Source organism: Apium graveolens, chromosome 10 (genome assembly GCF_009905375.1).
Source record: "Apium graveolens cultivar Ventura chromosome 10, ASM990537v1, whole genome shotgun sequence".
Lineage (NCBI taxonomy): Eukaryota > Viridiplantae > Streptophyta > Magnoliopsida > Apiales > Apiaceae > Apium > Apium graveolens.
Window position 1 is genome coordinate 106,736,889 of NC_133656.1, and position 72,089 is coordinate 106,808,977.

General features: G+C 36.2%; 2 protein-coding genes and 2 non-coding genes across 6 annotated transcripts; 3 read left to right on the top strand and 1 right to left on the bottom strand.

The window, feature by feature from the left end:
• The first annotated feature begins 2,366 nt into the window (after positions 1-2,366).
• On the top strand, positions 2,367-2,473 carry LOC141694778 (small nucleolar RNA R71). Its single transcript, XR_012564061.1, has one exon. It is a non-coding gene; the product is annotated as a small nucleolar RNA R71 (small nucleolar RNA).
• Positions 2,474-25,164: 22,691 nt separating this feature from the next.
• Positions 25,165-32,053, top strand: LOC141692296 (RNA-binding KH domain-containing protein PEPPER-like). The gene is made up of 9 exons (XM_074497058.1): positions 25,165-25,472; positions 26,939-27,040; positions 27,507-27,728; positions 28,673-28,731; positions 28,827-28,918; positions 29,029-29,141; positions 30,316-30,378; positions 30,890-30,963; positions 31,704-32,053. The coding sequence occupies exons 1-9, from the start codon at positions 25,206-25,208 to the stop codon at positions 31,813-31,815; spliced, it is 1,104 nt and encodes a 367-aa protein (XP_074353159.1). The 5' UTR covers positions 25,165-25,205; the 3' UTR covers positions 31,816-32,053.
• Positions 32,054-32,529: 476 nt separating this feature from the next.
• LOC141693630 (actin-related protein 2/3 complex subunit 5A) lies at positions 32,530-37,425 on the bottom strand. Of its 3 annotated transcripts, none has more exons than XM_074498780.1 (5): positions 37,275-37,425; positions 35,433-35,558; positions 35,274-35,346; positions 35,072-35,172; positions 32,530-32,952 (listed from the first exon to the last, which is right to left on the bottom strand). In XM_074498780.1, the coding sequence occupies exons 2-5, from the start codon at positions 35,519-35,521 to the stop codon at positions 32,817-32,819; spliced, it is 399 nt and encodes a 132-aa protein (XP_074354881.1). In that variant the 5' UTR covers positions 35,522-35,558; positions 37,275-37,425; the 3' UTR covers positions 32,530-32,816. The 3 variants fall into 3 exon arrangements, with proteins under 3 accessions (XP_074354881.1, XP_074354882.1, XP_074354883.1); XM_074498781.1 differs by having other exon boundaries at positions 35,433-35,549; positions 37,272-37,381; XM_074498782.1 differs by lacking the exon at positions 32,530-32,952 and adding an exon at positions 34,152-34,591.
• A 12,141-nt stretch (positions 37,426-49,566) lies between these two features.
• On the top strand, positions 49,567-49,673 carry LOC141694152 (small nucleolar RNA R71). The gene has a single exon (XR_012563479.1). It is a non-coding gene; the product is annotated as a small nucleolar RNA R71 (small nucleolar RNA).
• The last annotated feature ends 22,416 nt before the right edge of the window (positions 49,674-72,089 follow it).

Here is a 72,089-nt window from a genome sequence, read left to right on the forward strand (position 1 = left end):
CCCGAATAGCCATCCAGAAGACAGTAGTACTCATGCCCAGCCAACCTGTCAAGCATCTGATCAATAAAAGGCAGAGGGGAGTGATCCTTTCTCGTGGCCTTATTCAGCTTCCTGTAGTCTATGCAAATTCTCCACCCTGTGACTGTTCGAGTAGGAATGAGCTCATTCTTCTTATTAGCAACAACGGTGATACCTCCTTTCTTTGGTACATATTGAACTGGACTCACCCAAAAACTGTCAGAAATGGGATAGATGATCCCTGCATCCAGCCACTTGAGAATTTCTTTCTTCACAACTTCTTTCATGATCGGATTGAGCCTTCTTTGTTGCTCAACAGTAGGCTTGCTACCTACCTCTAGCATAATTTTATGCATGCAATAAGAAGGGTTGATTCCCTTAATATCTGCTATCATCCATCCAATTGTCGATTTGAATTCTCTCAAAATTCTTAAGAGTTTTTCCTCATCACTACCTGAAAGGTCAGATACAATAATCACAGGCAAGGTAGATGCATCACCTAAAAAACATACCTTAAGTGTTCAGGCAATGGTTTAAGCTCAAGTGTAGGAGCTTCCTCATAGATGGCTTGAGGCGCTTTGGAGATTTGTACAGCTCCTCCATTCTAAGAGATTTAAAAGGCATATCCATCTTCCGCTTCCAGGGAGAAGCATTCAGGTATTACAACTGCTCATCACCTTCATCATCTTCACTATTTGAATTCCCCAACAAGGCCTTTTCTAAGGCATCAGACCTTAGCAATTAATCAAGTTCTGAAGTAACCACGGAATCGACCAACTCCACTTTTCAGCACTCCTCATTCTCCATAGGGAATTTCATGGCATTGAACCCATTAAAAGTTACATCTTGATCCAGCACTTGCATGGTGCGCTCACCCTTCTGCACATCTATCAAGGTTCGTCCTATAGCCAAAAAAGGTCTTCCCAAGATTATGGGAATCTTCTTATCCTCCTCTAAATCAAGAATTACAAAATCAGCAAGAAAGATCAGTTTATCCACCTTGACCAAGACATCCTCCACAATGCCTCGTGGATATATAATAGAACAATTGGCCAATTGCAAGGTCATATAAGTAGGCTTTGGATTAGATAAGTCCAACTTCTTGAAGATTGACAAAGGCATCAAATTGATGCTAGCTCCCAGTTCATATAAGCATTTGTCAAATGACACTTTTCCAATGGTGCAAGGAATAGTGAAGCTTCCAATATCCTTAAGCTTCGGAGGCAAATTCTATTGTAGCACAACATTACACTCCTCCGTGAAAGCAACTGTCTCTAAGTCATCAAGCTTCACTTTTTGAGAAAGTATACCTTTCATAAACTTCGCATAACTAGGCATCTGTTCAAGAGCTTCAGCGAAAGGTATGTTGATATGAAGTTTCTTGAACACCTCCAGAAACTTCTCAAACTGCTTATCCAGCTTTATCCTCTGTAACCTCTTAGGAAAGGGAGGTGGAGGATAGATCTATTTCTCTCCTGTATTACCCTCAGGAGGAGTGTGTTCAACAGTAGTCTACATTGGTTCCACTTCTTTTTCCTTCTGCATTTCTTCTTCATCCGAAACTTGAGAGTGTTCGGGATTCGCAACCTTCCCAGACCTCAATATGATTACCTTTACCTGTTCCTTAGCTTCCCTCTTTCCAGGTACTTCAGTGTCACTAGGGAGTGTACAGAGTTTACAATTTAGCAAGGCATTGGCAATTTGCCCAATTTGATTTTCCAATATCTTGATAGAAACCGTTTGGATCTTGCACATGAGCCTCAACTCCTCCAATTCATATTTTTCATTAGACTGTTGCAACTGAAGTTGTTGTCTTGGTGCATATTACGGTTGCTGAAAACCAGGAGGGTTGTACTGCTTTGCTGGAAACTGCTGATAAGGTTGTTGAACCGCATTCTGAGTGTTGCTCCAGCTAAAGTTAGGATGATTGCGGTTATTAGGATGATAAATGGCTGGCACAGGTTGCTGCAACCTCTAAAAGTTGCTCACAAACTGAGTTGATTCACTAGAAATAGCAGACTGCTCTGTGTCATGGGCACCAGAACAAAGCTCACAGACACTAGTGATCTGATTAACTCCATAATTATCCAAAAAATCCACCTTCACCGTCAAAGCCTTAAGCTGAGCAGCTATAGCAGTAGTTGTATCTACTCCAGAATTCCTGCTACCATGCCCTGAGATAGTCTCTGAGTACGATTCTGGTATTCATTTTCAGCCATCAGTTTAATCAATTCATAAGCTTCATCGTAGCTTTTAGCCCACAAGGCTCCTCCTGAGGTGCATCAAGCATGGGTCTAGAAGTAGCGCCCAATCCATTGTAGAAACAGTTAATGATCATCATGTCAGGCATCCCATGGTGAGGACACTTTCTAAGCATCTCCTTATAACGATCCCAAGCCTCACACAAGAATTCTCTAGATTGCTGATCAAATTGAGTAGGTGCGTTTCTGATCGCAACAGTCTTCACCACAGGAAAGAATTTATTTAAGAATTTTTGGGCAAGATCCTCCCATTTGGTGATAGACCCTTGTGGTAAAGAATGTAACCAACATTTAGCTTTATCTCGCAGAGAGAATGGGAAAAGCCTCAACTTAATAGCATCTTCAGAAACTTCATTGAACTTGAAAGTGTCGCAGATCTCGATGAAATCTCTGATGTGTATGTTGGGGTCTTTTTTCGGAGAACCCCCAAACTGAACTGAGTTTTGTATCATCTGAATCATGCTCGACTTGATCTCAAAGGTATTAGCCGAGATGGCTGGTCGAACAATGCTAGGCTGAATATCATTGATCTTCAGTTGAGAGTAGTCCATCAAAGCCTTTGGATTTTCTTCTGGTTCTCCTATTGCAATAAGAACCTCTTATTCTTTCTCAACTAAGATTTCTTCTTCAACTTTCTCCTCGACTACAACTTCTTCCTCAGCTTGATCCAGTGTTCTCTTATGAGACCGAGAACGTGTATGCATACACGCTCGCTAGAGTACCTGAAACACGAACAAAAATTTAGTAAGTAACAATGTCCGAGTCACTGAACTTTAACGACCAATGATGACAAACATATAAACTAAAACTCAACACCGATATCCCCGGCAGCAGCGTCAAAAACTTGTTAGGGCTAAAACACACACTAATATTCATGCAAGTATACGTGATCGCAAGTAATATAGAATACATTCTAGTTCATTCCCACAAGGATTGGTTTAGGTTAATTTCAATCAATGTATCCATGCAACACTGGTATGGTTATTATCCAATACTAAGACGAATAACAAATTGAGGTTGTTATAACTACAATTAACTAAGAGATTATACTAAACATAAACTAAGAGATTAAAGAGAGTTGAATAATATATGACCCAGACATGGGATTCTAACTTCATTAAATACTTCATTCAATAGCCTTTTCGTTCTTTAACCTTAGCATGCAATAGTGATGACACTAATCAGATAACACAAAACTGATACACACCAACTTTCGTTGTACGAATACCATACTACCAGACATCCACAAAAGAGATAGAAGCTGAATAGACACCAATTATATTGAGACCCTATATGTCTATAGAATTTGACAATATAACGGTTTAACGCACAAGTTATCTATCATGATTACATAGGGCAAGTAAGATGGTTAAAATTACCTACGAATCATACATAACAATTACATGAACCTATGCTAGCATGGAAAGTTCTAAACCATTAAATTCACATTCGCTTCATTAAAGATTAACACACTATCTTATAAGTTCACGACGCTTATAAGATGAATAAGCACAACCAATACTAGGTTATCATGCAATCACCACACACTAAGGCATCAAAACAAATTAACTAAAGAAATCCATAAATAAATCCGTTAGATCCCCACGATAATGATTAGCCCATAATCAGATCATCATCAACGTGGATTTCGATTAAAGCATGGTATAATTAATGTAGTCTTTATATTGAATAAATAATAAAACCAAGTACAGAATAAGAGTATAGGTTCACGAATAAGAAAACTAGCATCCAAAGTCACAACATAAAATAAAGAATCACAAGAATAAACTAGATCTTTTTCACCTTGGTTGAATTGTGTTCTACGGTCTTCTTACGCCTTCTCCTTAAGCTCTGGTACGTCTTGTTATGAAAAACGAACATAAGTTATGTATATATAGCAGTCCATGCAGAGTAGAAATCCAACAGATCAAAATTCCAGAAGAAACATGATTACCTAGCGCGGGCGCGCGCTTCACCGGCGTGGGCGCGCTAACATTCTGCTCTTTGGGCGTGGCCGCGCGCTACTACAGTACGGGCGCACCGTCTCTCTGGAGAAATTTTTGACTTCTTCCTTTCTTGTTGATTTGAGTTGGTCTTTTCACGAGCTTTTATTCTGGACATCATCCTAACACCATATTAACATCAAAATAATGCTAATTCACCTGTATTCCTCATAAATGCCTGAAATACAAAAACACTACAAAAACACTACAAAAACACATTAAAAACACCAACAAATTGAGTACGAAACACCAATTCAAAGCTTTACGGAGCGTCAGAACTAGTAGTATGGCTCACAGTGGTGCAACCGTCAGAACTAGTAGTATGGTTGATACTGGTGGAAGAGCAGGGCATGAATAAGATGACGGTCTTTGAACTGAAGGCTCCGAATGATCAGATGATATCGGGATAAAGGAATTTGCCATCACTGTTATCTGAAATCACGTTGCTAGATAAGAATCTCGAATCTCAATGTGAATCATACTAAAACCTACTATTTAGTCACAGTCAACCTTTCAACGTTCTATTTTTCTATTTCTTAATCCTAATCTTATCCCTCTACCCATTCCCGACAATCTAAGCTTGTGGCAGTGACTTTTTAACTGTACTTCTGATGTCAAACCTGTGGCGCTCTCTAAACCCGGGTCAAAAGTTTGGGGTCCACATCACACACACACACACACCATATTTAAACATGTTTATGAAAATAATAATATATATACAATGACCCTACTTACCATATACCACGGATCGTAACAGTTTAAAGTATGCCCACAAGCCACAACCTTATTTATATTACAAACATACCAAATCCCAGTTTATTTATCTTACAACTGAAGTAAAACTTTATTATAAACTTTCAACATGAACTAAGTCAAACATCTTCTGCTAGCTTATTCCATCTCAACCTGGAAACCTTGCTCGCACACTTTCCTGGGGATCCTCGCTACCACTAATTTCCTTTTTAACTGGAAAAGAACATAAACAAATTTGCAAGAGTGAGCTAACTAGCTCAACAAGTCATAATGCATAATGACAACACTGAGATTAAACAATGATCAACTAAAATGATATAAGGAATCAAGTTTCCAGATAAGCAATGATTAGAATTGATATTCACTTTCATTTTTAAAAACCAAGGTTAGGCTACTGATCAGTCACGCACTAACTCCGAGCAAGGCTCCCAGCTTTGCTCTTTATACTAAATCCAAGGCACACATTGGCCTATTATGACCATGAATCTGGTCCGACCACGAATCTGGTTCATATTTAAAAATAATCCAATTCTATAACGATAACATGATAAGTAATGTAATCAATAAGCTGAATCATAAATAACATTTATCTCAAAATATAGGGAAATTCATTGTACCCTGAAGGTATAACAAGGTAAATAGGAAGATTGACTTTCAATCAATGAAGGAATCAGAAAATAGAAGACCAAGGGTTAAATGGTTACAAGGATTGGTCTTCTATTATACAAGGTATAAAGGTTCTTATGTTAAGCAATTCCATATCAAGAATCAGTATATGGTAGATATTTATTTGTGGAGTAGTATCGTGTATGTGTGGTTTGTATATGAGAATTCAACAATTAACGGTTTACAAAGAATAAGGCTTACAGCTTAAGATCAATAACAATAATCAGGGTTTAGGGTTAAGAACTTCAGAGTACTTGCAATATAGAACAAGAACCATTTGGAATACTTGCAATATATACGAAGAGACTTTGAAAATACTTGTAATACATTACAGGAAAGAACAGAAGCACTTGCCTTATCAATTTGCTTTTACTCTACTTGCACTCATCAATTGGTTCCCACTCACTGACTACTTGCTTTCCCTTCATACGTCTCATTTCCTCTGTTAAACATCACATTTATTCATCCATACTCATTCTCATTTCATTCTATTCGTTACAAGCTTCTATCTACCCTTCGTTTCACCCAAATCCGACGTACGGATTGAAAGTTACAACAAAAACGTCAAACAATGCACATACAGTACATCAATCCGATCACATATAGCATATATCACTTAAGATATTCAATCAAAATGATTATTTAAAGAAGATTCGGGGTTAAAATGATTTCACATGTATTTAATACGAATTTTTGAACATTTTTTCGGAATTAAAACGGGTCTCTAAATCATTTTATAATTAAATAACAGGGTTCGAACACCCGAATATGACTTTAGAATGATTTAATAATAATTATCTAGTTTTGAAAATAATTTAAAATAATATTTTAAAACTCGAAACTATTTTTCAGGATTTTTAAATCAAAATAAATAATTGAATCTAATTATTAAATCAGTTAAAAGCAAATAATAATTAATTAAATTAATTAACCGATTAATATTAAATTAATCGATTAATTAAAATAATTAAAAACTAATTAAAATTAATTGATAAAATAAATCAGATTTATTTTTAAATAAATAAATAATTAAAAACAATTTTTTGAATAAACATTTTTCTGATTTTTAAAAATAACAAAATATCATTTTTAAAATATTTTTAAACAAAAATCTAATTTTTTTATAATTTTAAAATTCCAGGGACTGTTTTGAAAATCCACACAACTACAGGAGCCTCTTTGCATTTTCACCGTCTTCTCCGGCTTCGCCGCCGTTCGTCGGTCGGTCACCATTAACGGCAACCGCCGAGCTTTTCCGGCGAGCCAAATACTGCCCAGAGCGTTATCAAATTAATAGGACTCGATGTTCTTGCTTCCAGGAATCGATCTGCATAGTCAAAACAGTCGAAAAATTAATGAATCGAACGGAATATTCATTTGAAAATTACGCCGCTGCTGGGTTCAAATTTCCGGCGAAACCCTTCCGGCTACCGTCCGTTAACCATATATATCATTCGAATTGTCTTTTGACGATCTACAAGATGATACAATCAATTTATTTGATAACCTCTAACAAAGGAACGCCTAATTTCCAATTAAGAACATTCAAACACATAAACCCTAATTTTAATATTTTGAGAATCAAACTCAATTTTCTATATGTTATTGAACTCCAAATTCATCATATAATATACCAAAATTACCAGGACAGAATTATCTACAAGATTAACCCATCTCCCCAAGGAACTAACAATGAGATTTACAGAAGGGGGGTTGAATGTAAATCTCAAAAAAATTTCAAGTTTTGAGCAGTTTATAAAGCAAAGTGTTATGATGAACAAATGTGTGTGAATTGCTTTGAGCAGGTGCAGACAGATGTATATTCAAGACACAAATATAAAGAACACAAAGGCTTCAAAAACTTTTCTGGTGGATTTGTTGTTCCACCAGAGATGTGTATTTCAGAAAATCTGTGATACAAAGAATTGATCACAGCTGCTTCCTAGTACAAACTAGATGATTTTCTCTCTAAGTTTTTCTAAACAGCTCTGGAAAATTCACACCTAATTACTAGCTGCTACTTGGTTTATATATCACCAAGTTTACAAGTGAAGACAAAGATAAAATGTAATTATAAAATAGTTCTTCACATGTTTCTTCTTCATTTCTCTATCCAATGCAATCTAAGATAATCTGTGAATCTTTGAATACCTCCTTGTTTGCACCAGAATGGAAATGCTGCTTTTTCTTGATTCCTCCAAAAGGCTACCACATTCCAATTGTCTCTATCAACCCATGTGCCTCTGTTAGCTTATGAATTGTCACTATCAACTTCTATGGAACTAAGCATCCGTTGAAGCTTTCATCTGTTGATCGCTTTATCTGTTGATATTTTAGTGACATCCGTTGATGCTTTAACAGTTGAAGCATTATCCGTTGATGCACTTATCCGTTGATGGATGTTATTTGTTGAAGCTTTAGAGACATCCGTTGAAGCTTTATTTCTCATCCGTTGAAGGCCTTTAATCTATCAGTTGATACTACTTCATTTATACAAAATTACAAGGCATGAAATATTTACAATTAGCCCTCCTATTTGCATATCCACTAGTAGTCAACATGACTTATAATTTCCCACAACTTCTAAGAATTATAACTTAAATGCAGAGACTGAAATGTGCTACAATACTAAACTTATTTCTAAGTAAAGCTACTCCATCAACGGATAGCCAAGATGGTCTTATCCGTTGAGGCTACAAACACTAGATTTCTACTTAAGTGTTTTGTTTAACTTATCATCAAACTAATACACATATTCCTAACAATCTCCCCCTATTTATGTCTACTAGAATTGTAGGCATAATAACAGGGTTAACTTGATGACAACAAAACACTTAACAGATATATGAGTTGCAATTAAGTAGAAATTCAAAAGTGCTGCAAAAGTGTATGTACTGAGATAGAATTGAAGATTTACAGTGTTTCCAAGGGTGCTCCTTTAGTCTGAGCAAATCATTTTCTTTTCCTTTGTTCCCTTGTTTTCTTCCCTAGCCTCCTATCATTTTCCTCTACTTGGAGTTGGAGTTGACTGTAGAATTCAGCTTCATCTTCTTCACTGATGTCCAACTTAGATCGCATGTCCTTGAGAGTTTCATTACTGGCAATTTTAAGCTGGTCTTCAAGTCTGAAAAATCTTCTGACTACTTTGTTGTCTCTGAACTCCATCAACCAATGAGGTGATTTATGAATTGTGATTCCATGCTCAGGGATGAGTAATGTTCTAGGCAAGGAATTTGACTCCCACAAATTCTTCCTTATGCTGGCAATCTTGTTGAGAATCTCAGTTTTGGCAGTCCTAGTAAAGCCAGTATCCCTTTTGATAGCTGAGTAGACTCTAATCAAGGTAGAGTAGCCCTCATTTAGAACTTTTTTAGAGTCCAAGTCCTTTCCATATTTCCTTTATATTTGAACACTAGCCTTTCTGGTAGCTGTTTGTAGGCACTTATTCCCCTTACTTCCTCCAGCTCATCCAGGAAGAGTTCAATATCTGTATGTTCTTTTATGTCATAAATGTGAACATAATCATCCTTTAAGGCTTGTGGCTTAGGCTTAGGTTTATGTTTTTGAGTGAATTTACTTGAGGTTAGGGGAGGTGTTGATTTGGATTTTCTTTTCAGTTTCTTTGGTGGTGGAGAGGTAGTTAGGAAGGTAGGCAATTTGATGGTGTCCCAATCAATAGGTTCCTCTTTAGGAATGATTGTTTCACCATGAATGTTTATACTGGGATCAGCCACAACAGGTTCAGGAATAGAAGGTAGTGGTTTAGATTTTGATTGGATTTCCTCAATGTCGTCTTCACTCTTCCTTTTTGCCTTGACCTTCTTTCTGTTCCCTTTCTACCATTCCTTTCTTTCCTCACTCTTTTCCTCCACACTCTCACCGACCATATTCCCCATATCCACATTTATGCTTTCAGTCTTGTCTCCTTCACTCTTGTCTTCAATTTTCTTCTTTTCTTCAATTTGACTTGACTTTAGCTATTTTTCAAGCTTTGCTTGTGCTCTTTTATCAACCTTTAGCTTTTTAGCTTCTTCCTTTAGCCTCTTGGTCTCTTCCCTCTTGGCTATTGAGAATTTGGGATGTCCTTGCATCACACAGATGCTTTTTCCCTCTTTATAGATGATAGCCATATTCATTCTTTCCACTACATCCTTGGTCTCTTTGTGCTTTATGATGTTACCACCCAAAACTTTGTCTTCATCAGGCTTTGGAAGAGGAAAATCCACCTATTTTAGTTGAGCAAAGCTTAGAGGGTTCTTTGTAGAGTCCTTGTTGAATCTAGTGGTTGGCTTAAGTACCATAGGCTTCAGGTTCCTGAAAGAAGTTTCTCCAACCTTATTCCTCATTACTGGCTTGTGCTCCATTGTCATTGGATCAACTTTTGTGCTATGTTTCACAGATAAGGATTTTGTAGTTGAAGAGCCAAACACTTGTTGCATCCTTTCATCAATTTTTATCCTTTGCTCTTTCACCTTCATCTCAGCTGCTGCTAGCTGGATTAGATCAATTCCATCAAGCTTTCCTTTGATTTGAAGTGTTGGAGAAGTAGTGATGGTTGGAACTAGCACTTTTGATATTTGTATATGTTTAGATGGCTCCCCTTCCCCTTCCCCTTTATTCTCCCCCTTTTTTATCATAAAGGAGAGGGGTCAGGCCCTGTGTTTTAGCCAGTTGCATTAGAAGACTAGTCTGAGACTGTTGATTTTAAAGAATGGTGACCACAGAGTTTTCAATGGCTTGAACTCTTTCCTCCAATTTGGCCATCTTCTTTTCAGCATCTGATTCTCTTCTCAGTCTCAGTAATAGTTCTTGTATGGTACCAAAGGGCATGATTGAAACCAGCTTCTCAGAATTGTAGGACTTTAAGTCAGCTATATCCTTCTTGAGTTCATCCACACTTAGATTCTGTCTTACTTGTTGTAGCTTCATGAGATGTAGAGAATCTAGGTGGGCTTGAAGGATAGCCTTGGTACCAGCATTTGAAGTTTCCTAAATGGCCTTTTGGATAGACATGACTTGTTTGACTAAGGATACATTGAAATGCCCCGGTGTAGACTCCTTTGTCAATGCCCATTCAGGTAATTCTGGAATAGAACTTGGGCCTTCAGCTCCCCCTAAGTTCATGCTTCCATCAAAAGAATCAAAGTCATCATCATTAGAATTTACCCCAAATTCTTCAGATGGCTCACCAGCTGTAGAAGGCATCCTATTGACAGCAGCATTATCCCTTTGTAGAGATTCTGAAGTCTGTACTAGATTTAAAGTCTTTTATGCCTCCTCATTGCCCTGAATAGCCAACAGTTGATAGGCTGACACAGGATGAGTAAACGTGTCAGCATCCAAGGAAATGTTATCAATTACAGCTGTGTAATGTTGCTGAAATTGTCTTTCCTTTTCAGCATCATCCACAATCATTGACTCACTAGCAATGGTTGGATCCACCCTTATACCTCTTGTACCTGCTTTTCTCTCAATTTCTCTCTTTTCTTGCATCAGGGGCTCCCCATGGCTCACACTCCTCACACCCTCACCTTCACCTACTAAGGTGGTACTCCTCTCACTTTCTTTTGCCATACTGGAAGAAATAGCATGCATATTTAGACTCTCAAGCTCTCCTTTTTCCTGGGAGCAACCCAGCTTCTCACTCAAGTTTTCACTCCTTTCCCTCAATCCTAGAAGTGATTGTACAGTAACCATGTCTTCTATACTTGGAATTAATTCAGTTGTTTGTGTAGAGACCATCAACGGATAAGGAGTATCCGTTGAAGTTGAAACTGATGGTATCAACGGATAATTGCTGTGAAGCTTATCCGTTGAAGAACAACCACTTGTCAACGGATGAGGAATATCCATTGAAGAAGGAAAAGAAGTAGAAATTGAAAGTGACATAATTTTTGAATCTATGTGGATTGATTTTAATTTAGGTGACACCGATTCTTCAACTAAGTCTGAAAGAATTGGTTGATGATCCAACAAATCATCTAAAAGATGATGATCATCAGTATTTGAGTGGGGCTCCTCCCTGAGTTGTAAAGAGGGAGAATCAGGAATTGATGTGAATATCATGTCCACATCCAGAGATGGTGATGGAGAATTTGGTGATTTATGTGTGTCAATTTTGAGAGAATGGGGCTGTGACTCCACATTTGTTGGAGTCACATCAAGCTGAATTTGAGAAGGCATAGATACAAGTGGTTGTATCTGTGCAGTGTGTGCACCCTGTGTGGAAACTAGGGTTTTGACCCTCTTTCTTTTTATGAAGGCTTTTACAGGTGAGTGTGGGCTTCAGTGTCCCTCCCTCTTTTGTTCTGTGTCACTGGTTGGGGACTATTTTCAATAGATGCACCCTTTTGGGAGGATGCAACTAGGGATGAGTTTGAATCCTTTTCAACCACCACAGTCTTTTGAGAAACTGTGGCTTGGCTAGCTTGGGTACCACTCACCTCTCCTACCTTATTCTGGGGTTTTCTTGATGTTCACCCCTCCCCTCACCACTAACACCCTGTACACTCCCCTCAAGGTTTATGGTAGGTGTTACAACTGTTGTCTTTTGAGAGACAATAGAGGTGGCTTTCTTTGACTTGGTTTTTGAAGCTTTAGGTTTGGTGGCCTTGGTAGGAATCTGTTGGGGTATTAACACAGATTCCATGGCCACACTTGAAGGCAAAGAAGTGAAGGGGTTGGAAGAAGTAAGAGTTAAACAAGTATTTACCTCACTTACCCGAGGTGCATTCATGATTGGTAAGTATACCAATGGCACTTGACTGTTGAGGTTAATTCTCAAAAGGTCTGCAAGGACCCTCTTCTCTTGTGCCCAACATTTGAGTTTATTACTCTCATTAGTTATGACCAAACCTTCAGCAACACGGTTAGCCAATAACATAAAGAATCTAGCATAGTAGATGTTATGAGGTCTATTAGCCTTGTTACCTAACCTAGTACCCAATTCTAGCATAACATAATTGCTAAAATTAAAATACCTATCAGAAACCAGCATATAGAGCATATTAACAAGAGATGGAGTTATTGCATCAAAATTAGTAATTTTCCCAGAGAAAACCTTGATAAAGGCATCACCAAGAAAACTCCATTCTTTCCTAAGGCCCTTTCTCCTAATACTGCCTAAACTAGCAGAATCAAAGGAATAGCCTATGGAATCTAACATGCTAGATACATCATTATCAGTGTGTGGTGTCATGGCATTATTTTCAGGTAATTTAAAACAGGATTGTATATCATCACAGTTAATACAGTAATCCTTACCTTTGAGAGAGAAAGTGATGGTCATATCAGTGGGGTTGAACTCTGCAGTTGTCCACATTTACTCAACTACCTCACAGTAAATCACTGGGGCTTCCAGCATTGCATAGCTTAGTTTGCAGTTTTTGATGAAGTCCATCATCTTGCGATAATCTGAGTGGGCTTCATTCTTTTACACCAAAGCTACGAAATTGTTTTTCTCATAGACAAACCCAGATTGGGACATAATATTTACTACTGCTGCCATTGTTGTGAGTAGAAGTTGCAGAGAAAGGTTGAGAGTTTTGGGAGAGAAAGAGAGTAAAAGCTTTTGAAAATTGCAAGAAAGCGTAAAGTGAAAATAAGAATTCAAAGGGGCTTTTAAACTTTCTCAAATTAAAATATAAAGAGAATAATTAAACAATATTTTTAAGTGAATTACAGCCGTTTGAGAATAATAAAAAAAATTGTAAGTATTCTAAAACTGCCTTTAATACAAATACATACAACTGTGTATATATGTATGTATCAACAGTTAAGTAAATAAAATCAACGGCTGTGACTCACTCAAAACGACTGATGTGACACTTCAACGGATGAGGTAAACAGTTATCCGTTGAAGATTTGCACAATTTTATCCGTTGAAGGATAAAATTACCAGAAATGTATTTGTCTTTCAACGGATAATGGACATCCGTTGATAGAACAATTTTGGCTTTCAATGGATAGGGAATATCCATTGATAGAATAAACTTTACTAAAAGCCAACTTTGTTCTTGCAACAAATTCATTTCAGGCTACAAAACAAATTACAATTAGAACATGAATTTAGGAATAATTAAGCATACCTAGCTCACTTACTAATCTTGTGAATGTTGATTCATCAAGTGGCTTGGTGAATATGTCTGCAATTTGTTTTTCACTGAGAACAAAATGAAGTTCCACTGTACCATTCATCACATGTTCCCTTATAAAGTGGTACTTGATGTCAATGTGCTTGGTTCTTGAATGCTGCACTGGATTTTCAGTAATGGCAATGACACTTGTGTTGTCACAGAATATTGGTATTTTATCAACATTTAGCCCATAGTCAAATAGTTGATTCCTCATCCATAATATATGTGCACAGCAACTACTAGCAGCAATGTACTCAGCCTCAGCTGTTGATGTAGAAACAAAATTTTGCTTCTTACTGAACCATGACACAAGCTTATTCCCTAGAAATTGACAGGTGCCAGTTGTACTTTTCCTGTCTATTTTGCAACCTGCATAATCTGCATCTGAGTAGCCAATTAGATCAAAAGCAGACTCTCTAGGGTACCAAATTCCTAGATTTGGAGTCCCTTTGAGATATTTGAAAATTCTTTTAATAGCAACTAAGTGAGATTCTCTAGGATCAGCTTGGAATCTAGCACAAAGACATGTAGAAAACATTATATCAGGTCTACTAGCAGTTAAATATAAAAGTGAACCAACCATGCCTTTATAGCTTGTAATGTCCACAAACTTTTCAGCCTTGTTTAATTCAAGCTTGGTGGCAGTGGCCATGGGAGTTTTTGCAAATGAACATTCCATTAAGTCAAACTTCTTTAAAAGATCATAAATATATTTAGTTTGACTAATGAAAATTCCACCACTAACTTGTTTAACTTGTAAACCAAGAAAATAAGTTAGCTCTCCCATCATGCGTATTTCATATTTACTTTGCATTAACTTAGCAAACTTCTTACAAAGTTTATCATCTGTAGTGCCAAATATAATATCATCTACATAAATTTGAACAAGTATTGTAGAGCCATTAACATTTCTAAAGAAAAGAGTTTTGTCAACAGTACCTATTGTGAAGTAATTATCTAGGAGAAATTTTGACAAAGTCTCATACCAGGCTCTAGGTGCTTGCTTTAGTCCATAGAGTGCTTTCAACAGATAGTACACATGGTCTGTAAAATTTGGATCTTCAAACCCTGGAGGTTGACTCACATAAACTTCTTCCTCCAATTCTCCATTCAAAAATGCACTTTTGACGTCCATTTGATAGACTTTGAAATTGGCATGGGCTGCATAGGCTAGAAAAATAATGATGGCTTCAAGTCTTGCAACAGGAGCAAATGTCTCATCAAAATCTATTCCCTCTTGTTGAGAGTAGCCCTTGGCAACCAATCTAGCTTTATTCCTTATGACAATGCCATTTTCATCCATCTTGTTTCTGAATACCCATTTTGTGTCAATAGAACTTTTGTTCTTTGGCTTGGGTACCAGCTTCCATACTTTGTTCCTTTCAAATTGGTTTAGCTCCTCTTGCATTGCTAAAATCCAATCTGGATCCAATAGAGCTTCTTCCACTCTCTTAGGTTCCTCTTGTGATAGAAAACTACTGTATAGACATTCATCTTGAGTAGCCCTTCTAGTTTGCACCTTAGATGTTGCATCACCAATTATTAGTTCAAACGAATGATTCTTGGTCCATTTCCTTTGAGGTGGTAGATTAGCTCTAGATGAGGTTGCCTCAGTATTGTCATGATGTGAGATAGAGTGTTGATTGGTTGAAACTCCTCCTGAGTTACTGGTCCTTTGTAAGGAAAAGGGAGTTCTATCAACTGATGATGTAAATTGATTATTCGTTGATGAACTATGATCAACGGATGCTCCATTATGTACTTTAACGGATGATGCACTTTGTCTTTCAACGGATGATGCATTACTTCTGTCAACGGATGCTGAATTATGACTTTCAACTGATGCAGCATTTTGTGCATTATCCAAAGGCATATTTTGAATCCTTTTTGAAGTGTCTTCTCCATCATTCTCATCTTCACTATCATCATAATATATCTCAATGTTATCAAATTTGAGTCCTTCATGATGTCCCTCATCTGTTAGTCCATCAATCTTTTTATCATCAAACACAAAATGCACAGATTCCATAACAATGTTGGTTCTTTGATTGTAGACCCTATATGATTTTCCAGCAGAATAACCAACAAAGATCCCTTCATCAGCCTTTGCATCAAACTTTCCTTTGTGATCAGGTTGGTTCCTTAGAATGTAGCATTTGCAACCAAAGACATGAAGGAAGTTTAAGGTTGGTTTTCTTCTCTTGAACAATTGATAGGGAGTCACGCCTTTTTCTTGATTGATTAGAGAAATATTCTGAGTGTAATATGCACAGTTTACTGCCTCAGCCCAAAAGTATGTTGGGAGTTTTGACTCTTTAAGCATTGTTCTTGCAGCTTCAATTAGTGATATGTTCTTCCTTTCCCCCACACCAAATTGTTGTGGAGTCCTTGGAGCTGAGAACTCATGCATGATCCCATTTTCTTCACAGAACAGCCCCATGGTTGAATTCCTGAACTCAGTTCCATTGTCACTCCTGATATTCCTTACTTTGAAATCTGGATGGTTGTTGACTTGCTTGATATGATTGATAATGATTTCACTAGCTTCATCCTTTGATCCAAGAAAATAGGTCCATGAAAACTTTGAGAAATCATCTACAATCACTAGGCAATATCTTTTCCTTGAAATTGACAATACATTGATTGGTCCAAAAAGATCCATGTGTAGCAGTTGTAATGGTTCATCAATTGATGATTCAAGCTTCTTACTGAATGATGCTTTCTTTTGCTTTTCTTTCTGACAAGCATCACACAGTCCATCCCTTGAGAATTCCACTAGAGGCATTCCTCTAACTAAGTCCTTTTTGACTAGATCATTCATTGTTTTGAAATTCAACTGGGACAGCTTCTTGTGTCATAGCCAACTTTTATCTTGACTTGCTTTGCTGAAAAGACAAGTAATTGATTCTGCATCTGTAGAGTTAAAGTCAGCCAAGTACACATTCCCTTTTCTAACTCCAGTTAGAACCACTTTGTTATCCTTTTTACTGGTGACAACACAAGCTTTAGAATTGAAGGAAATAGTATTCCCTCTGTCACATAGTTGACTGATGCTCAATAGATTGTGTTTGAGACCATCAACTAATGCAACTTCATCAATGATGACATTTTCTTTTGAAATCAAGCCATATCCCATAGTGAACCCTTTGATGTCATCTCCAAAGGTTATGCTAGGGTTAGCTCTCTCCTTGAACTCTGTGAGCAGGGTGAAATCTCCTGTCATGTGCCTTGAATAACCACTGTCCAAGTATCATAGATTCCTTCTTTTTCCCTGCACACAATAAAATCAAATCAAGTTGATTTTGGTACCCAAGTTTCCTTGGGTCCAGCCTTGTTAGTCTTTTTCCTAGACTTCACACTTCCTGCACCTTTTGACTTAGGTAACTTTGAGTCAACCTTGATCTCAGATGTAGTTGGTTGAAGTGTAGGGTTAGTCACAGAATCATTTAACACATTTGATTGAATTTGATAAGGAATAGATTGTGCAAGCATATTATTCCACATAGGCATGTTGTATGGCATTTGAAGCATACTAAATGCAGCAAAATAAGGATTATTAACATATGGCATATTTGCAAAATGTGCATGTGAATTCTGTTGAGACATAACAGGCATATCATACAGTGGTGACATAGACATGTTAGGCATGGAAGGAGTTAAAAGCATGAGAGCATTCTTAACAGATTTGCAGTTAGCAAATAGATTATTAACACTACTACAATGCACACAACTTTTTCTAGGAGCATACTTATCAGGTGTGTAATTGTTGTGTTTGTTAATCCCTACCTTCCCATTTCTATTAGATTTTCTTTTAGTTTCCTTTTTATCCTCAACCAACTTAAGCCTATTTTTCAACTGATCTAAAGTCATGTGTCCTATATTCACCTTACTGGCATCTTTGGATGTGCTAGCTTCTTCTTTGATAAAGTTCTTGGAAGTTGAACCAAACTTCTTACTGAGATTTTTCAAATTATTCCTTTTAGAATCATTTGCCTGTTTCAATTGATGAGCCTTCAACGGATGCTCCTTTTCTTCCTTCAACGGATGGCTTTCATCATCCGTTGATTCTACATCCGTTGACAGTCCATCAATTAACTCTATTTCCTTTTTGTTTTTCTTCCAGGCATTCTCACAGAGTGATTCAATTCCTTGAACCTTGACAATTTGAGCACTAACATCCCTAGATGTTTTCCGGGACTTGATTACCTCTTGCTCACGTTCTAGTTGTCTGGAAAGAACTTCTACTTTCTTAACAGACTCTTCTAGTTCACTCTCAACAGATAAACATTTGATTTTAATCTTTTCAAGCTCAATTACCTTACCCTCTAACACATCATTCCTATCACTTAAAAACAAATTATTCTTTTTAATTCTTGTGTTCTTTTTAGCCAGTGATTTAAGGGAAACACGTAAATGATATAATTCATTGGACATATCATGTATAGCTTCATTGCATTCATTTTTAGAAAGCTGAGAGAGGTCAGTAGTAATTACCTGGTTGCTTGATGAACAAGTTTCATTTTCATCAGAATTAGCCATCAGGGCTAAGTTGACATATTCCATATCATCATCTTCATTGGCTCCATCAGCTGCCCAATCATTTTCCTGAGTCAGAAAAGCCCTTTCCTTTTATTTGAGCAATTCGAACTATTTCTTTTTATAATCCACTTGCTGAAACTTCTTCTTTTCGGAAGTTGGCTTTCTGCACTCACTTGCAAAGTGTCCACTTATGCCACAGTTATAACACTTGAACTTAGATTTGTCCACCATGTTCTTGTTTGGCTTAGTGGCTCTAATGTTTTTCTTGAATTTCATCTTTGCAAACCATCTGGACAGAAAAGCCAGATGTTCATCAACATCATCAGAGTCATCTTGACTGGAATTGTCTTCAACCTCATCAACTTGCTCATTTCCCTTACTTGATTCTGATTTGCTTGTGCCAGTTTTGAGACTTGGCATTGTCTTTTCTTCATTCCTAGTTTCAGTTCTCTCATTGTCAGCTACAAGTGCAACTGATCCACCTTTTCTCTTTCCCTTCTCCAACAGCTCATCTTGCTCCATCTCAAGTTCATAGGTCTTCAAAATTCCATATAATCTTTCAAGTGTGAAGTCCTTATAATCTTGAGAATTCCTTAGTGAAACAGTCATAGGCTTCCATTCCTTTGGTAGAGACCTCAAAAATTTTAGGTTGGAATCCTTGACTTGGTACACTCTGCCATACAACTTCAATCCATTCAACAGTTTCTGAAATCTATTGAAGGTATCATTCAATGATTCTCCTTCTTCAGAATGAAAATATTCATATTGTTGAATGAGGAGCTGCATTTTATTTTCTCTAACTTGTTCAGTACCTTCACAGATAAGTTGCACAGTATCCCAAATTTCCTTAGCAGTTTGGCTGTTAATGACATTATCAAACATATCTTTGTCTAGCCATTAAACAGAATGTTCATGGCCTTCTTGTCCTTGTGAACCTCTCCAATATCTTCATCAGTCCATTCTGCTTTTGGCTTGGGAATAGACTGTCAAACAACAACTGTGGCAGTGGCAGCTGTAGCCACTTTGTGAGGGATATGAGGACCATTCTCAATGCAGTTGATGTAGCTTTCATCTTGAGAGAGAAGATATAGATGCATCTTCACTTTCCAGTGATGATAATTATCTTTTTCCAGGATGGGAATCTTCACTCCAATATCCTTCTTACTCATGATGTTAGTAGAATAGATCTTTAAACTCTTTGTATGTCAAGAGCTCGCTCTGATACCAATTGTTATCCCCAAGGAACTAACAATGAGATTTACAGAAGAGGGGGGGTTGAATGTAAATCTCAAAAAAAATTCAAGTTTTGAGCAGTTTATAAAGCAAAGTGTTATGATGAACAGATGTGTGTGAATTGCTTTGAGCAGGTGCAGACAAATGTATATTCAAGACACAAATGTAAAGAACACAAAGGCTTCAAAAACTTTTCTGGTGGATTTGTTGTTCCACCAGAGATGTGTATTTCAGAAAATTTGTGATACAAAGAATTGATCACAGCTGCTTCCTAGTACAAACTAGATGATTTTCTCTCTAAGTTTTTCTAAACAGCTCTGGAAAATTCACACCTAATTACTAGCTGCTACTTGGTTTATATATCACCAAGTTTACAAGTGAAGACAAAGATAAAATGCAATTATAAAATAGTTTTTCACATGTTTCTTCTTCATTTCTCTATCCAATGCAATCTAAGATAATCTGTGAATCTTTGAATACTTCCTTGTTTGCACCAGAATGGAAATGCTGCTTTTTCTTGATTCCTCCAAGAGGCTACCACATTCCAATTGTCTCTGTCAACCCATGTGCCTCTGTCAGCTTATGAATTGTCACTATCAACTGCTATGGAACTAAGCATCCGTTGAAGCTTTCATCCGTTGATGGCTTTATCTGTTGATGCTTTAGTGACATCCGTTGATGCTTTAACAGTTGAAGCTTTATCCGTTGATGCACTCATCCGTTGATGGATGTTATCCGTTGAAGCTTTAGAGACATCCGTTGAAGCTTTGTTTCTCATCCGTTGAAGGCCTTTAATCTATCAGTTGATACTACTTCATTTATACAAAATTACAAGGCATGAAATATTTACAATTAGCCCTCCTATTTGCATATCCACTAGTAGTCAACATGACTTATAATTTCCCACAACTTCTAAGAATTATAACTTAAATGCAGAGACTGAAATGTGCTACAATATTAAACTTATTTCTAAGTAAAGCTACTCCATCAACGGATAGCCAATATGGTCTTATCCGTTGAGGCTACAAACATTAGATTTCTACTTAAGTATTTTGTTTAACTTATCATCAAACTAATCATATTCCTAACACCATCAAATCACATAAACAACATCAACATAAAAAATTCCTCTATTAATCACTAATTAATTCGAATTAAAACAAATAAATAAGAAAATAACCTTGATATCTCTACTGAAATTGATGATTGATTCTGATAGAACTTTTCGAGAAGTTCGATTCAGTATATGGCAAACTTGATTCCGATTTCGATAACACTTTCGTTTTTGGGTTTGATTCTCAAGAACGCAACGATTTAACGAGTTTTTCTTTGTAATTTATCGATTTTAACTGATCGATTATGATTATACAAATAAAATGAAATAAGAAAAGTGCTATTTATATTTATTGAATATTAATACCCGTTGGATCGTATTGGATCAAAAAAATAAGTTACTTAGCCACTAAGTAATTGTAAAAAAACGATCCGATTTGATACCCGTATTGGATAATTATCCAAACCGGGCTTCTTATAAAATACTTCATACGAAAATAATGTAATAATATCTCGTCTTTCGAGAATACGGGTTTTATTAATCTACCGAAATAATTATCGTATCGAAAATTTTACGCCTGGACGCGTACGGGTCAAACCGTAATCCAAATTGAAAAAGTTAAAATACGGAAAATGTCTGGAATAACCAGATTAGGTTAGGAAGGTATTTTATGAAGAGTTTCGGGTTGTAAAAATGTAAAACGATTGAAGTTGGACGATTCCCGGTTTAATAAAACAGTTTTATAATTATACAGAAAATGATTAATAAATTATTTTAAAATCATATAACAATCCAAAAATTACCAGAAAAATATCACAATTATCTATATTTTATTCTGGACATAATAAAATTAACATACTTATTTTTCATCACATATATACATCTAATTATCAGTACCAATCATCAGATAATTCACCAAAAATTCACATAATAATCACATAATAATCATTTATTGATAAAAATAATTACACGCTATATCCCGAATATTACAATAATTCTCAACTGCAAGAAAAAAGGGTTATAAACAGCCAAAAATGGTCAGAAATGACCCTTGTCGGTTGGAAATTTGTGCAAAAACAACCCCCGAACGACTGATATAATCGGTTGTTTCAAATCAGGCTAGTTTTGACCCATTGATTGGAAGTAAAAGTAAATTCAACCCTTGACCGATTGATATTTTTGGTTGTTATAAGATTCAGATTTTTAATATGTGACCCCACAATTTTACAATAAGAAGCCACGTCAAAACTATTTCTAACCAATTTGCAGTTGTAAGTAGACACAAGAAGTTGGTCGTTTATATTTGGTTGTGTATATAACATTAGGCCCAAAAAGACTAATCAAACTTGATTGAACAAAAGCGACTAATGTTGAATGAAATGGTTGGAAATTACTTGAATTTGGTCAGTTTTGCTGAAGAGAACGATTGTAAATGGCTTGGATTTAGTCGATTATATTGAAGAATCTGGTTGAAAATGGCTTGAATTTGACTGCTTTTAATGGAAAAGTATGGTAAAATAGGTTTAATAATTTGGTAAATTTCAACAACAAATACATACAAATCAAATTCTTTTGAATGCAAATAACATAATCATATAAATGTTTTTCAATATCATCATAAAAAATAAGTGATACATTAAACTAAAATGAAAATAAATTATTACTAAAAAAACTAAATTAAATTGCAATAGAACTAAATTAAACACTAAATTGTTGAAGTCTTTAATCTTCACCATCATTCCATTCTCCAAAAATGAGTCATCTTCTTCTTCACCATCACTGTCTTCAACATCCGTTGGAACAAAATGATTTTTTCAATTACCTACAATTAAACCAAGAATTGATTAATATATGAACATAATTGTAATATTGAGGATGAATATAAACACAAATATCTAAAAACATAAATTTGTATAACTATACATTCAAAACTAGAGAGATAAACAAATACACAATCACGATTTAGTTCGTGATGTGTTTACCAATTAAATTTGAAGAAGTTGAAGTTGATTATATCTAAAATTGGGTATTGTAAAGATAAATTTGATCAAATAGAAGATATTCAAAGGAATCGTGTGGGAAAGACTGCATATTTAAACACTAAGTTGGGTTAAAATCCAACCGAGTGATCCAAAAAATCGGTTGGTTATGTAATTAGCGGTTTATTCAAATTTTCACGAAAAATGAACTTCCTCCTTAGACTTTCTTGAAAATTAAAATTTTATGAGCTAAACTTAATTTTTTCTTGTAATTAGTCACTTTTGAAACATTGTTTGATTTTGAAATGGTCATTTCTTTGTTGGTTTTAAATCAGAATGTTCAGAAATCCGGATGCACTTTTTTATTTCCAACTGATAGAAGAAGAAGAAGAAGAATAAGAAGAAGAAGAAGAGTTGGGCCAAGAAGATGGCCGGGTTTGCTTTGAAGGTGATTGATTTTGAGGCAATATCGGTCGCTTTCTTAGGAAAATTAATGGTAAAATTGGTTGAAAATACACTATATCCAACCAACAAAAAATAATTCCAACTTATCTTTTTAGAATTTTCAGAAAACTGTCACTACAATCCGGTGACTACGGTCCTAAGTTCTTATTCGATATTTTCACAAATCATGACACAAATCAGAGATCTCAAATTATCGTCTAAACATCACACATATACATCGATACATATTCAATATCATATAATAATATCAAATATATGATCACTTAGCCCAAGTTTTGATAATCGATTATATACACATAACACACAGTTTTGAAAACACTAGTAAGATCGATCGAAAACTTACCTCAAATTCTGACCAGATCTGAATTTCGTCCTTTTGACCCTCTAAACGATGTTTTCTTGAAAAATACGAAACACAAAAGTTGTATAGAACGAAAAGATCTTTCCGAAAAGTCCATAATCAACGAGTTCTGACTTACGATGATTTTTCTACGAATTTTACAAGATTGCGGATTTTTGAGAGAAAAGGCCCTACGAATTTTAATAATAAAGACAAGGAAAACGAATACGGTGTATTTATAACGATACAAAACCCTATTTCTTAACCTACAAGTTATCCATATTAGAATCTGATCCAAATTTTAGGCCCATTAGTCTAATTAAATTTTAAATCCTAGTCCTTATCTTATTTTAATATTTTTTCCTATTATTCTATTATTAATCGAATTCTAAAAATTACGGGATATTACATACTACCCTCCTTAAAAAGAATTTGGTCCCCAAATTCACAACAAACCTAAAATTCGTGACACGTCTACCTCTTGATCTAACAATGGTCAAACTATGGTCACAAGATCGAATCCTAGGGAATGTACTAGTCCCATACCTAATACACTACAAAAGACGGCCTGCTCTGGATACCAACTGTAACCAGCCTGCACTTTCGGACTATTAACTCTCAATCAAAACTAATACGAAATACAAATATTAATCCAAAATTCTATTACAAAGATGACTATTACAAAAGCGCAGCTAAACGTGGAAGTCCAAAAGTCAATATACTTCAATTTTAAGTCTTCTAATTTCAATGATATCCAACTCGAAATCTTAGACGAAACCTGAAAAATTTAAGAATGAGCTATACAACCCAGCAAGAAAATAATCGATCCAACTAGTAGGCCAAGTAACATGTACACATATAACAAAATACGATAATCTATACGATACGATACACTAAATAAACACTTTCGATACACATTCTTATTCTTATTCTTATTCGATACATACGATACACATAACACATAAACAACAATAATTCAAAACCCATAATTCATGCCACGACCAATACAAACCGGTGATAACAGTCCTAAATTTTCAGAAAACTGTCACTACAATCCGGTGGGCGGTGACTGCGGTCCTAAGTTCTTATTCAATATTTTCACAAACCATGTCACAAATTAGAGATCTCAAATTATCGTCTAGACATCACATATATACATCGATACACATTCTATATCATATAATAATATCAAATATATGATTACTTAGCCCAAGTTTTGATAATCGATTATATACACATAACACACAGTTTTGAAAACACTAGTAAAATCGATCGAAAACTTAACTCAAATTCTGACCAGATCTGAATTTAGTCCTTTTAACCCTCTAAACGATATATTTTTCTAGGGGTTTTTGGAAAATCTAATCGATTAGCTTTTAAGTAATTGAAATAAGAACGTAAAGGGTAAGAACATTAAAATAAATCAAGAAAAAAAATTGCTGACTTGAAAAAATTTCGTAAAAATATAAAAACCGTCGATCAGATAATATCTAACAAAAATAGTTTCAGTATAATTTTGAATAAAATAAAAATAAAATTAAATCCAACCAAAAATAATAAGTTATATTCCAGATTATAAACAAAAATTACATATATAATCATTTTGGTTGCAAATTATACTTTTACAAATATTTTCGCAATATATTAAAATGGTGACTTGTCATTAATAAAAATATGACACATATAATATATAATATATAACAACGTTTGCAATGTATATAAGACATCTCTCAATTTTACAAAGTAAATAACGCACCCAATGTCTCAACCCCAATCTACAAACCCCACCGCCCCTCCGGACGGAGATCCGGCCAGATCCAAGCGTCCACGAGATGACGCCGACGAACCCACCTCCGGCGACTTGCCTCCAGCGACGAAACGGCGAGTAGTGTTGGCTCAGGACGTAGTGTTTAGGATAATGTTACCGTCAAGACAAATTGGGAAGGTGATTGGGAATAAAGGGAGTCGTATTCAGAAGATTCGAGAGGAGACACGTGCTACTATTAAGATTGCTGATGCTGTTTCGGTAATTGCTCTGTTGCGGGTTTCGGGTCGTGTTCGTTATTTGGTTCTAAGTTGTTTCATGTTTGCTTTCGTGTTTCGGGTCGTGTTTGGTAATGGGTCTTAGCTGTTTTATGTTAAGTTTCGTGTTTTGGGTTTTGGGTAGTGTTCGTTTTTGGGTGTTAAGTTGTTTTCTGTTTGGTTTCGAGTTTTAGGTTGTGTTAGTAATGGAGAGGAGCTCTTTTATGTTACGTTCCGGGTTCCGGGTTGTGTTTGTGAATTTGTCTTGTGATTAAATGAAGTATGATATTGTATGTATATATTTGAATTAGCTAAAACTTTTATAAGTTTTGGGAAATGATTTTAGTGGAGAGTTGTTTTTGGTTAATTGAGGTTGGTGTTGGGTCACTTTTTCGGGTGTTCATCCCGTGGTTTTTATGTGTTGCTTGGTTTAGGGAGTACTGTTGAGTGATTTAGGATTGTGGACTGTGTTGTGTGTGAGTTTATTTAATTGATGTGTGTGTAGTATAATTGCTGATGTTATTTGGTCATTACTTCTTTTTGGGTTTGAGTTGTGTTTGTGAATGGGTTGAATGAGTTGAATTATGATTTATCAAAGGTTGGAAGAATGACATTTTAATGAAGAGTTATTTTGGGTGATTGGGGTTGTGGTCGGCATGGGTCTCATTTTTTGTAATCTGTTGGGTTAAACCTATTTTTCATGGCTTATATGTTCTAGAAAGTAGTGTTGAATGATTTAAAATTGTGAATTGTGATGCATAATAGTTCATTTCTATTGATATATGTGTGCACATGCATGTTTTGTAGTGAGTACTATTAAATGATTTTAAATATCTTTGACATAATATGATAAATGTTGTATATGATTATGATCCATTAACCCGTGCTCGTAGTTTGAACACTATTAAAGCAAATATTACTTATAATTGAGACACCAAGGTTGTCTCTTGGTCCGAAGATGGGCTTCTCATGATGCATTTTGAGTAAGGAGAGTGTTAAAGAGAGGTTTCTCGCGATTCACTCTTTTTTTAGCCTTTTAACTTTCCAGATGAGTTGCCAAGTTAACATTTAGGGCTAGTCCTGTTAAAATATAATAGGAAACCTTAAACAGATGCTGCTATGGAACAACTTTGTGGTTTCTCTGTGTGCTAGACTTCTAGCTTTAATCGTTTATTAAAGTTGATAGAGCAAACATGCATGCCACGTGAATTCAATTGAAAGGCTAAGTTAGTGAATCAACCGTCTGCATATTAAATATTTGACTACTAGTAAGAGCCTGTTTCTTCTTCTTGTTGAGTGTACTGTTTTTCTGTGGTAGTTAAATGTCCCTGCATCTATATGTTGGTCTGCATTGTGGCTTTTTATCAGGATGACTGTTTTCTGTGACTCCGTACTAATATGACCAATTTTTTGTAAAATAAACTATTAGAAATTTCTTGTTTAACTCTTACTCTTGCCTATGATGTGCAGAGACATGAGGAGCGTGTTATAATTATAAGCTCTAAAGACAGTGAAAATACGTTCACCGATGCAGAAAATGCACTCCGTCAGATAGCTTGCTTGATTCTCAAGGTGGGAATATATTTTATTAATACGTTCAGTGTTTGATATACTTTACTAGCTCAATATGGGTTGGTTTAGTGTGGTATAAAATGTTTGAAGGTCACTATGAAAAACCAAACAAAATAACAAACAGATACGAGATTCAGAACCTTGGCTAGCAACCTGTTTTGTTAAAATTTATGGCAACATTCTCTGAATGGTAGGATTCTTTACCTGGGACGGTCTTTTCCAGAAAAAGGCACGATTCAAATAGCTGTGTAGTGTTCACTCCATATTAACTCTAGCCCTGCATCCTTCCTACGAGAATGGCCTCTGCTTATTTGAAATAGGATAATTAAATTTTCAATTTTTAGAACTCTTATTTTATTGTAAAGATCAACTCTAGGTTGCAAAGGTTTCACCACTAATGCTGATACTATCAGAATGTTACTTATAGACTTATTCATGTTGCTGGAATGCCATTTCTTTTTGTCAGGATGATCATATTAGTACGGAGTCACAGAAAATTGGTGCTGGCCACGTGGCAGCAAACACAATAAGGCTTTTGATTGCTGGTACTCAAGCTGGTGGTTTGATAGGAGCATCTGGGCAGAATATAGAGAATCTGAGGAACTCATCTGGTGCCACAATCACAGTTCTTGGACAGAATCAGATGCCGTTGTGTGCATCTCTTCATGAATCTGATCGAGTAGTACAGGTGAGCAGGTTCTTGCCTTGGTTCCATGAGGAGGTTACAGTTGCATATTTTGTGTTTGTTGGTTGCTCTGTGGTAAATACTATGGAATCAACCTAAATTTCATGTCCTGCTTGTGCATAATTTTAGGCTCTAATGTGTGTACTGTTAAGACGATATATATCTTACTATTACGTTTCTGTAGTTGAATTCTTTTTGGTCGTTGATCTACAAAAAGTTAAACTTTCTGATGCAGTAAAGCTAATAACATCATGCAATTTTGTTTTTTTATTCTTTCCTGAATAAAGATTTTCTATTTTTGTCGGCAAGCATATAACTCCAACAATTTAGAGAGATGCACAATGTGAATTAGATAGTTTGTTGTAGCGGACAATTATTATGAGAGGTATGGAAGATAGAGGTTAACTGATCATTTATTAAAGCTGAATTTTGGTAGCAAAAGAAAAATTTCCTAGTCAGTGCCTTGTGGCTACAAGTTAGGATATTCATACTATGATAGACTGATAGAGGGAGCACAAAATAATAGTTTTCTCTAGCGGTAGTTTAATTTGGGCTCAACTTATAGAGATAACTGTAGATTTGCTTATGATATTCAATTTGCTCAAAAATGTTTTAAAAAAAACATACTGAAAAGATAAACTTATAAACTACTTTATTTGAGAGTATTAATATGGATCTCAAATTTTAGGATGGCTGCATGAATTTGATGTATGGGTTTCGACTCCCAGTAGTTTATTGCTGAAAGTCGTTCATTAGCAAATTAATTTGTGCAGTGTTCAACTTTGCATTAAACTTTTATCATGTTTAATGTATTTTTTAATGTGTACAAAAAGATGATTATTTAATTAGAATTCCCACTTTCTCAAGTTAGGGATAACCTATGAGCCATTTTCTGTTATCTTTAACAAATGTTCTGAAATTTGGTAATACATGTGGTGCCAACACAGTTATCGGGTGAGGTTCCAGACGTCTTAAAGGCTTTAGTAGATATTGGATGTCAGCTAAGGTTTGACAAAATTTTAATTTGTGACGGTTACAATATTGTCTGGCCTTGTTTTGGATTACTTTTGTATAGCTTATATATCTATACGACTTCTGTAGGGATAATCCTCCTAAACAAGTAATTTCCATCAGCCCAGCATATAATTATGCATCGCATCGAACACCTCAGAACTATGTAGACCCATCTTCAGGTTATTTGTTCTCTTGAATCAAAATGTTTTGTTAAACTGCTGCAGTCTGATGCCATGTAAAATCTTAATATTTTCTTATAACGACATCTTTAGGACAACCAATCTTGCAGCTGAATATATAACAATGGAGATGATGATTTCGGAAGCAATGGTCGGTGGATTGATTGGCCGGTGTGGCTCCAATATCTCACGTATCAGAACGGAGTCTGGAGCAGCAATAAAGGTTTGTCTAGAGACCACATATAGCTTCAAAAAATTAACGTTTTGACATGTCTATGTTATTTCATTTGACCTTTTTCTACTTTTAGTTGTTAGGCAGGACTTCTTGTACCTTATTTTTGTCTAACACGCGAACAATTTAAAAGTTGTATGTTACAATTAAAAGAGCTTCAATTAATTGATGTCAGAAAAATATTGTTGAACTTTGTCCTGTTTTTTGTCTTGTTCATCCCGAAAAACTTGGAATTAGCTGGTCCTCAGTTTTGTGACCTTTTATCTTTTCTCGTCTCTTGGGCGATTGTGCACTTGAAGACAATAATCGAATCATCAAGACTTTGCGACTTCTAGCTCCGCCAGTGACTTGCCTCAAGATACTCTCAATTTTGTTAACAGTACATTAGGTTATCTCTCTCGACTTGGAACAAAATAATTTATAAAAGAATATGTTACGGGAGGCTTGATTACTAAATAAAGAGACGACAATATTGTTGACAGTACCTCAGGTTAATTCTCTCGACTTGGAACAAAATATTTATAAAAAAAATATATTACAGGATGCTTGATGACTTAGAAAAGAGACTACAATGTTATCATGTAGTTTGATGGCCAAATTGGTCTATTAATTCATTTTGCCAACTGATTACTGACAGACCACTAAGATTCTTTTCCTTTGTAAATTTTCTAATTTTTACTGATTGAGGAAAGGCAGGGCCGCATGGTAGATGCTGTTTTTTGTCAGCGCAGTTATTTGGGTGTGTCGCAGAATGATGTATGCAATGCGGACATTAGTGACTTAATTATACAAATAAATTGTACATAATTATAAGAAAATGTGTGCAAAGCAAGTTTGAGTGGCAGAAATTCTTGGCAAGCTGAAGTTGTCAAGTACATCATTGAATGAAAGTATTTTAATGCAGATTTTGGTTGGATTAGGCTTTGACTAATTTAGGTCTAGTTGAAAGTATATATGAGACTGCAGGTTCAGGTCGTTTGACACAAATATAATGTACTAGGGAGTTTAACCAGCTGAGTTCTTTTAAGGTTATGGAAAATTTGTAGTTTATTTATGATTATATTTCATGTTTGGTTTTTATTTTTTTTCACTAGGGTGTAATATTTGATTTTTTGAGGGAATCAGTGCTCCAGGTTATCTGTTTTACACATATTTTTCTTTGCAGGTTCATGGTGGGAAAGGTGAACAAAACCTTAGGCAGGTCCACCTGGGTGGTAGTGCTCAACAGGTCACTCCCACTATCCTGCTCTTTATTACTTCCTGAAATGTTTAGTTGCTCGATTGTGGTTTCAGAAAATTGTACAGGAAGATGGTTTTGACTTTTTAAGCCACGTCTTAATTGTAATTAGTTGGTATGCAGGATTTCAAAATGCCATTATTAACTTAGATAAAAACTATCAAACTAATTAAATGGCTCATGTTGCTCAATCATTACTCTTTTGTGCTTTCTGTTTATGTGTCTTATCCTTGTGTGGTTAATATGGTACCAGAAAAACATGCAAGTACTTGAAGAATTATGTAGCTAGATAAATTGCACTTCTAAAACCAGTGGACAGCAGGAAATAGGATGGTGGGAGGGTTGCCTAAACCACTAGTCTAAACCTCAAACCTCATAAGGGTGCTTGAAGTTATGAAATGCAATGGAAAATGTTCGAATTTTGCTTTAAAAAAATCAAGTAATTTAACATTGGTTTTACACTTTTACTCAATCTTCTAATTTAGTCTGGATGGATTAACAGGTAGCACTGGCAAAACAAAGAATTGATGAATATGTATATTCCCAGTTGATGCCAAGCGGGGGCCAACAACCAGGGTAATCTTCTTCTGTTTTATCTTATCATTGGGAAATTGTCAGAGCTTTTGATTAGTTTAGGGAGGTCCACAGGTCATATCTTTCTCATAGGTCGCTCATTCGTCATTTGGCCGAGAGCTAGATATCTGTCCATCAGTACATAAGTGTTTTTTTGGCAAAACTTATTTTTTTTTTGTTTTATAATAGAATTTGGTGCATACTCTACTTCATTAACCACCTGGGAGTTCTCACGAACCTTAAGAAGTTATGACCTATATGAGCGCCAACTCTTAGACTTTTCTATTTGGTCCAATAAAACTCCTTTGGTATTGTTTGATACTACTGTTAGCTTTAAATCAGTTATTTTATCTTTGAATTGATTACGTTTACTTTTGGATATAGTTTAAGAATGGGTAAGACATTAATGATTGGTTCTGATTTCTCAACATCTCTGCCTTGTTAGTCATTTTTACACTTCTGATTTCTGATTACGTTTGCTTAGAGTATCTCTATATATAAGGTGTGCACTCCGAAGATATGATCCTGGTAATGTAGATGCCCAGTTCTTGCTTGTTACTTATATATAGAGATATCCAGCATAGAAGTGTGCCCTTAGTTAAACTCGTGCAGATGTTTAGTAGCAATATAGCTCGACTATCTTGTGGGCAGCTAATTTCAAATAGCTCAATTCTTAAAACGACACTTAAACAATGAATAGTAAGTCATGCACCTCCAGTTTGCTAATTGTTTTAAACTTGCAGTGTGCTTGAGGCTGGAATCGTACCACCTATTCCTCCTGTTTTCATGCCACCTGGCCCCATCCAAGCTCCTGCATATTACGATTATGGACAATATCAGGCACCACAGCTGTAGGACTCAAGGCAGTATCTTTCTATGGCCTGTAACACTTTCATAATGTGCAATTTGACTGTTTTGTATCTTAGTATCTGTCTTGAGTTTACACTATAGTAGCTAGAGTATATAAATGAGTTTGTTTAATTAAGATTTCATCTTGAGAAATGTCTAAACTTTAAAGAGCAAACAGCTGATCTAGGCATAAACAAATTGCTTTTGTTGTTTTGGAATTGATCCGTGCTTATGCTTTACTAGATTTTTGTTGCGTCCCCTTGAAAATGAGCTGTGATTAAAAATGAAGTGATTCAATATTTCTAGTTTTTTGTTTTCCATTTCTTGTTCTGCTGCTAGCTTTCTCTACCTCGCCATTGGAGATTCAAGCACAATAAAGTCTTCCTCGTTTCAGAAAAGTTATTAATTGGTTATCTAAAGTCTCTGTTTCCGTTAAATTGTGAGTGAGGACTGCAGGGAAACGGACCGTTACCGTCCCACAATTCAGTTGATCAATTATGTTAATTTTGATTTGATTCATAGCACGAAGTTGTGTGGAACAAAAAACTAGTTTCTAGGCCATTTTCATTATTTGTTAAATTTTGGGTTATTAGTGTGAGACCTGGAAGTAAAATGAAAATCAATGTTTCTTTTTGAGCCACCGAATAATGTGACTGTTCAGCAACTTCATAAAACTGTACAAAATAGAGATACTATCCCAGATAGTATTTGAACCCCACAGGACTTTAGCACGGCATGCGATTTATTAAGATTAAATGAAAAGTATACATATGAGATAAAATATTTTTTTACAATTACGGTTAAATACTTAAATATGTGACTACTAATGATTCTGGGGTATCGATGAACTTATAATAAACTCATCATACTGCTAATTCTGCAATGACAAACGAGTTCAAATATGAGAAAGTGTACTTGCACATGTCATCTCGATGTCTGCGTGCAGCTAACGACGCCGAACAATTATTTTGTTGACAGACTCCTGGGGAATGAAGGCAGCATTGAGCTTAGACTGTATTTATGGTGTCAGCAAGACAACGTAGTATGCACCCCAGACCAGCTTTTTGAGTAAGTTTTTCATGAATACGTAGGCACTGGTCACATGTGGGCCGATCTCCGGTGGACAAGCCTCTATACAAGTACCTGAGTAGATATGATATAAACACCATTCTGTTTAAGTCAGATATCAAGTAGGTAACCAAAGCCGTATAACCAAACTTTAATTTCTAGACTGAAGTTACTAATTGTTACTAATTTTGAAGACAATAATTAATCTAAATATCTAATACTGAAAATTACATTCCCGTCCAAGGATAAATATGTAAACCAAAAAATTGAAAAATTAAGCCCTATGTGCAATAACATTACAATCTGCCAAATAAGTGAAGTCAATCAAGTATCAAGTCAATTTAAAATAAATGAAAGAAACAAGAGTATGGGGCCTAACCAATGGTCACAATGAGACGAGCCAGCTGATTAAACAGAACTCAGCTTCCGAAGCAAAACAGTCAAATGATTCATATAGGATACAATGAATAATTAGAGTACTAATGAACCATTATACCACTTATGTCCACCTGGTTTGGAGGAATAAAATTGGGAGGGGTGGGGGTGAAATTTGAACTATCGTGTGGGTAAATATTCATATTTCCTATAGTTTAGAACTGGAGCTTAAATCAAAAAAGTTCAATTACTTGGTCCATTTCATTCCTATAGTTTAAAACTGGAGCTTAAATCAAAAAAGTTCAGAAAAAATGCTATATTTTCCCCCTATTCTTTTTATAGACAAACCTTGTCATAAAAAATTTGCACTATTATCATTTTCTCTGCTCTTCCCTCTAACATCCTCTCTTTTCCTTCCATATTTCATTCCAATGTATCTTAATTCCATTGCTTTCAACCAAGCAGACTATTAGATACTTAAGGCTTGGTAAGTTAGAACGAGATGAGTAAGTTTGAAAATTAGACCACATGGAGAACCCGACAGGGAAGTAGGCAGCTATCTAAGCAGTTAATTAGCTGGTGCCGATGGAAAATGTCATAATCAGTAATATGCTGTAATAAGTTGTTACATGCATAAAAAATGAATGGACAGCCAAAGATGGCTCTGCAAGTTCATAAGCTGGCTACACAAAAGCAAGAACGCGTCCCAAAATCTTTCAAGGGAGACAACGTTTGCCAGCATATCAAAACCTTTCTGTGAAAAGAAGTCACGGGTAGAAGGAGAATCCTCCTGCTTTATGCCAAAGGGGTATTGCACCAATCGATAGGAATGAGGTTGATATGATGAAAAACCAAAGGATGGAAGCTTTAGGTCAGACAAGCTTGTATCTGTTCCAAGAAAAGCGAAGTATGTTTAACTAGTGTGAGGAGGATGTCAAAATGATTTTTCCAGATCAAATGGGGACATGAATTTTCAGCTTCTATAAATATTATATTTCCAAAATTTGGTCAGTTCAGGTCATTTGTTATACTCAGTGAGATTCACGTCCTGGCCGCCTAGACACCATGACTCTATTAGGGTAATCGGAAGCTATCTGCCTCTTATTAATTTATCTCAAAACTTAACTTCCCACTTCACCCATACAGCCAAGCAACAGCAATAAAAATTTAGAAAGATGTGAATTACACTGGTTCTGTTAGATGTAAGTCTCATATTTCCAAAATATTGCTAACGACCAAACAAAATTACATCAACTTTTAAAAACTAATATGCAGACGATCCAACTTCCAGAATTCATCAAGGTAGTTATGTAAAATGAAGGGAGCCAAAACAGATGTCCTGAAAAACAAATTAAAAGAAGCTATACATAACCTAATTAGTCTCGTACACAGTATTAATCAAGTATCATGTAGATCACAGCAACTCTCTTAAGGTGTTAATTTAACATCTCATATACTCTAACACCTAAAGGTGACAATTACATATATGTCACTATACAGTTAGCAACTTGGCATATTAAGCAGCATGTATACCAAATTAATCTGCTGAACCACATGATATGAGTGACTATACTAAAGTTTATATCATAACTATGTCATCACAGGAAGAACACGTTTATTAAGGCACTTCTCAAAATGTAATTAATATAAAACTCTCATTAATATCAATAATTTTCTTATTCAAAAGTCAACTTTCTCGATACATATATCATACATTTACACAAGTAACTACTAAAAGACGAGATCATAGTCAAACCACAAATAGAACAGGAAAACTTTCACAAGAAGCCTAAAATTATTAGTAAAAGGATATACTTACTTCATAAGGATGTCATAGTACTCCGGATCCAAAGAGGAAAACATGCCATCAACATCTTTTATAGCCATTAACGCTCTATGTACTACAATCCAATTGGCAGACTAAAGAAGAAAATTACAATTTAAAAATGTCAATTATGTCAGGTGTTAGAAATTGATAAATAAAAATGCAGTATATATAACTGTAGAGGGAGAGATGGTACCTTGCATCTTTCATCCCGGGTCTTTGGAGGGGCACCTTCTAGAGCAGTTTTTAATGCTTCAACTGGCTTATATCTGATCAAAATTTAGCAAATATAACTAAAGTTTTTTCAGTAAAAAAGGGTAAATTTGGGTATCAGTGCAAAATGAGTAGAATTTACTGCTTGAGTAGGCTCTCAATCTTGCGAGATTTGTGTTCGATCCGGGTTATAATGGCCTCTGCATTGTCTGCTTCTACATGCTCTGCCATCTCTCTCTATCTTACTTTTTTTTTTGCCTTATTATACCTGTGATTATATAATAGGAGAATTTAAAGAAACAAATTTCATGAATTTTATTTTTAATACATTTTACGGATTAAAAAAGGGATTTTTGTCCTTACGAAAGCTTAAATTGTAACTTTGTTTGAAGAATGTGTTTAACAGCATTCCAACTCGTAACTACTTTATATGGTTTGCAAGTTGCAACCTTTTAGGTATGTTTAATGCATGTTAAAATAAATTTTGGGATCTGTAAGAACAAGTCCAATGCAATACTTATATGATGCCATTTTTATAATTTGAAATCAAATGTCAAAAATTTCAACTCCAAAGGAGTTCTATACTTGGATGCAAATATGCATATATGCATCCTTGGTTCTAAATTTGAAACCAAGGATGCATTTATGCATCTAGCCACATCATCATACTACCACAAATGAGATGCATGCTGTTGTACTTTAAATTAAACTTAGGGAAAAGTGACAAAATTTAGGCAAATAAGAAAATATTTAGTTTCAAAATGCATCTAGCATTGGGGTTAATGTTTTGTTTTAGCACTAAAAGACACTTTTTGATGCCAAATTATAGCAATAACTACAGCTATTTTGCATCTTACATTGGACTTGCTCTAATAAGCATGACCGACAACACATGAACATGTTTGAATCATATTATAGCATTACATGTTCTAAAACCTTGTTGCTTTGGTTTAAATTTACAAGCTGTCTCCGTGCAATTAGAATCAGAGATATCTCTTTTCTGTAATAATATCCAGGGCTATTATCTACCCAGTGATTTGTATATGGTATATACCAATAAGTATTGCAAGTTGAACGCAAAGAACTTTTTGCACATCAATACATTTAATTTTCAAAATTAAAAGTGCACGAAATTTACCTATTAGATGTCTTGTATATACAACAAAGCTACGAATATCAAAAAACACACACAATATCTATTGCAGATAGGGAGAAATCAGACAGCACAGCAACATACTCCATACTTTTAACCCAAAAAAGAAGGTTTTACTTTTAGAAGAGTCCTTTACTACGGAGATACTAAAATCATTAAAGGAAGCGCATTACTCCATGAAATAACATGGAAACATGGATTGAGTTATCAATTAGATTCTCTATTCCGCCTTATATTACATGCAATGGATCAAATCACATATCTAAAGCCAAAATTTTCGGAAAATCCAAACATCCTAGTTGGATGAGATCCATCACTGGAAATGAAATATATTTAAACATACCAAAAGATCATATTTCAAGATAATAAAAAAAACATGACACTTAATTTTTTCATGAAAACATTTTAAAATATCAAACTTCCATGACCACTCTTTCATTACCATTCAGATATTACCTTATAGTAAAAATGTATAAAACACGAAAAACATTTGGCAGCCCACACCCTCAGGTTTTACCTTTCACTGACCAAGAACTTCACAAAGACCATAAACATTTGAGATCATACTACACAACAATCAAACACGAAACACATTTCGAAAAATTGAAGGACACTATAAAGCTATGAACTTTAATTTTTATTCATCATCGAAAATCAACTCAATTATCTAAAACAATACATCAACCCCAAAAGAATCAATCAATTTTTCAAGAACCCCGTTAAAGGTAAAAGAACAATATGGAACAATAATTGAATAATCATACACAAATTATAAATACATATTATAAAATGAGAAAATAAAATTAAGATGGGGGTGAATTAGTTGAGTACCTGAGATTTGAGAAATGGAAATTGTACTGCAGATCAACAATAGTTTTTAGTGTTTAAAGTGGTACAAATTCTCCGTAGTTATATTACCTCTCAGAGTGGTGAAATCGGGCCTGGTCCAAACTCAGAGTTTCAGGCTTGTTTTTAGGCCCGATATCTATATAAGACAGATAACAATCGGGCCTTTTGCATTATTGGGTGCCTATTATGGTTCAGCCCTCGTAGATTGGGCATTGGCCCCACGAGTTAAGATAAAATAACCCAAAATATCACAACCCGTAAAAAATACCCCTTCTACTACTTAGAAAATCTTTTTTTTATTATTTACATTTTTATAAAACACATATTTTATTTTCATTTATATCAATTTGTATATATATATACTTAGATTTTTCAAGTTACCACTTGTTTGGTCTATTAATCCCTTTTATCTTTTAATTAAATTTAACGAAACTCCAACATTCGAGCTATATGGTGCTCCAATATTGGTGAGAATGAAATTGAAATGGTAATAAGACCAAATTGGACATCTATAAGTTGTGTTTGACTATTGTGTGTAATACTAAATGACACTACGTTATTTTATTAATGAGAGCTTGCTATGGAAGATATATTTCCTATGATTTTTTAATGTCAAAAAAGTAAATGAGTCTGATTTGTAATACCGACATCGCTGACATTTTTAGTGCAAAAAATATAAGAAATATGGAGTAGTTATTAAATTGAAAATCACTGGTGGTGTAAGCAGTGATTGTTGAATCCCCATTCATGGTGCTCTTCTTGCCTTCTTTCTCTTTGTATTTTTGATGATACAGTGACTCATTTAATGACATATTTTGTATTTTTAAAGTTGACATGTATGTTATATTACTCCATGTCTGAAAAACATATACTTCCCACCATAGCACGAATTGCATCTTGAGCGATCGCCAATCAAAAGTGTGTAAATTATTAGCAAATTGGTGCATCAATATAGATATATTTGAACATTGTTATCTGTCTTATATGTTATATGTTATATAGTTGTATTATGTGTGATATCTAGTAAATATGACACCGAATAAGATACCTGAATACGTGCATGTGTTGCGAGCTGTAAAAGCGATATATCGATTAGTTGTGCAAGCTGTTACAAACCGGATCTAAATCGGAGAATAGAAGCCGACTAAATGATAGTAAAACAAAAATAGATTAACTTAGGAATTATTCATTTCTTATTTCATCTGTGGGGCAACAAAATATAGACCTACAATCATTATAGCAGGAACGATTCTTAAAATGTGCATGTTTCAGAATCCTTGCCCATATCCTGCAATGCAATTTAGTAACAAAATAAGTCAAAAACATGTCAAAATTCCCCGAGCATATACACAACAATAATGAATATAAGTCTCACAACCTTATTTACACTCAAATGTTATATATTATACAAAGGAAGAATTCCAAGTTATATTGTGTACCGACTTTGTTATAAGTGTCATTTTAAGATCATCTAATCAGAATTATATTAAAAAAATACATATAATGTTCTGTTGTGCATATGTTGTGTACTTGATGATTTCATAAACAAAACATCTAAGTAGATTTTACTTAATGAAATAATGTAGCACTCGACGGATAAGAATTATAGTCCCGACGGATAACTCATTATAGTCCCGACGGATGTTGACTTATTATCCATCGAGTGAGTAGCTTATGTAATAATGAGTCTGTAGCACAGTTCTGTATACATCTTTGTATAGATTCTGTAGTAGCCTATAAGTCATGTTGACTTTAACTAGATATGCAGAATAGGTTGATTAATTGTATATAAATGATGTCTTGTAATTCTGCATAAGTGAAATGAAGTCAAGTGCCAAAATAGCTACCGACGGATGATTAACAAAGCCATCGACGGATGATCAAATGACTATCAACGGATGTTTAACATAGTAGTCAACGGATGATCAATGAAGCCATCAACGGATGTTCATAAAGTCGACGGATGATCATATATTCAACGGATGTTCATAAAGTCCAACGAATGATCACATAAAGAATTCAAATAGCAGTTGAACAGTGAAAGCTGAGCACATCCGTCGAGATGTATACAAATCTACTGTGGAAACCCATTAACTGGGTAATAGAGGACGAAAAGTAGCAAAGCTTAAGACTGATAATTTTAATATTTATTCAGTCTTTTTGACTTTGTAATTTTTGGTAATATATAAATCAAGAACGTAGCAAATAAAATGAAGTAAGCTGAGATACTAAAACAGAGAAATCTTTGTAAGCAAAATCTTTAGCATTTCCCTGTATTCTCAGTAGTTCAATTTGTAAGCAGCTGTGAGCATTCTTGCACACAGAGTTCTCTCGATATATAATATATATATCTCTGGTGAAATTGTTTAAATCCACCAGAAAGTTTTTAAAGACTCTTTTTTTAATTACTTATATTTTGATTCAATTAAGTTTCTATTCCGCATTGTGCTAATCAAAACACTTATATCTATATTCGAGTTGAACATTTTTATTTTGAGAAAAAGGTTCAAGAATTCCATTCAACCCCCTTCTGTAATTCTTGCTATATTGTTAAGGGACTAACAATTGGTATCAGAGCAAGCTCTTAATCTACAAAGAGTTTAAAGATCAAAACAATTCAGCAAGATGAACAAGAAAGACGTTGGAGTCAAGATTCCTTTTCTAGATAAAGATAATTACCATAATTGGAAGGTAAAGATGCATCTTCATATGCTTTCTCAAGATGAGGCCTATGTGGACTGCATAGAAAGAGGCCCTCATGTTCCAATGAGAGCTGCAACAGGAAACGAGCCATCAGTTCCCAAGCCAAGGCACGAATGGTCTGATCCTGACATTGAACAAGTCAGGAAGGACAAAAAGGCCATGAACATTCTGTTCAATGAAGTTGATGTAGACATGTTTGACAACATTATCAACTGCAAAACTGCCAAGAAAGTCTGGGATACTATACAGATAATCTGTGATGGCACTGAGCAAGTTAGAGAAAATAAGATGCAGCTCTTGATTCAGCAATATGAGCATTTTCACAATGAGGAAAGTGAGTCACTCACTGACATTTTTAGTAGATTTCAAAAACTACTAAATGCTCTTAAGTTACATGGAAGAGTCTATCAGACTAAAGACTCTAATCTGAAATTTCTTATATCTCTTCCAAAGGAATGGAAACCAATGACAGTCTCATTAAGAAACTCACAAGATTATAAAGAGTTTACTTTGGAGAGACTGTATGGCATCTTGAAGACCTATGAGCTTGAGATAGAGTGTTAGGGCGAAATCACGCACTAATATTCACGCAAGTATACGCGTTCGCAAGTAATATAGAATACTTTCTAGTTCATTCCCTCAGAGACTCAGACTAAGTTATTGTCTAATTAAACTCATTCACCAATGTATGATTACTTCTCAATATTAAGATAAGACTTAAAATTGTTGATTAAATATTAACTATAATTAACTACTTAATTAACCACTTAACTAACACTTCAATTTATCAATAATAAAATACTCATGAGATCACAACTTCATTATTACTTCCTTCTATAGCCATTGTTATTACCTTTAGCATGTGACAGTGATGATATTAATCGAATAACATGAAACTGATAAAAGCCAACTTTCATTGTACTAATACCATTCTACCAAGCATCCACAATTAAGATAGAAGTTGAATAGTCATCAATTATGTTGAGTTCCTATATGTCTACAGAAATTGACAACACAACGATTTAAGCACAAGTTATTCCTTTTGATTACATAAGGCAAATAAAACTGTTAGAGTTACCCACTAATCATGCACAACGTACATGAACCTATGCTAGCATGACAAGTTCTAAATCTCAAGATCCACCGTCGCTTCACAAGAGATTAACACCCTATCTTATATGTTCGCGACGCATATAAGACGAATACGCACAACCAATACTAGATATCATGCAATCATCACACACTAAAGTATTAAACAATTAACTAAAGAATTTCATAATAAATCCGTTGCAACCCCATGATCACGATTAGCCCATAATAGAACTTATCGCCATCATGGGTTCATATGAAATCATGATAAACGACACAAGAAAATAATAACTAAACTAATTATATTAAAACAGAGTACGTCACAAGAGTAAATAAGTCAAAGCAAGAAAACTAGCATCCAACATTACAACGAAACAAAAATCACAAGAATATATGCTTCCTCTTCGTTGCGGTGTGCTAAATCGGTCTTCTTCCTTATCTCCTTCGCTTCTTGCGCAAAACACAATCTAAAACATAATCTCTTTCATCTTCTCTATGAAAATGTCTCAAATCTACTTATATAATAGTCCCATAAAACTCAGATTACATAGAAGTTGGAAGCCAAACAGAAGTAGAAGTCTAAAATAATTTAGCTTTTTCCCCGACCCTGCGCGGCCGCTCAGCATTTCTGCGCGGGCGCGCAAGGCTGCTGCGCGGCCGCTCAACATTGCTGCGCGGGCGCGCAGGACCCTACTGGAAAAATTCCAGGTTTGCTCCGTTTCTTCGCCGTAATCTGCCCGTTCTTTTCCTCTCACAATGGTGAACACATGCCAAGGCTTATTCTTGATGATTCCTCCTCCGAAATGCAACTAATACCCTGAAATGCATAAACACTAGAAAAACGCATCAAATACACAAAATACTTGATTTCAAGACACCAATTTAAGCCATTTTAAGACGTTCTAAGTGGTATAAAATGCCACTTATCACACCCCCAAACTTAAATCGATGCTTGTCCTCAAGCGTCACAGACTCAAAACAACTAAAAATATGCATGAATGCAATCTATATGAAAATGCAACGATCCCCCTTACTACAATTAACCAACCAAATTGTCACGTCTCAACGAATGCAGTTAGACACTAAAGATCAATAAACTCATGCAAACGGACATACAGCCAGAAACGTGGTGTGTGCAAATGCTTAACAGATATGCTTCGGAACTAGACCAATTACTATGACTAGACTATCCTCAAGGCAATCCTACGATTATACAAAGAATAAAAATTCTAGGCATAAAGTGATATACAACACTACAAGAACTTTGGAGCTTACTACGGAATCGTGCTTTTTATTTACAACTCAAATGCTTATTTGACCGTGCAATGAGTGAGGTCCACAAAAGACTTATACAATGGTATCCATGTAACGAGCGTTAGGTTAGCGGATCCCAGACTCTAAAAGCCTTAGGTCACTAGGCACAAAGTCCCCTAAGAACTTAATAACTCGAATACCAAAGAACCCACTCTTGATCAATTATGCAATTTTTTTTTTCTTTTCTGAGCAAGTGCGTTTCGCTCCATCTTGCTCAACCCTAGACTACTCGCATAACATGCGAGCCGGCTACTAGCCATTTGAAGCCTAGCCACAACTAGCAATAAATTCCATTTTTACTCCATTTTTTTTTTCTTTTTCATGCCTTTACCACTAAGAACCTATTATCAAATTCTAAGCATAATAAATAGATTATCCTCGAAAATAATCAGATCATAACAACAATCTAGCCCTTAAGCATTCTCTAAGACTTAGTGAAAATACAATGCTTCTAGCATGCATATCAACCTACACAACTTAATAACACTTTAATGCTATCACTACACTCGCATCAATATCACAATTCAGTCGATAAATCATTGCAAAAGGGATCATGGTATATGCATGAGCTATATGATATGACAAACAAATAAAGCTATATAAAAAAAACTATATGGCAAAAATTATGCAACTATATGAACTAACTATCATGAATATGCAGCTATATGACACACACAAAATATTCCTTAACTACCACCCCCAAACTTAAAATCTTCACTGTCCCCAGTGAAGGTAGTAGAAAGGAACACAGGGTATACCTACTCGGAGTCATCATCATCATCACCCTCAGTGGGTGAAGTATCAGGCGGCGGGTATGCAGAGTCCTCACCAAAAACTGGCCACTGGATATCAGCTCCAAGGCCTCGAAAAGCAGTCCCTAACGCAAGGGTGAGCTCCTGAGCAAACCTGCTCTGCGTCTCATACATGGCATCCATCCGCCGTGAAAGCCTCCTATACTGGGCATCACCCATCCCAGCACCCTCCTGAGCTCTCGAAGAACCAGCCTCACCACGCCCTGGCCTAGCCATAGTAGCACCTCGTGCTGGACGCCCTCCTGGAAGACGATAACCCAGCCCATGCTCCTCAGGCTCACCACCGGTCCACTCCTGCATCCCATTCAGAGTGCCAGAATCTATCGGAGCTGCTGGCAACTGCAACTGCTCATGAGCCGACCAGTTCACTCCTACTGCTCGGCATAGCTTTGTAACCGTGGATGCATAAGGGATGTTCATATGCTTTGCTCCCCTCAAAAACTTCAGAATTCCTTGGTAGATAAACTCACCAAGGTCCACATAGTATTCCTCATTCAGAATTCCCCACAACAACTGTGCTCTCTCAACTGTGACCTCGTGTGCATGTGAAGAAGGCAAAATATTAGCACATATAAATGCATTCCATGCACGGGCATACCTGTTCATGGCGATTGCCGGAAAGTGACGATACTCATTATTGGCTTGACTGCGGTTCCAAACTGTGCCCGGTCGACAGAGAGTCGCACAAATCAAATCCAAGTCAAAATCCTCAGCAGTCTTTTCATTCCAGTTCTCCTCCTCGGGCTTCCTCTCTCGCTGTCCAATCACACGGCGAATCGCCGCAGGATGATAATCAACCGTCAGCCCACGAACTACAGAAAACCCATTCTTTTCAGCCTTCGCGTTCGCGTAGAACTCGCGAACAACACTCATCGGTACTGCTTCGGGTGACTCACAAAAAGCTATCCACCCCTTCTCTGCAATCATGGGCAACAACTCACCATCCCTCCCTGATGGTAAAAACCCCCTCTCCTTCAGAATCGACTTCCCCAACAGCCTAGTGTACTCCTCCTCCGCAGCTCTGTCAGTTAACCGAGGCCTTGCAGCAGTACCCCTTGATGAATCAGCAGGAGGAACTGTGCTGCTGCTGTCAATAGTGCGTGCTCTCTTGGGTGCCATTGATTTGTGAATAAAAGTGTGTAAGAACTGATTTTTGATGTTTATGAGAGGGTTTAAGTGTAGGAAGTTTGTGGGAGATATGTAGGATAGGTGTATGTATATATAGTGTGTGGAGTAGGTTAAATTAGATTAGGAGTGGGGTTGAGGGATAAAATCATGGGGTAATGGGAAAAGAATTCGTGGGTTTATGGGCTGTGATGGGTTTTTGTGTTTTTGTTTATTTTTTTTTTTTTCTGAACTGTAAAAAATTTTCTGGAACTCGACCCTGCGCGGCCGCTCAGCATTTCTGCGCGGGCGCGCAGCAAGCTGCGCGGCCGCTCAGCTTAGCTGCGCGGGCGCGCAGAGGGTCTCTGGAAAAAAAAATTTTCAGCCCCTTTTTTCTGATTTTTTTGTGTTTTTGGATAGGTTATTAACTTCTAAGGGATCCTGTAACAACAATTCATGGGTTGCCTCCCACGCAATGCTTTCTTTTTCGTCATTAGCTTGACGTTCCGTACCTTTCTCAAGTAGTCAACAAAATGGCACTAACCACCTCTCGGTTTGCCATGTCCCCATAGTAGTGCTTCAACCGCTGACCGTTAACCTTGAATGCTTGGTCCGAATCATTCTCAAAAATTTCCACCGCTCCATGTGGAAACACAGTTTTGACAATAAAAGGTCCAGACCACCTTGATTTCAACTTCCCAGGAAAAAGTCGGAGCTGAGAGTTGAATAACAGAACTTGTTGCCCTGGCACAAATAACTTAGGATGTAGCTTCCTATCGTGCCACCTCTTCACCTTTTCCTTATACATTTTGTTATTCTCGTACGCTTGAAGTCGAAATTCATCAAGTTCATTAAGCTGAAGCATTCTTTTCTTACCAGCTGCATCTAAATCCAGGTTCAATTTCTTCAATGCCCAGTAGGCCTTATGCTCAAGCTCCGCCGGTAGATGACATCCCTTACCGTACACCAACTGAAACGGTGACATCCCAAGTGGAGTTTTGTATGCTGTTCTGTAAGCCCAAACAGCTTCATCGAGCTTTAAAGACCAATCCTTCCTTGACGGACAAACAACCTTCTCTAGAATCCGCTTTATCTCTCTGTTAGACAATTCCGCTTGACCATTTGTTTGCGGATGATAGGCAGTAGCTACTCGATGATTCACATTATAACGCTGCATCATAGAAGTGAACTTACGGTTGCAAAAATGCGATCCTTCATCACTTATGATTACCCGAGGCGTTCCAAACCTTGTGAAAATTTGCTTATGAAGAAAATTTAGTACTACCTTTGCATCATTTGTCGGTAAAGCTTTAACTTCGACCCATTTTGAGACATAATCGACTGCCAGCAAGATGTACTGATTATTGCAAGATGAGATAAAAGGCCCCATGAAATCTATTCCCCATACATCAAAGACCTCGACTTCAAGCATCACATTTAATGGCATCTCATCCTTCCTTGACAAATTTCCCACTCTTTGGCAACGATCACACCTTAAAACAAACTGATGAGCATCCTTGAACAAAGTAGGCCAGAAAAAACCTGCTTGCAGAATACGAGCTGCCGTCTTCTCACCTCCATAGTGTCCACCATAAACCGTGGAATGGCAGTCTCGTAATATCCCCTCCATCTCACAGAACGGGATACATCTCCTGATGATCTGATCAGCTCCCTGTCTAAACAAATATGGTTCATCCCACATATACCACTTCACCTCATGCAGAAACTTCTTCTTTTGAGCGGATGTCAAATTAAGCGGCATTATATTGCTGACAAGATAGTTTACAATATCTGCAAACCATGGTTCTTTCTCCTGAATTGCAAACAACTGCTCATCCGGAAAAGATTCATTGATTAACGTCCTATCTTGTGAAGTAGAATCGGGATTCTCCAACCTAGAGAGATGGTCAACTACTTGATTCTCGGTACCTTTTCTATCTTTGATCTCTAACTCAAATTCCTGAAGTAAAAGCACCCAACGAATGAGTCTCGGCTTCGAATCCTTCTTAGAAACCAGATAGCGAATAGCTGCATGATCAGTGAATACTGTTACTTTCGTACCAAGCAGATAAGATCGAAATTTCTCAAAGCCAAAGACTATAGCCAAAAGCTCCTTCTCAGTAGTGGTGTAGTTAAATTGGGCCCCATTTAAAGTCTTACTCGCATAGTAGACCACATGGAAGAGATTTTTCTTGCGCTGTCCCAGAACTGCACCTACCGCATAGTCACTCGCATCACACATCATCTCAAACGGTTCTGTCCAATCTGGTGCTGTAATAACTGGTGCCGTGATCAAACTCTCCTTGAGAGTCTCGAATGCTGCCAAACATTCATCATCAAATTTGAAAGGCACATCTTTCTCAAGTAAATTGCACAACGACTTAGATATCTTTGAAAAGTCCTTGATGAATCGCCGATAAAAACCCGCATGACCGAGAAAACTACGGATTCCTTTCACCGAATTAGGTGGGGGAAGATTTTCAATGACTCCCACCTTGGCCTTGTCCACCTCCAGACCTTTGCTAGAGACCTTATGCCCAAGGATAATGCCTTCACGCACCATAAAATGACATTTCTCCCAATTAAGCACCAAATTAGTTTCCACGCATCTTTTGAGTACGGCGCACAGATTATTCAAACATTCATCATATGAGTGTCCAAAGACGGAGAAGTCATCCATGAACACTTCGACGTTATTTCCAATCATGTCAGAGAATATAGCCATCATACATCTCTGAAAGGTGGCCGGGGCGCCACATAACCCAAACGAAACTCTACGAAAAGCAAATGTGCCAAATGGACAAGTGAAGGTAGTCTTTTCCTGATCCTCTGGTGTAATACAAATCTGATTATACCCGGAATAACCATCCAGAAGACAAAAATACTCATGTCCCGCCAATCTGTCAAGCATTTGATCAATGAATGGGAGAGGGAAGTGATCCTTCCTTGTGGCTTTGTTTAATTTTCTATAATCCATGCATACTCTCCATCCTGTAACTGTTCGAGTAGGGATGAGCTCATTCTTTTCATTTGCGACCATAGTGATACCTCCTTTCTTAGGTACACATTGCACGGGGCTCACCCACGAGCTGTCAGAAATAGGATAAATGATGCCTGCATCTAGCCATTTCAGAATTTCTTTCTTCACCACCTCCTTCATGATCGGGTTCAGTCTTCGCTGCTGTTCCACAGTTGGCTTACTACCTTCCTCTAACAGAATTTTATGCATACAATATGAAGGACTTATCCCCTTGATGTCTGCTATGGTCCATCCTATAGCCGATTTGAATTCTCTCAAAATCCTTAAGAGCTTGTCTTCCTCACTACCTGAAAGGTCAGCTGAAATAATAACAGGTAACGTAGATGAATCACCTAAAAAAGCATACCTCGAGTGTTCAGGTAATGGTTTGAGCTCCAAGGTAGGTGCTTCCTCTATTGATGGTTTGAGCTTCCCTTCAGCATTCTTAAGGTCAGAAGTACCAAGAGATTCAAATGGTATGTCGAGCTTTCGCTTCCATGGAGAAGCGTTCAGATATTGTAATTGCTCGTTGCTATCTTCATCATCGCTGTCAAAATCCCCCACTAAGGCCTTTTCCAATGCATCAGACATTAGCATGTGATCGAGTTCCGAAGTAACTGCGGAATCAATCACATCCACTTTTAAACACTCCTCATCTTCTGTAGGGAATTTCATTTCCTTGAATACGTTGAAGGTCACATCCTGATCTTGGACCCGCATAGTAAGTTCCCCTTTTTGCACATCTATCAAGGTACGGCCAGTAGCCAAGAAAGGCCTCCCCAAGATTATGGGAATCTTCTTATCTTCCTCAAAATCCAGAATGACAAAATTTGCAGGAAAGAAGAGCTTATCCACCTTGACGAGCACATCCTCAACTATGCCCCTTGGGTAAGTAATGGAACGGTCCGCCAATTGTAGCGACATGTATGTGGGTTTTGGATCAGGCAGATCCAGCTTTTTAAAGATCGACAAGGGCATCAGATTAATGCTTGCTCCCAAATCACAAAGGCACTTGTCAAAAGTTAGATTGCCAATGGTGCAAGGAATGGTGAAGCTTCCTGGATCTTTCAGTTTTGGTGGTAACTTTTGCTGCAGAACAGCGCTGCATTCTTCCGTGAGAGCAACGGTTTCAAGGTCATCCAGTTTCACCTTCCTTGAAAGAATAGTCTTCATAAACTTCGCATAACTAGGCATTTGTTCCAGAGCCTCAGCGAAAGGTATATTGATGTGAAGTTTCTTGAACATCTCCAGAAACTTCCCGAACTGTCTATCCAGCTTTTGTTGCTGCAATCTCTTAGGAAAAGGTGGTGGAGGATAGAGCTGTTTCTCCCCTGTATTAGCCTCAGGTAGAGTGTGTTCAACAGTAGTCTTCCTTGGTTCCGCCACTTTCTCCTTTTGCTTAGATTTTTCATCTCTAACTTCAGCTTCGACTTCTTTTGCCTTTTCAGCATCAGCTACTTTTCCAGACCTTAAGGTAATAGCATTGACTTGCTCTTTAGCTTCCTTCCTGCCTGGTACTTCCGTGTCACTGGGAAGAGTGCCAGGTTGACGATTGAGCACTGTATTGGCTAATTGACCGATTTGATTTTCCAAGGTCTTGATAGAAACCGCCTGACTCTTGCACAACAGCTTAAGTTCCTCAAAATCAGCACTAGTAGGTGCAGCTGCACTTCCCTATTGAGGATATGATTACCTTGTAGCATACTGCTGTGATTGCTGGAATCCAGGTGGGTTAAACTGTTTACTCACTCCTTGCTGATATGGTGGCTGAATAGCATTCTGATTATTCCCCCAGCTGAAATTTGGATGATTTCTGTTGTTAGGATGATTGGTTGCTGGCACAGGCTGCTGTTGTCGCTGATAATTATTCACATACTGAACAGATTCATTGACAAGAGAACACTGATCCGTAGCATGAGAACCTGCACAAAGCTCACAAACCATAGCTATTTGATTAACTCCATACGTAGCCAAAGAATCAACCTTCATTGATAGTGCTTGGAGCTGGGCTGCAATAGCGGTGGCTGCATCAACTTCCAGAATACCTGCTACCTTGCCTGATGTCATCCTCTGAGTTGGGTTTTGATGCTCATTTGCAGCCATCGTCTCGATAAGATTATACGCCTCAGTATAGCTTTTAGCCCATAAGGCGCCTCCAGCTGCTGCATCGAGCATGGGCCGAGATTGGGCCCCCAAACCATTATAAAAACCAGTGATTACCATCCAATCCGGCATTCCATGATGTGGACATTTTCTCAACATTTCCTTGTAGCGTTCCCAAGCCTCGCACATAGATTCTGTAGGTTGCTGCGCAAACTGAGTAAGAGCACTCCTCATAGCAGCAGTCTTTGCCATTGGATAAAACTTTACCAGAAACTTTTGCGCAAGATCTTGCCACGTAGTGATGGACCCAGCTGGTTCAGAATGTAACCAGTCTTTAGCCTTATCCCTCAGTGAGAATGGGAAAAGCCTCAACTTGATAGCCTCATTAGTCACGCCATTATACTTAAAAGTGCTGCAGATCTCGACAAAATTCCTTATGTGCATGTTGGGGTCTTCAGTTGCCGCTCCTCCAAAAGAAACAGAATTCTGCACCATCTGAATAGTGCCCGGCTTGATTTCAAAGGTGTTAGCTTGAATAGCCGGATGAAGGATGCTTGACTGAATGTCATCAATTTTAGGCCGAGAAAAATTCATAAGAGCTGGATCAGCTTGAACAATACGATCTCCCATGTTTACTGGTTCTTTCTGCTCAGTTCCTGAATCCGAATCCTCAAAATCTAACTTCTCCGGAGTATCAAGAACTTCGTCTTTCTCCTCAGCTGTATCTAAGGTCCTCTTGCGAGCACGAGAACGAGTTTGCATAAAAGCTTGCTAAAGTACCTGAAACACAACCGAAAAGAGTAATTAACTACTACGTCCTAATCACTGAGTCCTAATGACCAATGATGGTAAGTACATAAACTAAACAAATACGCTGAGTCCCCGGCAGCGGCGCCAAAAACTTGTTAGGTCGAAATCACGCACTAATATTCACGCAAGTATACGCGTTCGTAAGTAATATAGAATACTTTCTAGTTCGTTCCCTCAGAGACTCAGACTAAGTTATTGTCTAATTAAACTCACTCACCAATGTATGATTACTTCTCAATGTTAAGATAACACTTAAAATTGTTGATTAAATATTAACTATAATTAACTACTTAATTAACCACTTAACTAACACTTCAATTTATCAATAATAAAACACTCATGAGATCACAACTTCATTATTACTTCCTTCTATAGCCATTGTTATTACCTTTAGCATGTGACAGTGATGATATTAATCGAATAACACGAAACTGATAAAAGCCAACTTTCATTGTACTAATACCATTCTACCAAGCATCCACAATTAAGATAGAAGTTGAATAGTCATCAATTATGTTGAGTTCCTATATGTCTACAGAAATTGACAACACAACGATTTAAGCACAAGTTATTCCTTTTGATTACATAAGGCAAATAAAACTGTTAGAGTTACCCACTAATCATGCACAACGTACATGAACCTATGCTAGCATGGCAAGTTCTAAATCTCAAGATCCACCGTCGCTTCACAAGAGATTAATACCCTATCTTATATGTTCGTGACGCACATAAGACGAATACGCACAACCAATACTAGATATCATGCAATCATCACACACTAAAGTATTAAACAATTAACTAAAGAATTTCATAATAAATCCGTTGCAACCCCATGATCACGATTAGCCCATAATAGAACTTATCGCCATCATGGGTTCATATGAAATCATGATAAACGACACAAGAAAATAATAACTAAACTAATTATATTAAAACAGAGTACGTCACAAGAGTAAATAAGTCAAAGCAAGAAAACTAGCATCCAACGTTACAACGAAACAAGAATCACAAGAATATATGCTTCCTCTTCGTTGCGGTGTGCTAAATCGGTCTTCTTCCTTATCTCCTTCGCTTCTTGTGCAAAACACAATCTAAAACATAATCTCTTTCATCTTCTCTATGAAAACGTCTCAAATCTACTTATATAATAGTCCCATAAAACTCAGATTACATAGAAGTTGGAAGCCAAACAGAAGTAGAAGTCTAAAATAATTCAGCTTTTTCCCCGACCCTGCGCGGCCGCTCAGCATTTCTGCGCGGGCGCGCAAGGCTGCTGCGCGGCCGCTCAGCATTGCTGCGCGGGCACGCAGGACCCTACTGGAAAAATTCCAGGTTTGCTCCGTTTCTTCGCCGTAATCTGCCCGTTCTTTTCCTCTCGCAATGGTGAACACATGCCAAGGCTTATTCTTGATGATTCCTCCTCCGAAATGCAACTAATACCCTGAAATGCATAAACACTAGAAAAACGCATCAAATACATAAAATACTTGATTTCAAGACACCAATTTAAGCCATTTTAAGACGTTCTAAGTGGTATAAAATGCCACTTATCATAGAGCAGGATGAAAGGATGGAGAGAGGAAAGAAGAAAGGAGGATCCATTGCACTAGTTGCTGATTTGGAAAATGAGAAGGAAGTGAAGATGGAAGCTGTTGAGTCAACTTCTAAGGTCTATGAGAACAAGGGCAAGGGGCTTGCAGTAGAAAGTGAAGAGTCATTGAGCCAAGATGACATGGAGGACATTGATGAGCACCTAGCATTTCTTTCCGGGAGATTTGCCAAGCTCAAGTTCAAGAAGAACTTTGGAGCAGCCAAGCCAAATAGAAACATGGTGGATAAGTCAAAATTCAAATGTTTCAAATGTGGCTTGGCAGGGCATTTTGCAAATGAGTGTAGAAAGTCAGATTCCAGTAAGAAAAGGTTTGAGTATGTGGATTATAAGCAAAAATACTTTGATCTACTCAAACAAAAGGAAAGGGCTTTTATTACACAAGAGAATGACTGGGCAGCAAATGGTTTGGATGAAGATGAAGATGTCAGCTATGTCAATCTAGCCCTAATGGCCAAGTCTGATGAAACAGATACAAGTTCCTCAAGCAATCAGGTAATTACTACAAACCTTGCACATTTATCTAAAGCTGAGTGTAATGATTCCATAAATGACATGTCTACAGAATTATATCATTTGTGTGTTACACTTAAGTCTCTTACTAAAGAAAATGCTAAAATCAAAGAAAACAACTTGTTTTTAAGTGAGAGGAATAATGTGCTTGAGTCTTAGTTTGTTGATTTTGAGAAACTAAGAATTGAGAGTAAGATTGCCAAGGAGGAATTAGCTGAGTCCTTGAAAAAGGAAGAGATTTTAAAGAAGCAGCTCGAGCGTGAACAAGAGGTGATTAAAGCATGGAAAACATCTAGGGATGTCCATGCTCAAATCACCAAAGTTCAAGGAATTGAGTATTTTTGTGATGAAGCCTGGAAAAAGAGCAAAGAGAAACTAGAACCTAATTTGGTAGATGGTTTGCTAACAGATGTAGACTCGACGGATGATGAGGACTATCCGTCGGATAACAAAAAGTGTTATCCGTCGAAAGATGAAAATCCTCATCTGTCGGCTGTGAGCAAGCCCATTAGCAAAGCCAAACTAATCAAGTTGAATGAGAAGTATGGGTCTGTTTCCAAGAACTTTGTTTCAGGAGAGTCAAGTCAAGTTAAGAAAGGGAAAAAGGCTAATGTTGGTCACATGACTGTCAAACAGTTAAGTGACAGACTTGAGAAAATTGAGGTAAAAACAGAGACTAAAAGGAAAAACAATAGGAATGGTAAAGTAGGGATTAACAAACACAATAACTACACACCTGATAAATATGCTCCTAGAAAAATATGTGTCAAGTGTGGTAGTGTAAATCATTTGTCTGTTAATTGCAATTCTGCCTTGCCTACTCCCATGTCTGTTCAGTCTCAATTTCCTAACATGAATGCCATGCCTCCCATGCATGTTAATGCTATGCCTACACAGAACATGAATGCACAGTTTGCTAATATGTCATTTGCACCTAATACATATTATGCTGCATACAGTATGCCTCAAATGCCATTTAGCATGCCTTACTGGAATAACATGTTTACACCAAGCATGCCATTTCCTGCTAGCCATAATATGCATGATAATTCTGTTGCATTGAATGGTTTCAAAGGTCCAAACTAAATGACTAAGGAAGAATCTAAAATTCCTAAGTTAAATGAGATAAGACCTAAGAAACAGAAGAAGAAAGCTAACAAGGCAGGACCCAAGGAAACTTAGGTACCAAAATCAACTTGATTTGATTTTGATGTGTGCAGGGAAACAGAAGGAATCTTTGGTACTTGGATAGTGGTTTTTCAAGACACATGACTGGTGATTCTACCCTGCTCACAGAGCTTAAGGAAAGAGCTGGCCCAAGTATTACTTTTGGAGATGACAGCAAGGGTTATACTGTGGGATATGGCTTGATTTCAAAGGACAATGTCATCATTGATGAGGTTGCCTTAGTGGATGGTCTCAAACACAATCTGTTGAGTATCAGCCAACTTTGTGACAAAGGCAATTCAGTAACTTTCAACAAAGAAGCTTGTGTTGTGACTAATAATCAAAGCAACAAAGTGGTTCTCACTGGTGTGAGAAGAGGAAATGTATATCTAGCTGATTTCAACTCATCCAAAGCAGAATCTGTAACTTGCCTTCTCAGCAAAGCAAGTCAGGATGAAAGTTGGCTATGGCACAAGAAGCTATCCCATTTAAACTTCAAGACCATGAATGAGCTGGTAAAGAAAGAACTAGTAAGAGGCATTCCTCTAGTGGAGTTTACAAAGGATGGACTGTGTGATGCCTGCCAAAAAGGGAAGCAGATTAAAGCATCATTCAGGAAGAAACTTGATTCAGCAATTGAAGAGCCTTTGCAACTGCTTCACATGGATTTGTTTGGACCAGTCAATGTATTGTCAATCTCAAGGAAAAGATTTTGCCTAGTAATTATAGATGATTTCTCAAAGTTCTCTTGGACAGATTTTCTAAAGTGTAAAGACGAGGCTAGTGAAATCATCATCAATCACATAAGGCAAGTCAACAATCATCCCGATTTCAAAGTTAGAAGAATCAGGAGTGACAATGGAACTGAGTTCAAAAATTCTATCATGAGAGCATTTTGTGAAGAAAATGGGATTCTGCATGAGTTTTCAGCAGCAAGGACTCTACAACAGAATGGAGTAGTGGAAAGGAAGAACATATCACTTATTGAAGTTGCAAGGACAATGCTTGAAGAATCTAAACTACCAACATATTTCTGGGCTGAAGCTGTATATACTGCATGCTACACTCAGAAAATTTCTCTGATTAATCAAGCAAGATGCATGACTCCCTATCAATTGTTCAAGAACAAGAAGCCAAGTCTAAACTTTCTTCATGTCTTTGGTTGCAAATGCTATATCCTGAGAAATCAAACTGATCAAAATGGGAAGTTTGATGCTAAAACAGATGAAGGAATTTTTGTTGGATATGCTATTGGTAAAGCATATAGAGTCTACAATCTAAGAACCAACATTGTTGTGGAATCTATACATGTTGTGTTTGATGATAAAAAGATTGAAGGACTGATAGATGGAGATTACCATGAGAGCCTCAAATTCGACAATGTGGAGATGGTTAGTGATGACAGTGATGATGAGAGTGATCAAGAAACAGTGTCTAAGGATAATGCAGACAAATCTACCACCAATGAAGCACAAAACTCAACATCCGTCGAGTTACATAATGCTTCATCCGTCAGAAGGCAATCTGTGTTATCCGTCGGAAGACAACCCGCCTCATCCGTCGGTACTCAAAATTCACCATCCGTCGGGTTATCAAGAGGAGCAGGAAGTCAAGATAGATCACCTATAGAAAGTACCCCTTTCTCAAATCAAAGATCCACCAACTCAGGAGGAGCTTTTAGAAATCAAAACTCAATCACACATCAAGACAACCATGAGGTCTCTTCATCTAGAGCTAATCTACCTCAACAAAGGAAATGGACAAAAGTTCACCCCTTCGAGCTTATCATTGATGATGTTTCTTCTAGAGTTCAAACAAGAAGTGCAACTCAGGAAGAATGTCTATACAACAGCTTTCTATCAAAGGAAGAACCAAAGAAGGTAGAAGAAGCTTTGTTGGATCCTGATTGGATTTTAGCTATGCAGGAGGAGCTAAACCAATTTGAAAGGAATAATGTATGGAAGCTGGTACCCAAGCCTAAAGGAAATAATCCAATAGACACCAAGTGGATATTCAGAAACAAGATGGATGAAAATGGCATAGTAATCAGGAATAAAGCTAGATTTGTTGCTGAGGGTTATTGTCAGCAAGAAGGAATAGATTTTGATGAAACTTTTGCTCCTGTTGCAAGACTTGAAGCCATCATAATCTTCTTAGCCTATGCAGCCCATGTCAATTTCAAGGTCTATCAAATGGATGTCAAAAGTGCCTTTCTAAATGGAGATTTGGAGAAAGAAGTGTATGTTAGTCAACCTCCTGGTTTTGAAGATCCAAATTTTCCAGAATATGTCTATTATCTTCTGAAAGCACTTTATGGACTGAAGCAAGCACCTAGAGCCTGGTATGACACTTTATCAAAGTTCCTTTTGGAAAATCATTTCACAAGATGTACTGTAGATAAAACTTTATTTTTCAGAAATGTTAATGGCTCTAGTATACTTGTTCAAATCTATGTAGATGATATTATTTTTGGCTCTACAGATGGGAAACTTTGCAAAAAGTTTGCCAAATTGATGCAAAGTAAGTATGAAATGAGTATGATAGGAGAACTAACTTACTTTCTTGGTTTGCAAGTTAAGCAAGTTAGTGATGGAATATTCATTAGTCAAACTAAATATATTTTTGATCTTTTAAAGAAGTTTGATCTAATGGATTGCACATCTGTAAAAACTCCCATGGCCACTGCAACTAAGCTTGAACTAAACACTACAGAAAAGTCTGTGGATATTTCAAGTTATAGAGGCATGGTTGGCTCACTTCTGTACTTAATAGCTAGTAGGCCAGATATAATGTTTGCTACATGTTTATGTGCTAGATTTCAGGCTGATCCTAGAGAATCTCACTTGATAGCTATTAAGAGAATTTTCAGATATCTCAAGGGAACACCAAAACTTGGCATTTGGTACCCTAGAGATTCTGGTTTTGATCTAACTGGTTATTCAGATGCAGATTATGTAGGTTGAAGAATTGATAGAAAGAGCACAACAGGATCTTGTCAATTTCTAGGAAACAAGCTTGTGTCCTGGTTTAGTAAGAAGCAAAATTCAGTTTCTACTTCTAAAGCTGAAGCTGAATATATTGCTGCCGACAGTTGCTGTGCACAGATTTTATGGATGAAAAATCAATTGCTAGACTATGGTTTGCAAGTTGAGAGGATTTCTATTTTCTGTGATAACACAAGTGCAATTGCCATCACTGAAAATCCAGTGCAACATTCAAGGACAAAGCACATAGACATCAAGTACCATTTCATAAGGGAACATGTGATGAATGGTACGGTGGAATTATATTTTGTTCCAAGTGAGAAGCAACTTGCAGATATCTTTACCAAGCCACTGGATGAATCCACCTTTTCAAGGTTGGTAAGTGAGTTAGGTATGCTTAATTACTCTTAAATTTATCTGAGTTATTTTGCAAGTTGTAATGTAGCCAGAAATTTAGTTGATTTTTAAGTCTTGGCTGAAATTTTGGCTAAGTCAAAATTTGCATCTCGACGGATGACCCTTATCCATCGAGTTTAGTCATCCGTCGATATACTACTTGCTAATAAAAGTCAATTACTTTTCTGGAATACTTTATATCTCGACGGATATCAGTTTATCCTCATCCATCGAACTGTCTAAATCTCAGCCGTTGATTCCCTGAACATTATCCATCGAGTATACTTACAGTTTGTAAGCATTACACGACGAATAATGGGTGGAATTTTTATAGTTTAATTTTAAACGGCTATTTTAGGCAATTTCTATTGGTTAATTTACTTTTCTTTATTATTTTTATCAGTTATTTTTGAGATAGTATAAAAGCTTATTTCATTCCAATTGTTTTCTTTTATCATTCTCAAATTCAACTGTTTTTATTTCATTCTCTCTCAAGCAAATATTCTCTTTCTCTTCAAGCTTTCATTCTCTAACAATGGCACCCGTAGTAAAGATTATGTCTCAAACTGGGTTCATTTATGAGAAGAACAACTTCACTGCTTTGGTCAATAAGGGTATTCAGCAATCAGAGGACTATCACAAGATGATGGACTTTGTGAAGAATTACAAGCTAAATTACGCCTTGCTGGAGTCACCCACAATCTTCTGTGAAGTTGTTGAAGAGATGTGGACCACCGCTATCTACAGCTCTGCTGACAAGACCATCACTCTAACCATCAAAGGTAATGAGTTCTGTATCAATAATGATGTGATAAAAGCATATTTCAAAATTCCTGATAATAATGTGACTTCACCACACAATGACACTGATATTATCAATATGCTTAATTCCATGCATTATGCACTTCCTACTACTAAACTAAGTGATATTAGGAGATTGAGTCTTAGGAAGGAGTGGAGTTTCTTGTGTGATGTGGTTACTAAAGTTTTCTATGGAAAAGTCAGTAATTTTGATTCAGTGAATATTTCCATGCTTAACATGCTATACATGCTAGTTACAGATAAATTTTATAATTTCAGTGACCTTGTCCTATTTGAGTTAGGTTTAAAACTAGGTGAGTTAGCTAAAAGAGGAAAGAATGTGTATTATGCTAGATTTTTCATGTTATTGGCTAACCATCTATGTCAAGAGATTGTGCTTGAGAACCCAAACAACAAACTGGCTTGTTGGGTTCAAGAGAGAAGACTCATTGCAGATTTGAACAGAGCCAACCATCACGGGGATGTGCCGATGTTCTATTTTCCTGTAATGCAGGCACCTCAGGTAAGTGAGGTAAGTTCATCCATCCCCATAACTATTCCAACCTCCACTATTTCTTTGACTTCAGGAGTAGCTATGTCAACTGTGCCAATGACCAAACAGTTGCCTATCAAAGCCTCCAAACCCTCTACAATTTCCAAATCTAAATCAAAGAAAAACCCCTCTGGCATCTCTCAAAAGATGCCAGTTGAAAAATCCACAAAAACAAAAGAGGGGAGTGTGAAGGAGGGAAAGTCAGGTGAGGGAAGAGGTAAACATCAAAGAAACCCCAAGAATAAGGATGGAGAGTTGAGTGAATCCCAGCCTAGCCACACTGTAGTTTCCCAACAAACTGCAGTGCTTAAAAAGGATAAAAGCTCACTTCTAGCTGTATCCTCCCAAAAGGATGCAGCTATTGAACAAAGCTCTCAGCCAAGAGCACAGGCCAAAAGGGTTAGGGACACAAGCTCACCCCAAACTTACACAAGAAAGAAGAAATCTAAAACCTCTGGGGATGCACAGGGCATACACATAGTGCAAACTGGTGCTATAGACACAGTCCCTGCACTCTCTCAAATTCAGTTTGATGTGGCTCCAATAAATGTGGAGTCACAGCCAAAATCTCTAATAATAGAAGCATCTGAAATACCATACTCACCAACAAACTCTCTGGAAGTGGATATGATAAACACTTCAATTCCTGATTCCCCTTCTTTAACTCTGTTGGGGAAGCCAAAATCTAGTGCAAGTGAGCATCATCTTTTAGATGATTTGTTGGCTCACTTGCTAATTCTTTCAGATACTATTGTGACATCTGTGCCCCAAATATCTTCAATCAACACAGAGTCAACAATAGTTTCTCTTCCCACCTCATTCATTTCTACTCTCTCGATGGATATTGCTCATCCGTCGAGTAGTGATTGTATCCCGACGGATAAGCCTAACAGCAGTTATCCGTCGGATAGCATTACCACTCACTCGACGGATATCACTTATCCGTCGAATATCTCTGCACAACTTCAAACTTCAATTATTTCAAGTGCAGAAGATTTAGTGGTTGTACAGTCACTCTGAGGATTGAGGGAGGAGAGTGTATTGAGTGAGAGGCTGGGTTGCTACCAGGCAAAAGGAGATGAAAAGTGTGAAAATCAGCAATCCATTTATTCAGGATTGGTAAAAGTGAGTGAGAGGAGTCCCACCTTAGTAGGTGAAGGTGAGGGTGTGAGGGTGGGGAGCCAGGGTGAGACCCTGATGCAACAAAAGAGAGATTATGAGAGAAAAGCAGGTACAGAAGTAATAAGGGTGGATACAGCCATTGCTCATGAGTCAATGATTGTGGATGATGCTGAAAAGGAAAGACAATTTCAGCAACATTACAAGGCTGTAATTGATAACATTTCCTTGGTTGCTGACACTTTTACTTATCCTGTGTCAGCCTATCAATTGTTGGCTGCTCAGGGCAATGAGGAGGCAGAAAAGACATTAAATTTGGTGCATACTTCAGAATCTCTAAAAAGTGATAAAGCTGTTGCCAATTTAATGCCTCCTACAGCTGATGAGCCATCTGAAGAATTTGGAGTAAATTCTAATGATGATGACTCTATTTCATTGGATGGAAGCATGAACTTAGGGGGAGATGAAGGCCCAAGCTCTGTTCCAAATTTACCTGAATGGGCATGGACAAAGGAATCTACACCAGGAAAATTTGGTGTATCTTTGGTCAAGCAGGTTATGGCTATTCAAAAGGCCCTTCAGGAAACTTCAGATGCTAGTACCAAGGCTATTCTTCAAGCTCACCTAGATTCTCTACATCTCATGAAGATACAACAATTAAAACATAATCTGAGTGTGGATGAACTCAAAAAGGATATAGCTGACTTGAAGACCTACAATTCTGAGAAGCTGGATTCAGTCATGCCATATGGTACCATGCAGGATCTATTACTGAGACTGAGGAGAGAATCAGATTCTGAAAAGAAGCTGGCCAAGCTGGAAGATAGAGTTCAAGTTATTGAGAATTTTGTGGCCATCTTTCTTCAAAATCAACAGTCTCAAACAAGTCTTCTCATGCAACTGGCTAAAGTACAAAGCCTAACTCCTCAACTTGATGATAACAAAAAGGGGAGAGAGAACCAAGTAAGGGGGAGAAATGTTCAAGTGAGGGGGAGAAACTTCAAGTACAAATCAGCAAAGTAATTGTACCTTCAATTACTGTGTCCAAGCCACCAGCTGCAGATGGTATAGATCTAATTAAAGCAGCAACAGCAAACTTGAAAGTTGCTGAGAGAGGAAAGTTGAGTTTGATCAACTGGGATAAGATTGATGAGGAGATACAAAAAAGTTTTAACTTGTCAAGGAGCCAGTTAAGTCAGCCATCCATCACTCTCAAGTCAAGCAAATCAGTGTGAATGAGATGAACATGAATTATCTGGAAAGAGGACAATCTTCCTGCATCAAGTCTACAAAGGCTGAAACAATTCTTAAACCAAGGGCAAACTATCCAAAATCATCTTTGAAGGACCCATTGGACACTGTGTATGAGACACCCAATCCTGATGAGAAGAAGCTTCTGTCAAGAACAATTGTCTTCAATAAAGATCCAGCTGATTCAGCCTCAAAAAGGAGAATTGCTAAGATATTCAGAAATGGAAAGGAAATTTGTGTGATAGCTGGACATCCACAATTTGCTCAAGCAAAGAGAGAAGAAAAAGCCAGATTAAAGCAGGAAAAAAAGCAAGCTGCTCTAGATGCATAGAAGACTAAACAAAAGAAAGAGCAGATTGCTATCTTGGCCAAGCTACAGGCTGTGAATTCATCTCAACAAATTCCTTCTCAACCATCTGGAGCTGCTGAATCAAAGAAGCAAATTGAAGAACAGAAAAAATCTCCAAGAAAGAAAGAATTGGCTAGAAGAACAAAAAGGAAACTGAATATTGTTGACAAGGAATTGGAAGATCAATTTCCTAAGGTACCCACACCAGCTACAACTCAAGCATCAAAGCCCTCTGTGGTATTTGAAGATATAAAGGTGGTGGATCCCTACAGGAATATTCATGGTGAACCTATTGTGCCCAAGGATGAGCCAATAAAGTGGGATAACATACCAATTCCTGACTTCAGTTTACCAATCCTTAGCAAGCCAAAAAGGACAAAGTCAAGGGCAGTCAAGAAAGTGAAGCCGTCACCTCTCAAATCCAAATCAGTAGTTAAAGCTCAACCCAAAGTCAACAAGGGAGACTACTTGTACTTGTGTGATATCAAAGAATTTTCAGATCTAAACCTCTATCTGGATGAACTGGATGAAGTGAGGGGAATTGATGCATACAGGAACCTACCTGAAAGGTTAGTGTTCAAGTACAAAGGGGGAAGGGAGGTTCAGTGGCCACTTCACAGGATTCTTCAAGAAAGCCAAGTTGTACTGATTAAAGTTTATTCATCCTTTAAGAAGAACTTTGGGTTCAATGTAACTACAAGAAGACTAGTATTGAAGAAGATTGAAGAACTAAGGAGTATTAGAGCTAAAGATGCACTCCCAAAGACTCTAATCATCCCATACACAGGGAGAAGAGTGCATCTAAGGCCCTACTGACTGATGGAGTTCATAGATGACAAAGGTATGCGAAGGTTCTTCAGGTTAGAAGACCAATTGAGTATCTCTAGCAATTATAATCTCTTGGAAATGCAAGAAAAGCTAGATCTCTCAGAGTCTGATGAACTGGAATTCCACAGGCAGCTCCAAAATCAGATTGATAAAAACAACAGGAAGCTTGGAAGAAGATCCAGACCTTCAAGAAACTAAAAAAATCTGCTCAGGCTAGAGGAGCATCTTGAAATGACTGTGAGCCAAACTTTATACATTTTGATTATTTGAAGCACTTTCAGTATTATCTACTTGTCTTTAAAGCTATATTTTAGGATGTTTTGTTATCATCAAGTATCTCTTAATTTATGGCTACAATTCCAGTAGACATAAATTGGGGGAGATTGTTGTGCATATGTTGTGTACTTGATGATTTCATAAACAAAACATCTAAGTAGATTTTACTTAGTGAAATAATGTAGCACTCGACAGATAAGAATTATAGTCCCGACGGATAACTCATTATAGTCCCGACGGATGTTGACTTATTATCCATCGAGTGATTAGCTTATGTAATAATGAGTCTGTAACACAGTTCTGTATACATCTTTGTATAGATTCTGTAGTAGCCTATAAGTCATGTTGACGTTAACTAGATATGCAGAATAGGTTGATTAATTATATATAAATGATGTCTTGTAATTCTGCATAAGTGAAATGAAGTCAAGTGCCAAAATAGCTACCGACGGATGATTAACAAAGCCATCGACGGATGATCAAATGACTATCAAAGGATGTTTAACATAGCAGTCGACGGATGATCAATGAAGCCATCAACGGATATTCATAAAGTCGACGGATGATCATATATACAACGGATGTTCATAAAGTCCAACGGATGATCACATAAAGAATTCAAACAGCAGTTGAACAGTGAAAGCTGAGCACAGCCGTCGAGATGTATACAAATCTACTGTGGAAGCCCATTAACTGGGTAATAGAGGACGAAAAGTAGCAAAGCTTAAGACTGATAGTTTTTATATTTATTCAGTCTTTTTGACTATGTAATTTTTGGTAATATATAAACCAAAAACGTAGCAAATAAAATGAAGTAAGCTGAGATACTAAAACAGAGAAATCTTTGTAAGAAGAATCTTTAGCATTTCCCTGTATTCTCAGTAGTTCAATTTGTAAGCAGCTGTGAGCATTCTTGCACACAGAGTTCTCTCGATATATAATATATATATCTCTGGTGGAATTGTTTAAATCCACCAGAAAGTTTTTAAAGACTCTTATTTTTAATTACTTATGTTTTGATTCAATTAAGTTTCTATTCCGCATTGTGCTAATCAAAACACTTATATCTATATTCGAGTTGAACATTTTTATTTCGAGAAAAAGGTTCAAGAATTCCATTCAACCCCCCCTTTTGTAATTCTTGCTATATTGTTAAGGGACTAACATGTTCAGTTTTAGCAAATTAAATATACATATTAAACTTTTAAATTTTTATTGAACCTATAACTTTATAATATAATTTGATGCAAAGGGTATTAATAAATCACACCATAACCTGATATTAGAATTAAATTCCAGGAAAAATAATATTTAAGTCAATAAAGAAAGAACTGGTTATAAACTTCATCAGTTATGTTCATTATTAAGTAAAGGTCCTGTGATCATGGTTTATATAAAGACATGAAACAGAGTCCCACTTGCGCAAGGTTCATTATAAAGACAGGAAAGATAAACTCACTTGAGCATTATAATTTATAAAAAAAATATATTGGCATGTATGAGAATAAGATATTTTGATCATTAAAAGAGAAGTAACATTACTTCGTAATAGTCTAAGCCCAAACAATGTACAGTGGCCTACTAACTTAGGGCTCAAGCCCCCTCTTTATTCAATGATGGTATGTTTATTTATGAGCCCAATCTCTCCACTTATTATGATCTCCTCTCCTCTGTCAAAGCTACCCCTCATACTTCCTTTGCTGAGCAAGATTTTCCCAACATATTCTTTAGGGATATTTACAGGCCAATTCCATTTGACTATAATTTGGTTTTGGCTATGTTATAGCGCCATCCCGAGAATATAAAGCTAAATAATGTGAAAGTTGTGCATTATTGTGCTGCTGGCTCTAAGGCGTGGAGAAACAAGCAGTACAATAATGCATAACTTTCACATTATTTAGCTTTATATTCTCGGGATGGCGCCATAATATAGCCAAAACCAAATTATAGTATAATGGAATTGGCCTGTAAATATCCCTAAAGAATATATTGAGAAAATCTTGCTTAGCAAAGGATGTAGGAGGGGTAGTTTTGATAGAGGAGAGGTGTAACGACTGAGAAATTATGACTGTTTTATAAGATATTAAGTGAGTATCATGTATTTTATCATATTATAAATAAGTGTTGATAATAAAATATTAGCTATTATCTGTTGTATGTGTTTCGTGTGGTTCGGGGTATTTTTCAGGTAATTTATTACAAGTTGAATGCTTTTATATCAAAAATTATATTGTCCAAACTTCATTTTAATAGCTGTTATTTCATATAGATCAATTGGCCTTATTTTTCCTAATAAGGCGTATACTATATCGATTTTTCGATCATCCAGTTAATTTAAAAAATATCTCATTTCGTAAAAAATGATTTTTCTGGCCCACAAAACCATATTTTTATTTTTATAAAATCATAGGACTATCAAATATTTCATGTCTTTGCATTATTGGATTATTCACAATTTTTGAATTTTTTTGGCATATATTTTATATTTATTTGAAATTAAAATTTTAAAAATTATTCCCCATAAATTATTAATTAAAGGCCAAATAATTTTATTAGGAGATATAGTTCAGACCTAAATTTTAATTAGGGGTGTTTTTCTGTAATTATAAATAGACTAATTTTATTAATTATTATATAAAAATTATAAAAAAATCAGAAAATAATAAAAATTCTCTGCAAATTTGGGGATTAGGGTTCTTGAGCAGCTTGAGAATCAAACACTGATTTTGGGTAATTCTGAGATCCAAATACCATCATGTAAGTATCCGAATCGATGCTCTTGATCTGTTGTACATGATTATACCATCAATTTCATACTCAGATTCACAGATTTTGGTTTTTAATTTTAGGGTTCTTGACTAAAATTAGATTTTTTTTATTCTAGGGTTATTTGATTGTTTGATGATAGGAATAGTTTCATATAATTTTTTTACAATCAATTTGAGCTATCAATTGCATCAAATGATTCCCAAATAGTGTAATTTGAATTCTAGGGTTTATGCTATTTTTTTAATTAATTATTTTTGAACTTTGAAGAATCTGAGGTGTGTTTGGTTATGGGGTTTGATTATACAAGTTATTATCTTTGTTTTGACATATTAAGATCGTAATTTCATATACAAACGAGTAAAATCGGATTTTGGCTGGAAAATTGTTGGTTTTGGCCGGAGAATTAGCTGTGAGGGTTAATATGATTAGATGGTAGTTGGGTTGTGTTCCCGAAGTGAATTAGAACAAAAACCCTAAAGAAACAAGGTCAAACGATACCGATTTGACCTTGAATCATGGTCGCCAGAAGTCGCATTCAAGCTCTCGGAAAAATTTTAATTTTGGCTGGAAAATGATACTTAGGGATGGTTGGGACCGGATAATAGTGGATTAAGGTTGTTGGAGTGAATTGGAAAGAAAACCCACTAAAAATCAGTCCAAACGGTACTGATTTTGGTTGAAATCGTGGTCGTCGGAAGTCTGGCCCGCCACACGATTTTGGAAATAATCCGGCGGGTCGGAATGTTCTTCCTGACCCGATTATTTCTTGAGGACCCGAATCAAAACCCAATTCCAACCCGGTTTTGATCCGTTTTTCCCAAATTCTGATTTCAAAACCTGTTTTTGAATTTTATTTTACTTTTATTTTTAACAATTCTAAAAATCAGTTTTATTTATTTAAATAAATTGATTAATATATTTAATTAGTTAATTGATTTATTTTATAAATAAATCTGAATTATTTTAAATATTTTCAAAAATCCAAAATTTTACTTATTTATTATTTATTGAAATTGATTAATTATTTTGATAAATAATTAATTTATTTAAATAATTTGTATTAATTTCATTTCAATTCTAAAAATTATGGAAAAATCATTTTTATTCTGATTTTTCCTAAATAATTATTTAAAAATATAATTAATATTTAATTAATTTGAATAATTGATTATTTTGAATAATAATTGAATTATTCTTACTAATTGAATATTAATTGAACCGTTTGTCTGTTTTAAATTAAACGAACGTTCCTAAATTCAGAAAAAATGGTCTATTTCTGACAAACATTATTTTAAATCTTAATTTCTTTCAGAAACGAGTCAGTTTTCGATATTTATTTATTTATTTATAGACCCGATCAATTAAGAATACGAGTCTAATAAATTCTAAAAATTAGGGAACAAATCAGATATTATTCAATAATGCAAATAATGACTCGATTTTAATTTTAAAATTATTTTAATGACTTGAGTGACTATCTAACCTATGTGCTATGTGATTTATCTGGTTAGTCGAGTCCTAAATGTTAGTTTTAATTATTATATGAGTAATTATTACCGTACGGGTATGCGATAAGGGTTGCATAGATTCGAATTGATGTACAATTAAGATACAAGTTGAATTGGTATCTTTTCTTTATAGATACGAATCAAGTAAGGCAGTATAAGCCAGAGTTTAGTAGCAGTAGTAAATTGGGAATAAAGCGCATACCGGACAAGTTTTTTTCCCTATTCTAAATTCAGAATAGTGAACTGCTATACTTATCCCTATATCAGATACAAACTCTTGATATACTGAACATATAATCTCCATTCAAGTTCATTGAAATTCAATTACTGTTCTTTTAATAATTTCTTTACAATAGTTCTGATTATCCTGGAATATTTGAATACCTATATTCATATTCCAATAGATCGCATACTATCTATACCTAGATACAAATCTTGATGTTGGGATAACATCAAAGCATACAGATTGTTCCTGATGTTTATCTTATGGACTGGATGGTTACGAATAGGGCCAGGATGGACTGAACCTTTTGTTATGAGGCCAGAATGGGCCTGGGTACCCGATATGATGGTGGGTCTATGCGGATGGGTATATCTCAACACTATATGCTAACTTATTAGCAGGTTGTACGTATGTTGGTTCTTGTATCCAGTCTAGTTTATTGTTGATCGCCGGTAGCAGTCTTCTTTACCCATTACAGAAATAACATATACCTATAGAATCTGATTTCTTTTTCTTATCAAATTCACTTGTTTTATCTTAAGAAGTTATATATATATATATAACATGTAGACTTGTTGAGCAATTGTGACTCACACTTGTTGTTACTCACTTTTATCTTTCAGTAAAGTCCGAGAATGAAGCCTATTCACACCAGGGTAGTAAAGAAGCGAGTGAAAAGGCGGGACCCTCTGGCACCAAGAGTGCTAATCCCAATCCAGGGAGAGAGCTTTGAAGTACCAGAACAGGTTTAGATTGGATAGTTCTTGTGTGTGTTTGAATAAAATGAAGCTAGTTTTAAAACATATTTAGACAGTTGGGTTGTAATAAATAAAGATATTTTGTAAGATTTTGAATTTGAGAATGTAATAATAGCAGTGTTGTGTTCTTGGCTTCATACCTTAACCTTAAGGATCCTGAGTAGTAGTAAGAAGGGGTTAGATATATGTTCATATAATTGTTATACAAGTTAATTTATATTGTTAGTGGAAAGTAACCCCCACATCTAGACCCCAGATTTGGAGGGTGTTACAAGAGGAGATCATAATAAGTGAAGAGATTGGGATCATAAAAAACATGCCAGCATTAAAATAAAGAGGGGGATTGAACCCTAAGTTATCAGGCCACTGGACATTATTTCCCACCGCATTAATTCATCAGGGTTGTGGTTAGGGATAATAGTCTAAGTTCTGTTTAGGAAGGTCCATGAATTGCCCTATAGGATTCATAATATTCTGGGTTCTGTTGAGTGGCATTTATGACACTTTATAATACTCTAATAAGCTTTGAATTGATGCATTTATACTCAAGTTGTTAAGTATTTTAACGTGTTTATAGTGTTTTTGCATTTCAGGCATTAATCTGTGAATCAGGTGAATTAGCATTATTTTTGTAACACCCCCAGATCCGGGGTCGAGGATCCGGGTCGTCACGGTCTTTCTTTCCACAATATCACTTCACTTAATTAATAATAATAACCTTATGCTGTGACCCCACACTAACACACACCACAACCCGTTATAGTCTCAGAGATGAAATTTAAATAAGTACAAGTCTTTGAATCCACAATTTAAAAGTTATTACAACCCAAAATGATTACTTGATAAATTTACAGTTAATTGCCATTATCTGCCACAAGTTATAATTATACATAATTGATTCTCAAAAGTAGATGGTCTGATCTACAATAGATCTACCTCTGCAGCTATAGCAGCTACAACATCAACGGGAAGACGCGGGACGCTTCCCACGCGCTTGCGCTGGGTCTGCTGGAGTCTGGCCATCTTTCCTAACTGTTGTTGTGTGATGAAGAAATAAAGCAAGGGTGAGCAGCAAGCCCACCAAAATAATATGTATAATGATTTACAATATATGAGCCTACTCATAATACTCATGAAAGTCTTGGTCAAAAGAAATGAACCAAGTTTGATATTTTAATGTGATGAAGTCGCAAAATATTTAGTATATATACATATATACTTTTCAAAATCTTGGAAGTCCTCTTCCATGCATAATATACACAAAGTCCCAGTGTATAACTGTATAAAAATATCGTTGCAAGGTGATCTCATATATCTAACCTTGTTTCAATGTTTTTCTGAAAATCTTTGTCATTCCTAAGACAATTATTAATTAGATATAAGTTTAAAAGATGAGGTTACCAAATACCCCAATATACTTATATCTTTCCCAATACTACTTGAACTACCACCGTTCAAGTTATAATCAGTTTCAAAAGTTCATCACATAGATGAGACTACAAGACAAGATTTGAATAGATTCAATCTTTAAAATATTATTGAATGAAATAAAGTTACGAGAATACTTTATTTAGTCCCGATATATATATATCCACATATATATATCTCTAAATCATTTCCTGGAACCTCTGTTATGTAAAGTATGAACAGAGTTGCAATATCCAATGAATTTGGAAGGAAAAGAAAACCTTTGGCATAAACCAGATATCTTGCTGATCAGGCAAAGATACCCATAAGTAACCTTTTCTACTAGTAGATGGACGAATTCCCCACTGGTCATCACCCTGGTCATAATTAGGACCTTATGCTGGACTGCTACTCAGCCACTTATGCATTTGATGGACTCCCACTGAGCCATTTATACTATCATGGACGCCCACTGAGCCCATGTTGCTTATGCCGACTCAATAGATGGACTTACTTCCCGAACGTTGGGTAAGTAATCAATTCATTTACCAAAACTGCAACCTTGTTGCGAATATAAAATACACCACAGAGCCGGATCCCTCAGGTTTTAAGCGAGTATTTAAATCCCCTTAAAAAGGAAGATCTTAAATATAAAATTGAGTTTTGGGATTCGCTCTAACTTTTAAAAATCATTTTGAAGACTCGAAAACACTTTATAGAGTGTTTGGAGTAAAGCTGATTTAATGAAGTAAATCAGTCCCCAGAATATTTAGAAAATGACTGAATATTATTATTTAAATAATATTCCCATAAAGAATAATCTTTATAAAAATAATTGAAGTAGAAGTATTAAAACTTATACTTGAAACGAGTATTAAATAACCAAAGATATACTTATATGAAAGTATTATCTTTATTTGAATAATCGAAAATAAGTTTGATTATTGACACCTTATTCTTTAATAAAATAAAGAACAAATCTCAGCAAATAACCGGAGTCATAGATCCTCAAATGAATATTCAAAAATATTCATTAAATAATATAAACTGAGTCATAAGCCCTCGAATGAATATTCAAATAATATTCAATAAATAATATAAAAGAGTCATAAGCCCTCGAATGAATATTCAAATAATATTCAAATAATAAAATAAAAGGAGTCATAAGTCCTCGAATGAATATTCAAAATAATATTCATTTAATAAAATAAAGAAGTCATAAGCCCTCGAATGAATATTCGAATAATATTCAGATAAATAAATAAAAGTTAAAGTTATCGAATAAACCTTATTCGATTAATAGTTTTAAAAACTATATCCATATATATATATATATAAATAAATAAATATATATATATATATAATATACTCGGGAACATCGACTCCCGGTTTAGAAATATGTTCACCTTTTATCCCCTATACTAAGGGTATACGCAACTACTTGCTTATTTCTAGCATAGGTATTATGCAACTATAAGCATTGAAATCAACAGATAGATAACCAGATTACGAAACAGACATGCATATATACCATATTAGCATGCTCCAATATATCGCAAAATTTGCTAATAACAATCATGCAATATCACAAGATAATGCATATACATATATTTACATCACAGCAACAGTATAACGGGTAGAAAACTTGCCTGAGCGACTGGGGTTACGAATGGCTCGGGACGAGTCTGGTAACCTATAAACAACAAGTAAGTTGGAATTAAACCAAAGTCACTTGTAAATCTATACTTTAACTAACTTAGACTCTAACGCTTGTTTTGCGCTCACTGATTCGCTTAAGCCACTCGGGTACCCTCGGCTCCACCATTTTTAATAATTTAACCTTTACGAGTTTTAAAGCGATTCCTTCGCGAGTGTCTTACCAACTGCCTAACACACTTACCATAAATGTTTCATACATTAATTAACCCTTTTTGGTCTTTAACCTATGTTTCAAAGTAAGGCGAGGGGAAATGTTTCGTTCGCGAAACGCCGTTACTTGAAACGGTCGCTTCTCCTAAACCGTGCATCGGAATCGAACGAACTACATATCAAAACAAAGCTCGTAACACGAGCTATCTAGACATGGCAATGGTCATAATCTAGCAGGGGGTTCTCGGGTCCTAATGTTATGCACAAAAACAGTCTAAAGAAAATCGGACGTTACGACGACTATGTTTACGCGATTACCAATGTTTAAACCATTCAAACCCATTCCAAATCAACCTCAAATCCAACCTCATACAACAAACATCCATCCTTATCACATCATAACAACCCCAACAAATCCACATTAACCATTTATACTTATTCCTCACATGAACTAAAGGCTTTACTTAGGTTCTTTAACTAATTACCAAGATTTACAACTCCAACAATGCAATACAACCAACTAATCTCTACAAACTCAACCAAACCTCAACCAATCAAGCATCATGCTTCACATATGCTATATCAAACACATTCAATCCTAATTACTCAAAACTAAAGCTAGGGTTTGTAGTTTATACCTTCCTTGGAGAGTGGAGAATCAAGAGAATGGCTTGGAATCACCTTTAAAGCCCTTATCCAAGCTTAATCTAAACAAAACTTCAAGAACACAAATTTTAGTTCTTGAAAACACTATTCATCATCTTCTTTCATGATTTATAGAAAAAGATTGGCTTGGAATTAGAAGCTTAAACTTATAGGAAGTATGTAACTATCCATGGGGAAGCTTAGATAATTACCTTGCTAAATAGTAAGTGGAGGAGCTTGGACTTTCATTTTTTAAGAAAACCACCCGAGAGCTTCATGAACAAGCCTTGGTTGCTTTTGATTTTTGATGAAAATGATTTTTGCTTGGCTTGGTTGCTTGGTTTTTGTGCTTGCTTTAGTCAATTACCTTCTTGCCCTTGAATTTGTGTGGTTCTCATTCAACCACACCTCCTTCCTTCCCATGTCATGCTTATATCATCCTCATGATGTCATCCTCCCTTCCTTGTCCTCTTTCTATTGGTTGGATGACATCATTCCCGCTAATCCCTTTGATTAACTTCCTAATCATTTGCCTAATGACCGCTGATCTGTTATACGGTTCGCTTAACTTTCGTTCTCGTTTATCGTTTGAAGGATCATACCCGGGATCTTATTACTTAGGTTCCCTTAACCTTTCTCAATACATTATATTCCTTTTTATGATCCTCTATTATAATCCTTTAATTTAAATCCTTTTTATCCTGTTACCTTATACTCAATTCTCTCCGTATCTTGTGGATTTCCGGGAAAAATCAAAGTGTTCGGATTTGGATTCTGACGATCTTTACATACACTTATATCCCATATAAAGTACTAAT

Coding starts and splice junctions, on each gene's coding strand:
- LOC141692296 (XM_074497058.1), top strand. CDS start 25,206: ATGTCTCAACCCCAATCTACAAACCCCACCGCCCCTCCGGACGGAGAT. Junction 29,142..30,315: donor AGTCTGGAGCAGCAATAAAG/GTTTGTCTAGAG, acceptor TTTTCTTTGCAG/GTTCATGGTGGGAAAGGTGA. Junction 30,379..30,889: donor TGGGTGGTAGTGCTCAACAG/GTCACTCCCACT, acceptor ATGGATTAACAG/GTAGCACTGGCAAAACAAAG.
- LOC141693630 (XM_074498780.1), bottom strand. CDS start 35,521: ATGGCAGAGCATGTAGAAGCAGACAATGCAGAGGCCATTATAACCCGG. Junction 35,173..35,273: donor CCCGGGATGAAAGATGCAAG/GTACCATCTCTC, acceptor TTTCTTCTTTAG/TCTGCCAATTGGATTGTAGT. Junction 32,953..35,071: donor TACTATGACATCCTTATGAA/GTAAGTATATCC, acceptor ATATCTACTCAG/GTACTTGTATAGAGGCTTGT.